Source organism: Juglans regia, chromosome 2 (genome assembly GCF_001411555.2).
Source record: "Juglans regia cultivar Chandler chromosome 2, Walnut 2.0, whole genome shotgun sequence".
Taxonomy (NCBI): Eukaryota; Viridiplantae; Streptophyta; class Magnoliopsida; order Fagales; family Juglandaceae; genus Juglans; species Juglans regia.
In genome coordinates, this window is record NC_049902.1 from 2,561,307 (window position 1) to 2,632,268 (window position 70,962).

Here is a 70,962-nt window from a genome sequence, read left to right on the forward strand (position 1 = left end):
TTCTTTAAACGATCCCGACCCCATCAGTGGCCCTGGTGACGCGTGAGTGTACGTCGGCTTAATACTGTGATTCCTAGCGAACAACATTGTCTCCAACATATTAGGAGCCAACACTCCTACTTCGGACACCTCTGCCATACTAGTCGATCTGACCAACTCTACATTTCTGGCAGTTTCAACTATAGAGATTTCAACCTTAGGGATTTCAACCATAAGTGCATGTTCTTCTTTTTCCCGTATTGCACATTTTTGGTGTCCCAGATAGTTCGAGTTTTCATTCAAACTGCTCCTAAATTCTCTTATTTTCTACAAGATTCGATCTTGAGTTTGTAGTGATTGTTCTACTGTCTCTCTGATTTTGAGCAGAGATAGAATAATTTCTTCCATATTGATAGCACAGAGATTGGTGTCTCTCTGATACCCTTTTGTAACACACCTGATGGTTAGTGTTTGAGTGAATAGAAAATGCGAAAGAAAATGTAAAAAAATGGGTTAGATTCGAGGTTGACCTAGCCTACAAAAGAAAAAGAGAGAAGAATAGAAAATGTGTATTTACTATTAAGCTTCCGGATGTTTTTCAAGTGAGTTCAACACAACTACAAATATTGACTTGCTCCTACTAACTAATGGGCCCGAGACCAACTTAACTAAATAGGAAAATAAAATACAGTTGATATAATTTTAACAACTATAAATGGGCCATGGTCCAAATCAACACTAACATCATGTCATCAACACTAACATGTAAATAAAGAATAAATCTTCACAAGCTCATCACATTCCACATTTCACATTTTTTTTAATTTTTATTATTTTTTAATATTATCAAATATTTATTATATGAATAATGAATAGAAAATTTGAAATAATTTAAAAAAAATTAACTCAAAAAAAATTAAAAAAAATATGAAGTGTAAAGTATAGTGGAGGTTGTGCAATAAAACTCTAAAATTAATTTGTGCAGTAAAACTCACTGTGCATGTTCAGAACTATGATAAAAACCATCAGAAATTCGCAAATCAATTTGTAAATAGCTTCTAGCTTAGCCAGAAAAATGGGTATCAGAATTGGGGGTAACATAGAGAAGGTGAATGCGAAAGAACTGAGTTATAGTGAGTTTGTGCTGAAATACATGGAAAAGAACCAGCCAGTGGTGATGATGGGTCTTATGGATGATTGGAAAGCTTGTAAAGATTGGGTCTTTGATAATGGAAAGCCCAATCTCCAATTCTTCTCAACTCATTTTGGCAATTCCAGGGTTCAGGTACTACTTATTGTCATAACTGATTACTTGTATAAGTTTTTTTCGAGGGGATGCGGGCGATTGGTACTCATTGGTATTTAATGTTATGCCACTGCAAGTGTAAGAATTCAGTGTATGGTTCCTGCGTAATTGGGCTCCGCCTATTCATTTGATTCAATTAAATTTTATTTGACCTATCCACAAAAAGGGAATGGAGTCAGCAGCATGATGGATTTATTTGTCACTTTTGATTTGCCTCAAGGGTCTGTTTGGAGTTCAATCTTCCACTTCTATTCCTTTTGTTTATACCATACATGAGGGTTTGATTTTTTTTTTTTGTCCTGCTAATGCAGGTAATGCGACATGAATACATTTGAACTTCTGGCATGACCATAATCCATAAGAAACCTTCAATTGAGGAAGCGTAAGAGATGCTTGTCTGTGTGCTGGGACACCATTAATAAGAGACAATGCTAAACATATGTTATGTTGATTACAGCCATCTGTGAAAATATATACAATTTGAGCAATAAGATTATGGATAAGATGGAGGAAAGTATTCTCTGATTTGGTTCTTAGGAAGAATTAAGGAAAGGATTTAACTTTGTCCAATAATTAGCTCTTTTTAAATTGTATCGGAAGTTTATGAAATTGGATCTTCAAGTCTGAAATGTAATCTGTCTAAAAATTTGCTCATTCATGGATAATTAATTCAGTGATTAAATATTATGCTACTAAATTGTTTGATATCACATATAAATAGAATATCTACCACATATTAAGTTTCTTCTTTGATGAATTAAATCATTCTGAATTAAACTTGTTTGCCACTTAAAGGTTGCAGACTGTGGTACAAAAGAATTCACAGATCAGAAGAGAGTGGAGATGTCTGTTTCCGAGTTTGTTGACCACTGGCTGGAGAATTCTATGGAAGAGCAGAGTAGTGCTTCAACAAATCTCAGTCATGGTCATCATGTGCTTTATTTAAAGGATTGGCATTTTGTGAAGGTGTGATAGAAGTTTGTTTCTGTCAAATTTTCTCCTACTTTACAATTATGTGAAAGATTTCTTTTTACAAGTTGTAAGAATCAGTCCATTGTGACTTGGTTTCATAAAACTTCAATTCACATGGTAAATTAGCTGCATTAGTATTTAATCAATACGTGACTTGGTTGCCAAGTGGCCCTGCATTAATTTCCTAGAGACAGCTATATAATTCTAGCTTTTGACACACTTCTTTCTTTTTTCACTATTATAAAGAAAGCATTCAATCATTTATATGCCTAGAAAAGGTATTAAAGTATTAGTACAATTTTTTTTTATCAGCACTTGGTGTCCGAGAACAATGTCCTAACTAATCCCGGCGGTGCAAAGGCCCTTGGCAAGGATTAAAGTAATAGTACAAATAATATGGAAAACTTTCTAAACCTCCTTTGCATAGACTTTATGCACTAGTTTTCTTTTATTATTGGGTCTTTTTAAACCCTTGTGACATACTGCTTACTTTTTCACTATTATAAAGAAAGCGTGTGATCATTTGTATTCCTAGAAGCTCACAAAAATTTGCATTCCTAGAAAATGTCTTAAAGTATCGAATACATATAATAACAAGGAAAAAATTTATATGCCTCTTTTAGATAGGGTTTATGAACTAGTTTTCATAAATTACTGTCTTTTTATCCGATAATAGAAGTTGCTAGCATTATATGGCTACACTCCTATGTATTAAATCTCCAGCAAATTTGCAGAGATTAATGCTCTGAATCATATTTTTCTCTGATAACAGTCATCTGTGAAATATAGAATTTAAACAATAGGATTATGTAAAAGATTCAAAGTATTCTTCATCTTGCTTCTCAGGGAGAGTTAAGGAAATTTTTTTTCTTTTTCTTGTAATTAAGTTTCTATAAATTGTGTATTTATCGATGCTTAATGGAACTAGTGTTCATGATTTTCTGTTTTTGTTTTCAGGTTCCTAGAATGCATTTAGGTGTTTCTTTTGTATACTCCCTGCATACATGGGCTTCACCTATTTCATTCATATTAATAAATTTATTTTCGTACTTATCAAATAAGAAAAGATTTAATACTCCTAACCTTTTTGGTATCATATATTAATAAAATAACTCATTTGTTTTTTCTTTGTTGATAAATCAAATTATACTGAATCGAACTTGTTACTTTGGCACATAACAAATTTCAGTAAGGACCATTCTGTGCTATATTTAAAGGATTGGCATTTTGTGAATGTGTGATAAAAATTTATTTCAGTCAATTCTTCTGCTTACTTTATACTCACATAGAAGATTTTCACCCTAATAGTAATAAGATATCAGTGACTTATCTAAAAAAAAGTAGTGAGATATCAGACCATCACAATTTTGTTTGATAAAACTTCAATTCACATGGTAAATTAGTTGCATTAGTGTTTAATCACTACATGACTTGGTTGCCAAGTGGCCAGTCATAAGCTAGCATTAAATTATTAGTCAAACCCTTTAGGCATGCTTTTGTTCCTTAGTAGTCATTTTTAATTTCACCAGTGTGGTTTGGCGGGGCAGTGTCAATTTGACTCTGGTAGTTTGTTGCATCTAAGGAATTATATTTCATTATTATTAGCTCAGTAGTCTGATTTGTTGTTACCTTTATCCTCTTTAATATGATGCTCAGGAGTACCCAGAATATTTAGCGTACACAACTCCATTGTTTTTCTGTGATGATTGGCTCAACCTGTATCTCGACAATTATCGTATGCATAAGGATCCTGACACTTATCAAGCGAATAATGAAATAAGTTGCTCTGACTATCGTTTTGTTTACATGGGAGCAAAAGGTTTGAGCACTGATGAAACAAATTTATCATCCTTCTTAGACACCCATATTATGTAATTTATATTTTACTATTTTTGAGGGGGAGGGAAGGAAGCTTTAGGTTCCTTTCAACAAAGAGATTTTTGTGTCCTCTCAATTGGTTATATGTATATTCCAAGAGCAGTTGCGTTATTTTTAATTTTTCATGCAGGGTCTTGGACTCCTCTTCATGCTGATGTTTTCAGGTCATATAGTTGGTCAGCAAATGTATGTGGGAGGAAACAATGGCTTTTTCTCTCTCCTTCTCAGTGCAATCGTGTGTTTGACAGGTGTGAATACAATTTGTAGTGCTTTATGTAGATCAAATCAGATATACTCAAGATGAAAGGAGGCAACTGGAGATATTCATCTCCCCTATTTGGATTTTCAATCATACAGACGTTGGAAGTTATCCATTTTAATGTAGTAATAATTAACTTTGATGACAAGCTTAGATGCTTATGCACTTTCTTGTGGTATCAGTCTCAATTGATAACCTCATTGTTAGCTTCGTCTATTCTTTTACAATAATGTGCCTTTACAACATTTTCTTTGGGCAACTGTCTGATTTTTGGACCTTGCATCTAATCTGGTTGATAATTAAAGCACCGAAAACATAATACAGAGTGATAGAACTACTGAAGTTTCTTCATTCATGTTGCAGAATCTTTGGACTTCCTTTTATGGGTGGCTATTCCAAGCATACATTCTATTTTATTTAGTGTCCGCAATTGATCTGAGCATGCTTACTATCCCTAGGGAGAAAAATAAAGAACAAAAAGAAGCAAATTTCTCTTTTGCAATGCATAAGGTTGATAACCTTCTGATTTGACTTGTAAAAAAAAACTTCTGTATATCAAAACTTGGAGTTTTGTTACCACGGTTTTTCTCTGCTAAGTGAGGGCTTTTAATAAAATTGGGATACCTCTCTTCTCAAAAAAATAAAAAACTGGAATCATATACAAGTCCTACCCAACAGTTTATGATGGGATATTGAGTAAGCCTTTTCAAAGTTTTATGTTTTCTTTTTTTTTTATCGGTAATCAAAGATAATATATTCATAAAAATAGGCATAGCCCAGGTACACAGGAAGTATACATGAAAACACACCTAGCTAGAAGAAACAATAGAAAGAAGGAGATTATGGACACTACGTCCGTTACAAACTATAGCCCCCGTCCATAGGAACAATGTCTTAAAAAAGAAAACTTTAAGCTCGTCCCTTGTTCTCTCTTGATCATCAAAACATCTAGCATTTCTCTCCCTCCAAATGCACCAACACAGGCATATTGGTACCAATCTCCAAATTGCCGCTACCTGAAAATTTCCGTGTAGTCCTGTCCAGCTTGCGAGGAAATCCACCAATCTCCAAGGCATAACCCAAGACAGTCCGACTCTTAAGAAAACATCATCCCATACAGCCTTAGCCATCTCACAGTGTAAAAGCAAATGATCGACAAACTCCCCCTGCTTCTTACACATACAACACCAATTTAGAATAATAACACCTCGTTTCCTCAAATTATCAATGGTAAGAATCTTGTCCAAAGACGCTGTCCAGACAAAGAAGGCTGCTTTTGAAGGAGCTTTCGTCTTCCATATACTCTTCCACAGAAATATAGACAAACCGGGGTTCGTAAGCTTTTGATAAAAGGAACTGACCGAGAAGATACATTTCTTAGAATGATTCCAATACAACTTATCACCGGAGCCTCCTGGAATACTTACAGAATATAAAGCCGCAAAAAACTCCGTAAAAGACTCCAATTCCCAGTCATGGGCTGCCCTAATGAAGTCAATATTCCATTGAGGGGTGCCATTTGCTGAAGAATGAAGAAAGGCAATCGATGCCTCCTTAGCTCTTGCAAGCGCAAATATGGTAGGAAAAGTATCTCGTAGACAATGGTTACCACACCATATATCAAACCAAAAACGGATACGCGAACCATCGCCTACAACAAATGTTCCTGTTCACGGAATGTCCCCCAAAGACTCCAAATGTTTTTCCATAAACCCACTCCATAAGTGCCTTGAACCTCATTCGAACACCATCCTCCCCAAGCTTCCCCAAACTGAGAAACTATGACCGCCCTCCAAAAAGCCTCCCTTTCATTTTGGTACCTCCACAACCACTTACCCAAAAGGGCTTGATTGAATTTCAGCAAGTGGCAAATCCCCAAACCTCCCCCAGAAATTGGGGTACAAACTGTAGACCAATTAACCAGGTGGAATTTGAACTCTTCCCCCAAACCGCTCCATAAAAAATCCCTTTGTAACTTCTCAATTCTATTAGCCACCTTTGTGGGAAGCGGGAACAGAGACAAGAAATAGGTGGGTAAGTTAGAGAGAGTGCTTTTAATCAAAGTCAACCTACCACATTTCGACAAATAAAGCCTCTTCCAAGCAGCCAATCTATGCTCCACCCTTTCGACTACATCATTCCAAATCCTTTCAGATTTAAAAGAGGCACCCAACGGTAAACCAAGATACTTCATAGGAAGCAAAGATATCTTACAACCCAAGGTAGAAGCAAAAATTTCCACATCGGGGACGGCCCCCACTGGCACTATTTCCGACTTAGCGAGGTTAATGCTCAATCCTGACACTACCGCAAAGCAAAGGAGTAACGCCCTCAAGTCTTGGACTTGACCGAGGTGTGCACCACAAAAAATAAGTGTGTCATCAGCAAATAACAAATGAGAAATGTTAAGAACACCATTCCCTACCGAAAAACCTTGGAGTAACCCACCATCCACCATCCCCTCAATCATTTTACTGAGAGCTTCCATGACAAATAAAAAAAGTAGAGGGGAGAGTGGATCTCCCTGTCTCAGGCCACGAGAGGAGTTGAAGAATCACAGTTTAAACTAGGGACCATTAGTCTGATATCGTGTCTCTCCGTACACTTGAGGGAAAATGCTGTGTTTTCTCATAGGTTTTCCGTTTTTGCTAGTTGGGACCAGTGTTTGTTAGCCTAGAGTTTACAGGTTTTTATGAGTAGTTGTTTTGTGATGGATTTGAGTAGGAATGTTGTTATTGATAAAAAATGTTTTGAGATTACGAAGACGAATGCAAGGTGGTGGAGAATCACCGAGAGCAGTTGTCGCGCGGTGAATCACATCTTCATTGAGCAAGACTCCTTGGGGTGGTTGGCTAGCATGGTAGAGGAAGGTATAGTTTCAGAGGGTCCCTCTGTTTTCATCAGGTCGCGTAGAATTGGTTCTCATGCGTTGGTGATTCAGAGACAACGCAACTCATATGGGAGTTTCTTCTCCTTATCAGAGTTTGGTCAAGAGAAACGTCGTGGCTTACTTGTGATTCCAGAAGGGAGGAAAGGTGTTGGTTGGAGGATTTTTGGTGAGTTGTTTAAGGAAATTGCTGCTACTGCTACCGCGACCTCCTCTGTTTTGGGAAGGGATAACAGAGGGAACCACCCATGGACGCTGCCTCCTCCACTACCACAGGGGCATGGAGTTTTTTCTTCGTACAAGGAGGCTCTGTCTGGAGCTCCAATACTTGCAGAGGGTGCTGGTCCTCTGGTGAAGACGCGGCTCTGCAATGAAGCAAGTGTTTGCAGGCCTTTGTCGGGGCCAAGTATGGAAACTTTGCTACTGGTGTTGGCAGAGATGGAGAAGCAAGTGGGTGGATTAATACTTAATATGGGTATATTAAAACGGTGTGTTGAGGAGGGACTTCAGAGGGAGAAGCTTTCTGTGGGGGGCCAAGGTGAAGGCTTCGGTAATGGGCCTGTGGTCGAATATGGGCTTAAGGGGAAAGGAATCATTTCTGCTGGGCCTGCCAATCTTACCCAGCAGCCCGTAGCCCAGGGTGCGAAGCCTGCGTGGAGACGAAAGGAAGCCCACGGCGCTAGCCCAATGTCGTCGCTACCGTTGGCGACGGGTCAGGCCTCCTCGTCGGTGGAGGCGAGTTCGACGATGGCAGTGTTGGGCCTGCCGGTGAGTTCTGTGCTGCCTAAAGTGGTGTCGGCAGGTCGTAGAGTTGAAGATCCGATTATTAGTCCTGCCGGAATCCTCGTGTCGGCGACTCAAACGTCGGTATCCCTGAAACGGAACCCGACGACGCAAACGTCGGAAGCCTCTGATACGTTCATGAAAGTCCTCAACGAAGTCAGCGGCCCTGTGCAAGCTTCGCTGGAACACGAGGCGTTTTCGAAGGGGCCGCCACCTTTCGTGGTGGCTCAGACTTCGCCGCCGGTATGTTCTGGCCTACCTCACGACCCTCTGGTGATGAATACGCTATCAGTGCCGTCTCATATTCCTTTGTTGGAGGTAGTTGAATTTTCGGACTTAGTAGAGGCACAGACAGAGACGTCAGCTCCTTCTGGGCTGGTTTCTGTTCCCCTGGCTGCGAAAACAGTAAACATTGCGTTGGAACAGGTGGTAGAAGAGTCCGGTTCTCTCGAAAACTCTGGTTCTTTGATTCTGTTTATGGCTAATAGGGATAGGGAGGAGGAACCTACTCCACTCTATTCCTTTCATCCCAATGTGTCAGACTGGGTTATCCAGAGAGCAATGGACATTAAGCACATGGTAGGAATTTCTTATGGGGATTTTGAAGCTGAATTTATGGCCTTACTTACAGCTGTAGAGGCGGTGAATGCCCAAGCAAAGTCTGATCAATCATTGGCTTTGGCTAAAAAAAGGGAAAGAGAACTCAAAAGGTTAGATTGGGCTATGAAAGAGGATGAAGGTGAGAAGAGTTCTACTTGGGAGCGTAGTAAGGGGAGGGGGAAGATGGTTGTCCCATGAAACCAAAAATAATTTCTTGGAATGTGAGGGGGCTGCATGATCCTAATAAGCGGCTCCAAGTTAGAAATTTACTTCGCCAGTGGAAATGGGACATCATATGTTTACAAGAGACTAAATTGGAAGTTATTACTAGACAAGTAATTCGTAGTTTATGGAGAGGACAACATATTGGGTGGTCTTACCTACCATCAAAAGGTGCTTCCGGGGGTGTTCTAATTATGTTTGACACAAGGGTGGTGGAAAGGGCGGAAGAGTGTGTGGGTGATTTCTCAGTGTCTTGTTCTTTTGTCAACTTAGAAGACGGCTTTAAGTGGGCTTTTGTTGGGGTTTATGGCCCTAATCTTGATTCAGAGAGAAGATTCTTGTGGGAAGAACTGGCGGGAATCATCAGTTGGTGGGAGCTACCGAGTTGCATAGGGGGTGACTTTAATACTTCTCGTTTTCCAAGTGAGAGGTCGGGATCTTCTCGTATCACTTCAGCCATGAGAGATTTCTCTGATTTTATTTCAGAACAGGAGCTCATGGACATTCCACTATCAGGAAGCACTTTTACCTGGTCCAACAACCGTGATTGCCCATCATGGTCGAGGATCGATAGATTTTTGCTAACACCCGATTGGGAGTCACACTTTCCGGATGTGGCTCAAAGAAGATTACCCCGTTTATGTTCTGATCACTTCCCTATTATTTTAGATTGTGGAGGCATCAATGGGGGTAGAAGGTATTTTAAATTTGAACATATGTGGCTTAAAACTGACGGTTTTGTAGACAGGGTTAGACAATGGTGGACTTCCTATAGTTTCCAAGGCTCTCCAAGTTTCATTATGGCTAAAAAGTTGAAAGTGCTGAAACAGGACCTGAAGCAGTGGAATGAACAAGTTTTTGGCAATGTGCTTCAGCAAAAGCGCTCTCTTTTAGAGGAATTACAGGACTTGGAAGGTGAGGAGGAGGCCAGATCCCTTTCTGATCCTGACAAAATCCGTAAGAACCAGGTAGTTGCTGATCTTGAAAGGGTTACTTTGATGGAAGAGATTTCATGGAGACAGAAATCAAGGGTACTCTGGCTTAAGGAGGGGGACAAATGCACGAAATTCTTCCACAGGATGGCTAACTCTCACAGGAGGAATAATGCTATTGATACACTGATGGTAGATGGGGCAACTTCTTCGGATCAGACGGTTATCAAAAACCACATTCAACAATACTACCAACAATTATTATCAGAAGAGCATAATTGGAGACCGAGAGTGGATGGGTTGTCTTTTAATATTTTAGATCAGCACAGTGCAGGGTGGTTAGAAAGGCCTTTTACAGAAGAGGAAGTGGGCAATGTTATCAGAAGTATGTCAAGTGATAAGGCTCCCGGTCCGGATGGGTTTACCCTGGGTTTTTTTCAAGCCTGTTGGGAGGTGGTCAAGGAAGATCTTATGCAAGTCTTTCTTGAATTTCATTCTAATGCTAGTTTTGAAAAGAGCCTAAATGCCACATTTTTAGCCCTCATTCCTAAAAAGGTGGGATCTAGGGATGTGAGGGACTATCGCCCCATTAGTCTCGTGAACGGGATGTACAAGATTCTTTCCAAAGTGTTAGCAAATAGACTAAGCTCGGTGGTGGAAAAATTAATCTCGAAGCCGCAAAATGCGTTTGTCAAAGGTAGACAAATCCTTGACTCGGTTCTTATTGCAAATGAAGTATTGGATGGTCGGTTTAAGTCTAGAGAGCCTGGGCTACTTTGCAAGCTAGACATGGAGAAAGCTTATGATCATGTCAACTGGAAGTTCATTCTTTATGTTTTCTTGTTGTCGTTTTCTTGAAGAATGTATGGAGTTATACTGTGGACTGCTCTTGTTGACAAATCACACTTACAATCGATTGTGTAAAATGATTTGGGAAGAGGAAAGAATCAGGTCATTTGAATGCGGGTCCATCTAATATTCTTGCTAATGTTATGTCAACTTCAATAGGATGGTTGATTTGCCATTTATTATGTGTAGTTATACATTATGATAACAAAAGCAGTATTTACTTGTTTGTGACAAACAGTTTGTACTGATGCACGTCTTTTGGCCTTGTTAACTTTAAATACCTTTTCAACTTCTATTCAGGAACATGAAAGGGTCTGTTTATAACATCTTTGATGATGTCAGCGAAAAAGAATTTCCTGGTTTTAAGGAGGTAACTTGCCAGCATAGTTCTTCTATTAACTTTAAGTTCTCTTAGGGCTAGTTTGGGTAACCAGATATTCTTAGATATTTCCTTCCCAAATATTACTCAAACACTAAACACTTTTCAATTTCAAATCTTCAACTTTTTCATCTAATCATTATATAATCTTTACAAATTTCTCAAACTTCCAAACAAAACACAAAAAACAATACAATTTTTTCAAATTTCAAAACAAAAATAATATTCAAACAATTTTTTAACTTTATAATATTGTTATTCAACTTTTTTCTCTCTTTTCCCAAAACCCAATAAAACATCTTAACCCAAACTATTTCACTACTATTCATAGATATTCTGAGGTCCATGTTTCCAAATGAGCCCTTAGTCTTTTGCTTGTGGTTATGGGTTGTATGTTCCTTGTGCAGGCTATCTGGTTGGAGTGCACTCAAGAACAAAATGAAATCATCTTTGTACCCAGTGGATGGTACCATCAAGTTCATAATCTGGTATCTTAGTCTTTTTTCCCTTTTCTTGATCATAAAAATTTTGGATAATTTTCTTTGTGCTTTTCTAGTTTATCATCTCGATCTTTCGCGAACATGCAATTAGTTTTAAAAGGTTGTCCTAGTTAACTATTTTCCATATTTGTGGTATTTGTTTCCCCACTCCCAATGAAAGAACAAGTTACCTTTCTTCCTTTCATATTTACGAGTTAAATAAGCTGTATTATTTAAGTCGCTAGTTTATGCTGATTCTCAAGAAACTTCATATCATAATTGATGGATGACTGCAATTTTCTGCAAGTTGTGTTTTTATTTTTTTTCATCTCAGTATCTGGATCCTGTTTTGGAAATTATGGTAAGACATTAAGTATGATATGAAGTTCTGGTCATGGAAACTGAATGCATTCACTCCTATAGGGTATAATTCTAGAAATGGGACTTTTTTCTTTACTGATTGATGTGATGAGAGAGAAAAAGATATGGGGCTATACTTATAAAGAATCATACGGGTTTGGGGTTGTTTTCAGGAAGATACAATATCAATAAACCACAACTGGTTCAACGCCTATAACCTGTCTTGGGTGGTAAGTATGTACTAAATTCATGTAATAAACTCTACTCCTTAGCCTATTCTAATTGGACTCAAGTTTGTGTTGATAAATTAATCATCCTTTCAGTGGAATTTACTTTTGAGGGACTACGATGAGGCTAAGGAGTATATAGAAGACATCCGGGATATATGTGATGATTTTGAAGGTCTCTGCCAGCGCAATCTTGCAGCCAACACAGGTGCCATTTGATACTGGATATTTTCTTTAATTCGGTACAGATAGATGGATTAACATTGGGTGCAGTTGTTTAACTGTACACATACAATATGCTAGTCAACGCTATCAGATAATGTTTTGAAGGGAAGCCTGAATTGTACTCAAAATCAAAACTTCCTTGAACTAAAGTTGTAACATACAAGAAGATCTTGAACTAATGATGCAGCAATTGGTGCTTCTTTTATATTTTTTTTTTATGGTACATAAGAAACCATGATAACTAAGTTATTATAATTTTTCTGGTTTCAAAAGGATCTGTAAGTTATGATCAAAATATTGTTGAGATATAGAGTTGTAACATATTCTATACAGTTTACCATGTTAAAACAAGATACCTTTGGTGGAAAATTCATGAGAAAGAAAATGTAGTCAAATCATGCCAAACCACCTGAAAGCCTTTACATATTATTCCATGGTCATCTGGTGTTGACTGCTGGAGAAAAACCTAAGGGCTTGAATCTGAATCTCCATACTGATTTTACAAACAGGGCAGTCCAGCAAGCTCCTTGAATCTGGTTATAGTTTTTTTGTTTTTTTAATTTTATTTGGTGTAATTTAAGATTTCTCTTGGTTTCCCTATAAGGTTCTTAAGGTGGTCTTCTTTGTGAGTGTCCCTAGACCGGCTCCAATAGGACCGTTGACAATACGAGGTTGCATTGAGTAACTGAGGATGCTATATTTGGGCTGGGTTAGAGCAACTTGGGCCTATTCTACCTGAAATAGTGAGCTCCATTCGAATTGAAATGCTAGTTAAATAAACTGAAGTAAGAACCAGAGTAGGTCATACTCAACCCGGCCCTATCTACCAATTAGAGTGGGTTCATTGATAAAGAGGCCATTAAATTTTCAACCATGATATACTTGCATCAAGCATGCGATTGAGCCCCTATTTATTTGCATCATTATTACAAGAAATGGCAGCATATAGATAAGAGTGCTCAAGATATTCTGTGGAGTGTACACATTAAGTTTAGAACTAGTACTGTGCCCATTATGCATGCATTGTTGGATCCGGAGGAATCCATAGAAAAAATTGCATCTGGAGAAGGTTGCTCTATTGGGGTTATGTCAATCTTGTATTTTGTACTGATCACTTCTTTTTCAACAGGCATGAACTTCAATGATTTCTATTTTTTCTTAACACACTTCTGCTTGGCGAATGTGGTTGAACTCTGCTGTTTACGAAGAAACTGCGAAAACTCCATTCGTAGTTCATCCCTAGTAGCTCAGCATTTAGCTATGAACCTTAGATCTGTGCAGAAGATCGTATTGGAGATCGAATCTGTGGGTGGTCTGGCTGGAAATCGTGGTATCTTCTTGGATATAAGGGAAACACTAGATGATCCCAGTTTTCTTAATCTGTGCATGGGATTGGAAAGAGTATATGGGATGATACACAAGCTAAAGGGTGGCTTTATTGATACAAGGAAAGATTTGGTGGATGATTTGATGGACTTGGATAGTATAAGAACTAATGGTTCTCAGGTCTTTAAAGCTGAAGAACTGGTTATATTTATTGACAAAGCTATTGCAAAACTTGGTGGGACTAATGGTGATGAAATTGATTTGCTTTCTGAACGGGATGGTGCCTAGATGTTCAATGAGAAATGATTTTTGGCCGCAATGTTTCCCCTTCATGGTGGCCCTGTGCCCATACAGTTTCTCAAAACTTTATTAATGTGCACTTTTCAGTGTGGTGCTCATGCATCCTGATTATGAACCGCAGGAAAAGTTGATTATGAGGTTAATGAAGCATTGAAATACGAAGATGACATTCTTACAGCAAGAATACTGACTGCAGAGCTCTGGGCGTGGACCCATATATTTATTCCTTTGTTTTTATCTCATGACTATATGTAACTGTGAAACTATCATTTTATTCTCAAATAACAGCGAGGCTAAAAGCTTGTACACTTCTTTCCATTATTTTCTGCATAATCTTTGTTCTTAATAATATAGGAAATGTTGTGGTATTGCATTAATGAATATTCTAACAATATTAGTTGAGAAATGCTAGACTTACAAAAAAAAAAAAAAAGTTTAGGTTTTTGCGATTCTGTTGGTAGATCTATCACATAGATCTCCAAAAATAAATAAAAAGAAAACACAATCTTTAACGAATAGTTATTCTGATCAGTCACTATTTATCATTTTACACTTCTACACCTCAAGAAAAACATCTATACACCTTATGAAAAATGAAAAAATCTAATTGTAAACGATTATGCACATTAATACGTTCATTCATTCAATATAATTAGTCAGAAAATAGATTTTATTGAAAGTAGTGCTTATTTGAATTTAAAATATGAAGACAACAATATTAATACACAGATTAGTACGTAAACTTATTTATACGTAATAAAACACATGAAAAATATCTATACACTCTATAAGAAGTTCTAGGTGTAGAGTGTGTAGTATGAACAGTTATTGATTTATAGCGAAACTATCTTTAATAGACAGCAAAAATTGGGACCTTCCGAGACTTGTGGATAATAAAATAAAAATAAATTATTATAGAGAGATACGTTTCAATCAATAACATCGTCGCGACGAACGATTCGGTAGCAAAAGTTAGGAATGAAATGCTGAAGAATATGTCCAGGAAGAATCATTACAGAATATATCACGACAAGTGTGGGCTTCACAATAATACAACGGCCTTTAAGAAAATGTTTCCCAAGACTTTTCAAACCAATAAGCGTCGACCTTATAACTCAATTCGACCTAATAAGATCTTTTAACGCCTCTGTTTTGTTTGCTTGGTCACCAATATTGTCGTATTAGAAAACCTGTTGCCGTAATAAATATCATCGGTGGTGATTTTGGTTGTCCGCTTAAATCACTGTCTCTCAAAAACTCCAGTTGGCCATACTACATGGGTGAAACAAAGACAAGAAAAAGACACGGTTTTTTGTCTGGAGTTTCAAGTTGGAACCCACCTCCCCCTTCCCCACCCACACCACACAAAAGAAAACAGCCTTCTTTTTTATGCCTTTTGCTTTTTCCTGGTTGTCCTACAATGTCTGAGGGCAGGTGTCAGTATTGGTATCTTTAAAGCTGACTGCCAACTTTAATGGCCTTTACCAAACATTCTCTGCATCAGCATAATGGACTCTTCTGCAATGTACCCTTCTGTATTAGGTTACTTCTCTCTTAAGTCTTCATCTTCTGGGTCTTGGCTCTCATCATGGCGGTGCAGTGGTGGTTGGGAATTGGAGTTGGGGTCGCTTTTGCCTTCATTTTATACTTCCTAGAATTTGAAGTATAGAGATCGGACCACTGGTCTTCCATCAATGACCATGGTGAAAATGCCCCATGATTCTTCTTTATTATATTATGCTACTCTTATGCTAAATCTGCATTTGTTTTTTGAAAAAAGAACTTTTGTCAGCTGGAGATGATGATCTAAGTATAAGCTGCTACTCTTATGCTAAATCTGCATTTGTTTTTTGAAAAAAGAACTTTTGTCAGCTGGAGATGATGATCTAAGGATAAGCTGAGATGGGTTTAAGTTGTTAGAACAGCTGGCTCCAAGAGGGATGGCCAAGGTTTTTTTTTCTTCTATTTTTTTTAGAAGATATAAAGGACAAATAATATTGTAAATTATGTTTCCCATTAGTATTCAATGAATTCTCATCTCCAAGTCAATGCTGGAAAGCACAAGCTTGGTCCCCGGGAAAACACTTGATTAGTTAATTAGTATTGGTTTGATTGTATTTCAGTATCTAAGTTCATTTTTTAATGCTTTTGTTTGGTCACTCAGATACATACATTACTGTTCTTGATTACTATTTTTTGAAAGCTGGGGTGCAAGTTGGGATACCGCTAAGGAATATTAAATATATATGAGTCAGATACGTTCAGAATTGGCTTCATCTGCACAGGCAAAACCATACGTGAAGGGCGTGTTACCAATAAGAATACAGATTTGTGAAGTTGTATGGGTTATTTTTCTTTTGAATGGAAAGATCCAGTGTAGTTTAATGATTATTGTTAGTTTTTTCAAGAATGCTAGATAAAGTATAAAAGTGTGCAAGTCTCTCGTATTCTCTTTGAAAAGAAGTGGAAAATATTGTTAAAAAGTGAGGTCTCTAATTTATTTAATTTTTTTAAAGATAGTGCGCGAGACTTGTATTCCTTAAACTCTGTAAATCATTTCCCTTTAAAGACCTATGCACATTTCAGGAGTTCGCAACCCAACAGTTTAAACCATGATTTTCTACTTTTAATATTGATTTCTTTTTCCCTTTACTAATGTAAAGAGTTGGAAGGAAAGGATCAAATGAACAGAGAACACAACTCAATGTTATTGACAGTACAGTTTGTATTTCCACAAATTTACATAATCCCAAACGTGGGACGAATAATCGGGTGATCCGTCAGTAAAAATGAAATTTTGTGAGAAATTTTATCACTCCAAAACCATGTTAATTAAGGCCTAATACACAATTTGAAACCCCAAACCAACACGAAAAAAATAAAACAGAATTGCAGAAAAATATAAGGCTACTCTCTCTATCCTGTGCCAATTTCTTCATGGACATCTTACATTCCTTCCAGGACCCCCATAATAAAAGTGCGTTCCCCATGCAATATTTCTCCCTTTCCTTATATTATAACAACTTGGATGATCAGCCAAGAGATGAAGGTTTGATAGAGGAAGCAAGTTATTATCCCAGTCAACCACTTGCAAGTTTCTGAAATATGACGCTTTTCCAAATCCTTCTTCTGCAAAATGGCCGCTACCCATTTGAGTAGATGTGTGAAAACCTGATGATCGAGAATTTACAATCTCTCCTCCAAATTGTACCATGCTGGCATGATTTCTCAAGTGACTGAACAGGAATGCTGGCCAATATCCTACAAGTAGACCGGATCCAAATTCCAGCCACCAATGCCCATGCTTGGGATCCTAGAAGAAATCAAACAACTTTGTTTTAGCAACTTTTTGATAGATTGTAGGTCATATGCAGTGATTGCACTGGTATTCTTAGGTCATTTAATGCCTTTGACTTCATAGTGGAAAACATGATGAGTTCTTCCCTGTGGATCTAATTAACTTATTATCTAGTACTAATTAATAGGAAGGGAAAGGAACCGCAATCATTAATGTGAGTAAAAGTTTGAGAAAAATGCAAAATGAAAACTGTGCTTTTGACTTGTCAATCCCAAAAGCTGGAGGCAGTGTAACCTACATAATATTTATATATATATATATATGTATATATATATTTATAGATAGATAGATATATAGATAGGACCTAACTAAAGAAGAAAGAAGAAAAGTTCATGCAGCAGGAAGCATTTTTTAAAGGAAAAAGAAGAGAATCTTAGGTTTCTAATAATAAAAATAGTGGCAAAAATCAGACAGAATGATGTCAATAAAGGCACTTTGCTTCTCAGTTAATTAATCATAAGTGACTAGCAAGATGTGTCGGTTATGAAATATTGGATCAAAATATTTTTCCCAAGGGTTTTATCAAAAGAAAAAAAAAACCATGAGGTTTACCAAGTAGAAACAACAGAGCCAAAATTAAGCACTAGATTTTTCATTATTTTGAATTAATTCTATACTTTATTAACTAATTTAGTGTGAACTAAGACTTTACCTTCCAAACCATTAGGCCAATATCGAATTGTCTACCCTTGTAGGAGGACCTTGGAGAGATTGCTGCTCCTATAGCAACCCTGTTGTTGGTTTGGATGAAGCCTGAGCACAGTAAGTTGTAACATCCAGTTGCTCTGTATGCATCGGTCTGTGGTTTGATTTAAACGTCAATTAGCACAAATATTCTTTTTTCTTAAAAGAAAAAGTAGCACTAGTATTCTGTTGTTGGAGTACTTACTGTCCAATAAGTGAAGAACCTTGGATTGTTGTCTCCATATAGCTCAGGGCTAACCTGAAGAGTATAGGGTTGCAATATCCTATTAGATGTAGGAAAGTTTAGGGACTTGTTGACCTTAGATGGGTACGTGTATTGGGTCCAGTCTCATCAGTTTAATATTTCAACACACCACTTACTGTTAAACCCATTACGGTTATAATTCAAAACATTAATAATTTCTTATGTTAATTGACGTGGCAGGTTTTCTCACCAAAACATTAACATCATGTGCATATAATGTACGCAAGAGCTTGGCAGTTAGTAAATACATTCATACACAGACAGAGAGACTTGCCTGCCAACCAGCTTCAATGGTATTTAGATCATGGCCAAACGAACCAGAAATGACCCAAATTTGTGACAAGCTGAATTCATATTGATCAGTCACTCGGGGCGCCCACACGTTCATGCTGGCCTTTGCTCCATAAAAGCGATCTCCATTTGCAAATAGAACTGCATGCTGCAATAACATACGTATCAGTTAGAATACTGAAGCATACAGACATGCAACATAGAGATATTTGTGCACAATATGGAATGCATGAGTCAATAAATTTATATTCATCTTGCTTTGAACTGAATGTCCTGTACTAGCACTGAGGAATCAGAAAGCCTGGATAGGTTCTCAGATGCATTCCTATAATATATGGATCTAATATTATATAATTCAGAGTACTCTGTAACTCAAAGTCGAGTTTTAGAAATTAGGGTGCCTTTAATCCTTCTCCTTACTCCTATTTTCCATAATGAGCTTTTTGATTGGGAAAAAAATGTAGAAAAGAAAATTGGCCCTTTTGCTGGAAATTAGCCCTTTTGGTGCCGGGATTCTAGGAATCAGAGAGAGAACGGAAATGACAGAACAGATTTACCTTTCAAATGATGACAACGAAAAATGAAATTTAGAAGAATTTTGCTGAAGTGGTAATGAAAACTACTTCCCAGGACAGATTTTCGGAATCCAGTTTCCATTTTCATTCACCCTTTTGGTGTTCTTTTCTCTATGCTTGTGTGTAAACTAATTTTCTTTAGGATTCAAACCTCATGACCACTGCCTGTAGAGTCTCTTCTCACATGTCTTGCTGGTTTACTTCCATATCTCCTGAGAGAACTTGCTCTCAAAATATCTTTTTCTGTGTTTCTTCTAATTGGAACAGTTCCCTCTGGGCATGATTCACCAGATTCTGTCCATAGCTGCAGGCTCTCTGCCACTGTATCTGTAGTGTCATTGCCCTTTGGCCTTTCAGGTGGATCCTGTAGAGCTGAAGCCTTTTATCATCTCAATTATGTTTAATAATCAAAAGAAGAAATCTTTCTGCATAGTCGAAAATGTAAAAATGAAAGTTTACAATTTTAAAATAACAAAGCATGTTCCTTTTTATTTCTTGTCTAAGTTTAAAAAATCTTGATAAAAGAGGGAAAGAAATAGCGAAATTACCAATGGTTTATGTCCTTTGAGCTTAGGATGGTCAAAAGCAGGCTGGAGATGAGATAGCACGCAGTCTATTACATCACCATCAGGGCTCTGCAGCAAAAGAACAAGAACCCAGATTAATAAGCCACGAACACAATATATATATACATAATTCATGAAGAGAGAACATTGAGAAACACAAAGGTATATGCCTGAATTGTCTTCACAGCAGGTTTGTTGATCTTCCTCAGATAAGCTCTGATCCTCTTCAGCTTGTTCAACTCTGAACCCGGGTGAAAAGTTTGGTTGGTCGGCAGCAAGTGGCCGGAATCTGATACAATGGGGAGTGACTGAACAGGACTAAGCAAGGAGGCTACAAGAAGGAAAGCAACAAGAAGCATGGGAATGATTGAGGGAGTGTTGTGGGAAACAGGTGAAGCTAGTTTTGAGGAATGTGCGGGTGCTGTTGTTTGTAATGGTGCAACAATTTGTGCTTGTATGCATTGTTGTTGTCCTGTTATGTGCTGAATTGTAGAACACGGTTCATTCCTCTGTTTTGTCCACGGAATCGAATCTCTCTTCCTCATGTCCATACAAAACGATGAACCATTCAAAGAAAAACCCAACTTTGTGCTCACTTCCTCATTTACAAGATATAAATTATAAACAAGCAGTCTCTCTCCCTCTCTCTGAGAAAGACACTGGTGTCTTGGTTTTGGGTTCTGACACCCGAGAAATTTCAAGCACGACCATATTTAAAAAAAAAAAAACCAACTTGGTGGTGGGGTTGTACTTTTCGAAGTCTAACCCATAACAAAATGTGGTCAAGAGAGTTTTTTAACTTTCCAAACCTAGAGACAGAGAGAGAGAGAGAGAGAGAGGGAAGGAGAGAGAGAACGACCTGTGGTCAAAAGAGTTTTTTAACTTTCCAAACGTGAGAGAGAGAGAGAGAGAGAGGGGGGTGTCCTTGTCCTTCAGTCTTGGTGGATACAAAGCCCGAGAGGAGAAAAAGAAAAGAATAGGAAGACTGGAGGTATGAACTGCATTACTAGAATCAACCAGGCCAATGAGTGCAGAATCACACTTCGTCCTGGGTTACCATTTTGACCTTTTTCTTATATTTCCTTCACTGTTCTTTTTTATTTTTTATTTTTTAATTTCACATAAGTTATTAATAACAAATATTTCCTATTTTGTTATTAACTTCATTGCAGGTTTCCAGATACGTCTAGTTTACCAATTTGTTCTGTTACAGTATCCTTTCTGGTGTCACACTGAAGTACTTCCTTTTTGTTTTGGGGGCACTTGGGTTGAGGTGCTTCTTTTTTTCCATGTTTATTCTGTAAAATTGCACTCAAGATGAATGGTATCATGGTCCTGTGACCGCTATGGAGTATGGAGTAAAAGTAGAGCATACTTTGAACAATTGGTGGGCCATTCTAATCATCATATCAGATAAACCATGATGATGAATAAATTCCTCTCTTTCCAAATGGGTGTAAATGAATTAATTTTAATTTTAATTCATTTACAAAAACAAACAAGACCGGCTTCTCTTCCATTTTGGTAGCCTCAATAGTATGCAGAACATCAATGAACTGAAAATAACATGTTCTTTTTTACTTTCTTTCAGCAAGCACACGAAACGAAATTGTTTTTGGCAAAATGATGATATCCCTTTCATTTACCATGGCAGGTAGCTATCCATTTTGAAAACCTGGCTGGCACAACTGATTTCTCCTCATTTTTCTCACCAGTTTAATCATAGTTTTACTCGAAACAAGTGACAAATAATTATAGGAGGTGTAGCAAATTTACACAGGAAATTAATAATGCTGTGGGGACCTAATTCCACCAGTCGACTTAGTACTGGATCTTGTTGTTGTCAGCATCATTAATACGATGTGAGTTTATTCAGCTGTATTTCAAATATATATATATATAAAAGATAATCTAAAATATCAAATAAATAAATTAAAAAAAAAGGAACAAATACAGAAAAAATGGTAGCATTTTTCATTTTGATTGCTTATTTACCACAGTGTAACCAGATTTGATGAGAGCCTCATGTTTCCAAACTATCAGTATTGTCGTGCATTACTTTTTGAAAAGTGAGGGTTTTGAGAAGGCAAACCCACGTACTCAAGAGGTGACTGAACAAGGCATTTATTTCTAACAGGCAAAGTGGACCCTTCTGACATCTCCACTAAAGAATTCAGCATCTATAGTCCCTACTTCCTTAGAAGGTGCGAGTTACAATCTACCCAAATTATTCATCACATGGAAGAAGTAAATTACCAAAACAAAGGAGAGAGCATGAAGAAAGTTGTAGCTAGAAATGAGAGATTGAAACTCCAAATCTCCACCGACCATTTCATCTACCAACAGTTTTATGTTATTTTAAGAGAGACATGTCCTCTTTTGCTGGAAACTTCTGGTTTCATTATCTCATGATCTAGAGGACTAGTATTTAGATCTATTTGGTGGCTGCCTCCAGCACAGTCAGTTTTAGTTCAGTCTTTTCTACTGTGCTCAAGCCACAGCAGGTGGATCATAACAATCCGTTTGCTATATGAAATTATTGAAAAAAATACCCAGTTAGGGATAATCTCCTTCCTTTTTTTTTCTAATTAAACTTGCATTAGAGAGAAATATAGTAATAAAACAAACAAGTATAAGGAAGGTCCTTCTCACTGTCAATCAACAGAAAACTAGAAGGAATAATAGCTAGAAGAATGCTACCAAACATGAAGTTTGTAGCGGCCCATTACGTTACCGAGTGCGTATATCGATTTTGGGATTGATTATTTGCACTGTAATTACTGTTATAGAGTATTTATTGGGTATTAGTTGATGGTATAATAGAAAGGTATGGGCCCAAAACCTGGTCATCTTTCTGTGTTCTGGGCAATGGTGCTTGCCACTTCCAAATGCTCCTAATCTTTGCCTACCATTCTTTAGTTCTCTCTTCTTTTCACAAAGTCCCACTTACACTCTCAACCACCTCTGCTAGCTGCAAATAAAAGGAATACTGTTGGGAATATTGATTTGGGTCCACAGTCTGTCACTCGCTCCATCAACAACTGGCAATGAGAGTATTAATTAAGTTTCTTTCAGTACTGGAATCATGCCCCTTTCTAAAGTAGTTCTGCAAGAATAAATATATTATCCATATAATTTCAATCTAACCTAGATCTAATGTCAATATTTACTGTTGGAAGTAATGAAGTTTTGAAAAACATGTATAATATGTAGAGAAATAATGAAGTTTTAATATATAAAGGAGTCGCAGACCTTGTAACAGCTGATTTGATAATTCATTGGTGGCACAGATCAATCATCCTAAATGAATGAAGAACAATAATCAAAGGCACCGGATACTTTTAAGTTTTAGTTTATTAGATGTATTTGAAATGATAAATATTGTTTTTCATCTTAAGTTTTACTTGTTAATCACAAGTACAGCAGATGAGACTCTTCAGTATTTTAAGACAAATATAAATTATTAAATCTATATTTTCTCATCGGCTTAAATATTTTGGATCAGTGGTAATTTTACATAATGTATGTGGGAGGTTAACCCGCACGTGAGGAGAGTGTTAAGACAAGTATAAATTATTAAAATCTACTTCTTCCCGTCATGAAGTGATAATTTCAAACAGTTTGAGAATTAAGAAGCAGTACTTGTTTAGGTTGATAAGGAAAACAACCCAAACAGAAGCATGACATAAAGCTGGAAGTACTGCAATATGAATCCAGTTCCATTCGATGAGCAAGTTAGTCATCGTTTGGACTGGAAAAACAAAGAGAGAGAAGAAACATAAGTTGAAATATATAAAGATTCTAAAACTGAGAGTGATCATGAGACAGCCCATGCCATTATAGTCCAACATGGCAATGACGTTAATTAGGTACAACTACAAGCAGCATGCGACACTAGATCAACCAATTAAGATGATATTGCTTGTTATTTTAGCCAATTAAGCATATATATTAAGTGCCCATTTTTAAACTTTGAAGATGGTGATGGATCATGATCTCATACATATGGATGTGGATTCCATGTGAAGCTATCTTTTTTTCTTTCTGATTTAAAAATAAAGTGACCCTTTTGAAGATGGTGATGGATCATGATCTCATACATATGAAAGAAAAGCTGAAAACCCATTTGCCTTTGAAAAAACCATCTCTTCAACACCCTCCAAGACTCTCAAGCTAGCTTAGCTAGAATCAACTTGCATTTGGTAAACTTCCACATCACATGAGCACCAACATTAATTGCCACAAGAGTTTGATATCCTTCTATTTAGTTTGTTTAATTCCCACGAGATCAAGATTTTGTAGGATTTTTTTATTCAAATACTTTCTACAATTCGAAAAAATATCAATACAGCATTTAATATTGTTAGATCCACAGCTTTGTGTTTATCTTTATTCAAATTGTAGACAATGTTTGGATAATCCAAAGGCATTCTAATGGCAATAATGCTGGAGAAAATTCCGAAATTCTGGGTTCTGGGTCTGTTCGTATTTTTGTACTTTTATCTTTGAGGGAAGCTTCGAACATGGTCATACTCAGATGTGTGCCATTCTGCTCTAAAGAAATGGCAAAGAAACTTCCTCTACACTCTGCCAAATGGCCCAGTACTGTGGTTGCGGGTTGAAGGAATATAAACCAGGATTACTTTCCCTTCTCCACACACACAAAAAGTCGGAGTTGCATCCTCTGGCACTGCATGCCAAAACGGTGATTCGTTTAGTGATGACTCCATTATTTAAGTGGAATAGGAGTAAAGTTGCAACTTGGCAAAAATTAATATTGTTTAGATTTCTTATGCTGAATAATTTAATAGTAATGCTAATATTAATGAGAAAATATATTTGCAATCATGAATTATGCAATCGCTGCATAATCGTTTTAAAAAAATTGAATAAAATATGAGACTTACATGAAAAAAAATTATTTTTTTAATAATGAACCCTACTATTTTTCAAAACAATTACACGACGTTTACGCACTTCATGATTATATGTAAGATTACTCAATATTAATTAATCATATTTGTTATTTTCGAAATGCTTAAGATTTTGTCAGCTAAACAACTAAACAAGCACAATGTTATTGTCAAAGTTATCACAACGGAAAAAGAGTCATTTTCGGCCCATAATGAAACGGTTTGAACCACATAAGGACCATTTGGGAGGTGTTATTGTGCTCGTATGTACATCAATAATAGTTAATAAAAAATAAATACAAAAAATATAAATAAAGAAAAAGATATACATAAATTTACGTAGTTCGATATAAGAATTATATCTACAAATCGTTTGGTGGATAAATTTACTGTAATAAGAATATTTTATAGTCTCTTGCATAATGGGATCGGTGAACCCTTTTGCCTATAGAAGATAACGCAGGAGTTTTCCATCTCTAAGAGCATTAGCATTGGTCTATGCATATGCATATGCAAAGTCAAATTTGCATAATATGACCCTAAAATCTTTCACATTGGCTTGTGCATATCCAAATATTTAGCTACCTATAAATAGTGCTTATCCAAATTTGGATAACTACTATTCACCCTACAAATCATATTTAAATAATTATTTCTCTCTCCTCCCACTCCCTCTCACACAATCCTTTTATTTTCTCACTCCTTCAACAACAAAACAAGCATTCACTTGCACATTCATTTTATTATTATAATATATTATATTTTTAATATATTATTATTAAAAAATTATATTTTTTATTATTATATTTGCATTAGTAATGTCAAATGTATGTAATGGATGTTAATTGTAAAATATATATAAAAAAATGGATTTTAGCAAAAAAGTAATAATAATAAAATAATAATATTTTATTATTATTTTGTCTCAAATATGCATAAGCTAATGTGAAAATTTTGCTTGAATGACAAAGTGGATATGCAAAAGAGATAATTTTACATATGCATATACATAAACCAATGCTAATGCTCTAATAGAGTCTCTCTCGTCAGGTTGAAGATGATAATCTCCCTCTTTTGATCTGATTATATCCTTTTTATTGAGACCCTTTGGAGTGGTGAGAAGTGACAGGTTTATGTCTCCTCACCCCTTGCCTGGCCCTTCCTCAGCTTTCGCTTTTTTCCTTTATCACTTCCTTGTCTTTTCCCCCTTATTTGCTATGGAGTTTTGTTGTAGACTGGGCCTGGTGCATCTTGGGTCTGTACCATTTACCCCCAGCGCACACCACCATTTTTCTACGAGCCACAAACAATATTTCCTACGAAATACAAAGATCATTCTAAAAAAAAAAAAATAGAATATATATATATAAAAAAAAAATCTATTTATAAGTTTTATTTTTTTACATATCTAATACAATACTGATATAAAAGTTTGTCCTATCAACTATGTTAAAATATGAATGGCGTTTTGATTTTTTTTTTTTTAAATTATTGATTTGGTTATTAAAAATTAAACTATCTCATCTTATCGCATCTCATATAATTATTATAATTTTTTTAAATTTATATATAAAATATAATAAATAATTTAATTTTTTAAATAATAAAATAAAAATAATATTTTATTTAATTTTTAATAAAATATCCCATTTCATTGTCTATATAACCAAATGAGGCCATAATAAATAAATTATGTGTTAGCACGTCAATTTGTGCGTAGTTAAACTCTTATATAATATAAAACAGAAACGTCTAATCAGTGCGAGATAAAGGTGGCATGCATGCATGTCATGATTTGCGAAAACGGATCTTGATTAATTTATTGTGTTCATGGAGGTCACATATATTAACTAGTCATGTACGTACGTGCACCATTAGCCATGCCTTCAATCTAAGTAATAAATAAATTAATATATACCTATTCATTCGATGGCACGAATCTTTAAAATCATGAAAAGTATGTGGAAAATGCTACATGTCCCGCTGGGGCTCCCGCTGGGGCTGTAGTATTTTTTTATATATATTTTTTAAATTTATTTTTATATAGATATTTTTAATAATTTTAAATATTTTAAAAAATAAAATAAAAATTATAATATTATTTAAAAATATTTTCTTAATTATGAAGTAGAATAAAAATTAATATTTAATGATTTGTATTTTACTTTCTGATTAAGGAAGTATTTTTTTTTTTACTTTCTGATTAAGGAAGTATTTTTTAATGATTTGTTTTTTACTTTCTGATTAAGGAAGTGTTTTTTAATGATTTGTTTTTAACTTTCTGATTAAGGAAGTGTTTTTTAATGATATTTTAAATTTATTTTATTTTTTAAAAATATTTATAAGTGTAAAAAAAATCTATATAAAAAATAAATTAAAAATTATAATATTATTTAAAAATATTTTCTTAATTATGAAGTAGAATAAAAATTAATATTTAATGATTTGTATTTTACTTTCTGATTAAGGAAGTGTTTTTTTTTTTTTTACTTTCTGATTAAGGAAGTATTTTTTAATGATTTGTTTTTTACTTTCTGATTAAGGAAGTGTTTTTTAATGATTTGTTTTTTACTTTCTGATTAAGGAAGTGTTTTTTAATATATTTTTTTTTACTTTCTGATTAAGGAAGTGTTTTTTAATGATATTTTAAATTTATTTTATTTTTTAAAAATATTTATAAGTGTAAAAAAAATCTATATAAAAAATAAATTAAAAAATTACATATAAAAAAAGTACATGTTAAGCTCAACAGGAGCCCCCAACGGGGGCTGTAATATGACTATTTTAAATATTTTTAAAAAAAATCATAATATTATTAAAAAATATTTTCTTAATCATGAAGTAAAATAAAAAATTATAAAAAAATATTTTTTTATAATTTTTTATTTTACTTCGTGATTAAGAAAGTATTTTTTAATATATATTTTTTACTTTTAGATTAAAAAAATATTTTCTTAATAATATTTTTATTTTATTTTATTTTATTAAAATATTAAAAAATTTATATAAAAATTATTTAAATAAAATATATATTAAATAATACTACAGCCCCAGCGGGAGCCCCCCAGCGGGGGCTGTAGCACTACCCAAAGTATATTAATGAATATATATCACACGTACGTACGTATAGTACTGATCATGCACATATCAATTACAATATATTTATAATTTTGGAAGCATGTGTTTTTCCTCTTGTGAAACTACTACATGATCAGTCATGTCTTAATTGCCATGCATTCGAGTTCATATATTATTCTTCCACTTAAAAAATAATAATTTAATTTACCTATAGTTTATACAATTTATATATATAAATAAAAAAACCCTTATAAAATAGGATCTAGTAAAAACCTTATAAAAAAATTTTAGTTTGTATATTATTATTTCTCACTAATTAAATATATTTAACTATATATTCTGATCATCTAGTATCGTATTAATTATGCAGGTCTAGCTAGGATTAATCAGACTATATATATATCTAGCGCAAGAAGATCACCATTTTTGTTTTTGGAGAAATTAAGGACATATATATATTCAGTCCACATGACTTGACTCTTGAGCATATAAATAGTAACTCATAACTGATCCTCTTGCGCGCTTTTAATTGCATGCAGCTTAATTCTATCTTTTTATTAATTTGAGATTGCAGTTTTATCATAATTTATCTGAAAATGCGAATTTTCCCCAATCATTTACTCATGATCAATTCAAGCCATTAGCTTACCATGCATGCATGTTGCTATACACATATATGCATGGTAGATTGGCATAAAACCAAGAACACCATCACACTACTTGTAAATATCAAAGGAAAACTTAGCTAGCTAGGCTTCTACAGTACTTTTCTGGCTAATTCCCATAATGTTTTTGAAGTTCTTTTGCACACACAGTTAAGACTTGCAGGTTTACTTTTCCTTGCAATTAGTATAGTTTTCTTTTCTTTTTTAACTTCTGGGTTTTTTAAGCTTTTTTTAAAGTATTTTTCAAAGTGAGGATTGATAAATGTTAAAAAACATCCAGAGACCGAGTTATGCTCTCACTTAAACTTCTTTCCCAAGCTAGCTAGTTGATTAATTTACGTTGATACCTTTGAAACAAGTCGCTAAAGATGAAGATCAATACGTATAATGGGTGTCCCATCCTTCCTAGTCTGTGATTCCATCTTTTTCTTCACCTTACTGTATATATTAAGAACAGAATCTTCTTCTTTTTTGATGAGCAGAATCTTGTTTGTTTTGAAGGTTTCCCTAAATTCTTCATTTCACGATCCAACATCCATACAATCACAAGTGTGGCGCATTATGAAAGAATATCTCAGGCTTGATCATGACTACTGCTAGCTAGCTAGGTGCCTGTAGTATATAGATTATAAAAGGGTAAGAGGTTGCAGTCCGGACCCCGAGATGTCCCGGTTTGAGAGATTTTCATGCACAGATATATATGTGATTGGCAGGAATCTTTCGAGCTGTTTGGAACTTGGATTCGATATTGAAAATGCATGCCCATTTCTTGTACCAAATCTCTGTAATTAAAGCACTATAGTCTTGTTTAATTTGCTGAATAACTAATTATTTCTACATGGACAAGCCTCTAACTTGTACATGTTTAGCAAAGAATGAGAATCCAAGGCAACAGTTCCATCTGTTGTCCATGTGTGATCCTCTGCCACGGTTCCTGGTATTATTGTCATCTTTCTTCGCTTGAGTCTGTTCTTATATTCATAAAATCTACTCCCAGCATTGAGCGTTAGCAAATCAAAATGTCTTTGAACAATACTTTTAAGAAGCACAGAAATCTTTGGCTGCCATATCCTAGATAAACTAAACACGCATGCATTGATGGCCAACCACTACATGAGTCTCTTCCAGAATTAAGAGGTGGATTGCATCATAAGCAAAGCATCCTCTTAGAGCTCTGTAGAAGCCAAAAAGAAGAGGCATCTTCTCGTTCTTTTTTTAATGCTCCTGTCCCTCTTTAACAACTAAAAGTAATAAAAAGAAAAAGAAAAGTTGATGGCCATTTCGAATCTTTTTCGATAACCCTATATTACTTGAAGAGGCTGTACTGTGTCACAGCATCATCTCAGACCGCTCTTGAAAGCAAATAGCAAGAATAGGCATTCACTCTCTAACTTATTTTGTTTTTCAGTTTTTGGCTGTCTTTGTGGGAGTGTGTAGGGAACAATGTCATCCTCTGTGAGGGAAAACAGGAGAGCAGCTGAGGCTTTTTGCAATGAGATTTTACGCCGGATGGTAAGCCTTCCCAGGAACATTATAGGGGGTTTTTCAAGAGCAATGGTAGGTAGAAGAAATCAACATCTACCATTGAACCATCCAGCACAACATTCAGAGGAGCCCATCGTCGGTGCAGAAGAGTGGGAATTCCTAGCCAGTTTTGAGCAGCAATATGGATCCTACCATCCCTTTTTCTACGCTTGTCGGTTAATGGCAGCTCTGAAGTTAGCAGAAGATGATCACAAGTTCATGTTTATGTATCTCCACTCACCAGAACATCCTTTCACGCCCCCTTTCTGTAGAGAAACTTTGTCTTCAGAATTGGTGGTACAGTTTCTTGATGCTAATTTTATTTGCTGGGGAGCATTGGCAAATAGTGGAGAGGGCCTGCAAATGGCTACAATGTTGATGCCTACCAGCTTCCCATTCTGTGCTGTAATAGCTCCTGCTCCTGGTGATAGCATAGCAGTGCTGCGACAGGTTAGTTGGAATTCTGGGTTACATTCCTTTTTCATTTCTGTACAGAATCTGAGACTTTTGTTTCTGCGTGCTCATATTACCTTCCAGGAGAAGCAGTAGTAATGGAAATAAATATAAAAATAGAATAGCTGGAATCCTTAATTAGTGGTAATTGGTAGTAGTTATAGCAATAGATAAAAACTGAAAAGTTGCAGTCATCAATTATCGATCACTTTTTGGTTGTGTGCTCTAGTAGTAGCATATAGTGGGGATGAACTCTCATCTCTCAGCTTAGTGCAAGTATAGAATTTGTGTCATGGCTCCGTAGCACACACATTTTACATTTTTATGTGCCTGTCTGCCGCTTCTAATTACAATATTTCCAATGATCGGTATGATACTTGAGCTTCCTAACTGTTCTTGTCCAAGTTTAGATGGAAGGGCCCATTTCAGCAGCTGAACTGGTGGAGATTCTGCAGAGGACTGTGGAGGAGCAAGGTTTGGCTTTTGGCAGTGCAAGGGCCAAGCTGGAAGAAAAGATGATAGCAGATCGTCGCCTCAGAGAAGAACAAGATGCAGCGTATATGGCATCTCTACAGATAGACAAGGTGTGTATCTATTTAATATCCAATTAGGTCCAACTCACAATTCTAAGGCAGCAAACTGACAGTGAACCAACCTTGTTGCCCATCTTAGGAAAAGGAAAAACTCAAGAACTTACTTCCAGGAGAAAGAGTTCAGAAACCAGCAGAAGCTCCGACTAGAGCAAGTTATGACAACCTCAGGAACAGTAAAAAACAGAATGGTAAAGTCAAGGAGGGTGCCATTACTAAAGAAACTCACCATAAAGAAGTTGCAAATAGGGGAAATGATCCTCAAGCTACCCAGGTATATACTAGTTCTGGAAAAATATTTATTCATCTGAATAGAGCGTTAATTAGGTATAATCATGCCTGTCATATTCAGATTTTGATCAGGTTTCCGAGTGGAGAAAGAAGAGAGCAGAGCTTTGCAAGCACAGACAAGGTCCAATCAATATACAGATACATAGACTCCTTAGGCCTTGCTGGTATTGGAAACTACAGATTGATATCAAGCTTCCCTAGAAAAGTTTATGGTGTTGATCAGATGGGCATGACTCTCAAAGACTGTGGCCTCCATCCTAGAGCAAGCCTGTTCTTGGAACCTCTGTAAACATCAGTCAGTGCATGTACTGACCAAGAACTTATCCAGTATATCTTTTCTAGACAATATGCTTTTCTTCACTTTTGTCACCTCATTGATGTACTTTGTAATATGGGCATTGCACATCATATTCATGGTGAAACAAAGATTAGGAAAGTCGAATAAAGTGCCAAATTGCTGATCACAGCTACAATGAAAAAGTTCACCTTTAAAACAAAGGGCCTAGCCGACAATGAGGTCTAGGTGGCATCATATATGCAGTCTATGAGGGGATGATAATCCCCCCATGTGTTTAGTTTTATAAAAGAAGTACTTTCTTATATAGTTTTGAAGCTTCTAATGATTTGTGCGACATCCCACCTGCTCATTAGTAATCTGCAATTTCAGAGGCCTTTTAACTAAGGAAAGGAACTGAAACATCACCACTAATCTATGGTTTATTGAGGTTAGTCTTGACGTGAGATTTCTAATGATTCGTCCAACATGCCTTCTAATTGAGGAAAAAAACCGAAACATCAGAACTAAAAGAAGTTCTTTACTGTTTAGAAAGAAAATAGTGTAGTTTTTCTTCCTAATTTGGCCTCAAGAGCATGAAAGAGATTCAAACCAATTCTTCAGTCTTATGAGATGAAGTCCCAAGCATTTTACTAATTGAGAAGATTTCTTTACTAGCTTAGAAAAATTCAAACTAAGCTCAAGAGAACTTGTTCATTTTTTCAAAATAGCTTCTTCAATCGAGCTGAAAGAAGAATCTCCCTTCACAAATAGTTGTTAATCTTATCAGTCTGGAAATTAGTCACATCTCAAATAAGTAGATTCGTTTATTTTCACAACTCATCCAATCTCATCTCATCTAATCATTACAATTTTTTCAAATTTCAAAACAAAAATAATATTAAAAAAAATATTCTAACAATATTTTATTCAACTTTTAACTTTAATCTCAACTCATCTACGAAAACAAACGAGGCCGTCTTAATTATATGCAGAACCTCATCAATAAATCATGATTAAAATACGACTGTAGTTCCTAACCAAATATATGTCTGCATATATACCTCAACATAATTGATATGGTTGTATTACAAATATCTGTTCTTCTATCTTTTATCCAAACGTCCATAAACTCGCATAGAAAATTAAATTCCCAGATTTTATTTATAGATTACAAAGGAAGCATATGAAAGTCCTCTGGTGCTGCTTGATGACCACTTTAACTGATTTAACAAGCAGATATATTAGTCAGTGATAGCAGCTAAAACTTACTATATGGACATAAATCTCGTCCAGAAAACTGCTATCTGTACGAAGAGCAGCGTATGAACCTTTAGGTTCCATAGCATTGTAGTTTATAGCAACAGTTGCAAAAATTATGAATTGTTCTTCAAAGAAATCTCTGTTTTTCTCTGTTCAGTTTTTATCAATTATGAATTGTTCTTCAAAGAAATGATCGCCACCACCAATGAACAGAGAAAAACAGAGATTGGAATTAGGACTAAACCCACATGAAAAGTAGAAGGGAAAAAAGAAAAAAAGATTAGCCAACAAAATGGAACCAAAGTGGGAATATGAATATAGATATCATCTTTTTTTCTTGTTTCTAGAGTAACATAAATATAGCCTACAAAATTAAGCAGAATGCTCAAACTTTCCTAGAACGTAGAATTTCACGATCACTTTGATGAATGTTTTCGAAAGCCGCACAAATGAACAACTTGGAATCCACCAGTTGTTGTGGGAATCCAAATGCATTTTTCTTTTGATGATCTTCCCATGTAAAAGGCAGTAGAGATAGGAACTCCTATCCGTAGGGCGGGCTTTCAAGACAGAGATGAAGAAAAATGCTAAGTGACACCAATTTTCTTCACAAATGCCAGTACTTCTAATCATAGTAGTTTAGGGTTCTTTTGTTTTAAATAAAAATTGATGAATTAAACTCAAAGATCCTATTATATGACAAGTAATAATTACAAGAAATGTTTAAGAAGGCTCAATACAAGCCTAGAGGGCATATTAACAAGTGGCAAACCAAAATATACACATACAAAAAAAGAGCCGTGTCTACTGCAGAAATGTTTATTCATACATACAGACAGATTTTTCAAAACACGGTAACTTAATTTATGTGTCATTAGCTCCAAGCACATGGTGGGGGAACTTGAGCAGCCATGCCTACCTATGCCACAGTTCAGTATGTAGATAATCCACTGGATTTACAGCCATCTAATCCAGATGCATCAATATCCACCCAAACCTCATTTACACGCCCGATAATGCGGAATGGGGAATTGTACTGTGCAATCGAGTAGGCATTACTTTTCTCAGAAGAAGTTGAATTTGCCCATGGAGATCTGTTCAAGCTAATGCCAAGTTTCTCTGCCTCTTTAACAATGTTATTATCCCTAGCAAATCCAGAGAACTTCCTAACAGCAATACAACTACTGTCCCATGAATATGGTTTCAGGTTCAGCTCTGGAAGCGGGAGTGGAGGGCTAGCTTGGAACTTTACGGGCAAGTAAAATCGTACTAAATAGGCTGATGAATGTAGGGGGCCAGCTTCTCGGACTATGCTTGTCAAAACTGGAGCTGTCATTGCAATCCGGGAAAAATTCAGATTGGCACCTTGGATGTACTGGAACAGCCTGTAAGATGAACAACAAGTAAATATCTAGTAAAATGAAAATATCCAAAACTAGTATAAAAACTACACAGGATTTTAGAACATAATAATGAAATGGGGACCCAAAATGGCCATCTACACTAAAACTGTAAACAGTGAAGTTCTTGCACTCTCATAATACCTGCAGGACATTTTTGAAACTATGTTAGAAACAAACCACATGTTCCCTATTGATACAGTCTATGTTCATTCTGATGTGAAACAAAATCTGCACAAGAAAGGTATCAATTCAGCTGAAGTAGGTTGTATATCGTTGTTATGACTAGGGAAGAGGCTGCTCTATACAGCTCCAGTCCTGGTCATGGATAGATGCACCATGAGAATTAAAAGAAAAAATCTATTCATCATCCTAACTCTCATCATCCTCCTATCATCCCATGATGTGGCATTAGATGATAGGTTTACAAGTGAAATGTAACAAATAATTTCTAATCATCTAATGCCACATCATAGGATGATAGAATGATAATAGAAGTTAGGATGATGAGTAGCATTACTCGAATTAAAATGCTCATAGTCACCATTTAAGTAGGACGTCGTCACCGTCATTTTCCGTGTCCTTAGGACAACATTTAAAACCATCTCCAATTAGCTTACCATGTCTTTCAGATTTCTAAACCAAACAAGTACATATAGAATGCTTGTTCTTTCTCCAAGTTTCCGCACCATAAACTTGGCTGTTTTTAGGGTTGACTTGGTTCTGGCCAAAAAACAAAAGGTTGGACTAGCAATTTGAATTTAGTTAAGTTTGAACACAGTGATAAAATGACAAACTAACCTAAATAACCTAATCGAGAAAGCTGAAACTCTATGGCTAACATAGTTCTCAGTAGTTACAACCTTCCACAATTTTGGATGTGGTTAAAAAATAATAATTTTTTAATTTGTTACCATCCCTTGTCAAGTTTCAAGAGCCAAGAGCACATCATCTGGGAGTACCAACAATTATAAAACAACACAGGCTAAAAGACTGAGATTCCCTAAATATAGACACACTATATGGCGCAATCAAATATACAAAATGATATTGGAGAAACATACAAAATGATACATATAAGTTGAAACTGATATTAGTGCTGTGGGAGGCAAGCTTTAACTGTTTTCTCTTGCTAGTAAATAATTTACAACTACTTCTTTGGTTTACGAGAAAACCGAGTCAGAGCAAAGGAAAGTATTTCTTGAATTACATGACTTATCATTGATTGGGTCCCTGAAAATCCAAACCTTATCTAGACGAGAATTAAGATTCAATTGAGAAACCAAAACTCAAGTCACTGCTATCCCTTATCCTACAGAACGACAAGGAAAACTATAGAAACAGATGGAATTTCCTCCCAATAGTTCTATATTCCTTAATCTCCATCAGCAACCAAAGAAAGGGAATTAAAGTAATCACCTATGGAAACCCAGTTTGGTGGCCTTCTGGAAGGAGATGTCTTTAACGGGAGCAGATATCCAAGTGGAGTCTCTGTAGAGTCTGATCTCGAAGTCCGATTCCGTGTGAACCACCGTGTACTGCGGCGATTCGATTGCGTTGCACAGACCCAGAGACACAGAAAAGAGCACCAGTACCGTCCACCTCGGGATCTCCATCTTCCTTTGATTCTCCAACACAAGACAAAGTTGAACAGAAGCAGAAATATACGTGTGTAAAGCTTAGTAAATCCGATATATTGATCAAAACGATCTAAAACGAGTAGAATAGATGATTAATCATTCTAATACTCATTTTGATACAAAATATTTTTTAATGTTTCAATCACAGAAAATAAATTAATAATTTATGCAAACAATATTACAGACCACAATCGTAACTGTTGACGTGAATTTTTATTACAAGTAATTGATATAAAAATTCATTTATCAATTTTACTATATGCTAGGGGAGGATAGTGGGTCCCATCTCAGTGTGGCGGGCGGAATACCCCGTCCCCTCAGATGCGGGGGGTGGGATCAGATGCGGGAGGTGGGGTGGCCCCACCCCCCGCATCTGACACCCAAGACGGGGGCAAGGGCTGGATAAAGGTGACCCCCACCCCGCCCCATTTCGCTTAATAATATATATAAGTATATATATATAAATAACTAGTTTACATTGTTTCATGCTTGGATTTTTTTAACTTAATAACAAATAACGAAACAACGTCGTTTCGTCAATGGAAAAACGGCATCGTTTCATTATTTGTTTAGATCCCTCACGAGCTTACCCTATCCCCTCTCTCTCTCTCTCTCTCTCTCCATTCGATTGCTTACCTTATGCAATCTGCATCTCCGTCACCGTCGTCGTCACCATAGCCTTCCGTGACTCCATCTTCATTTCTGTCACCAAATGTAAGAAACCCTAAATTTACTTTAATTTTTTGTGATTTATATTTTATGGAATAGAGATTAGATGAATAATGGGGTTTAATCAGAGATAGAGGATGAGATTTTATAAATTGTATGCTGTGGAGACTTGATTGTGCATGTGGTTTGAATGATTAATGAATGATGTGTAGTCGTGTGTGAATCTACCCGTGTGTTTTTTATTTTTTTTGGTTTGTATCATATAATGTGTGTAAATTTTGATCATTGATGAGTTGATTTGTGGCTAATTAATTCGGATTAAAAATCAACAACATAGAAAGTATTTTTTGGCCAATAAACTTTATCAACACATAAAGTAAAGTTGTTTTAAAATCATTGGCAACTAGAAAAGTCAAAAGAAGTTTTATATATATATCTCTTTGATATGATTTGATCATGATCATGTCCTAAACTTACTTACCAAATATTTATCATCTCTTGGTAATAATATATTAAGAAATGCTTGCCTCAAAGTTGACAATATTGTGCACATATCAATAAATAAATAATATATATATTTAGAAAAAGAAAATTATATTTTATTTAATTTATGAATACACTCAATACACTAGTATTAATGTGACAGGCTCTTACTTGATCAGTTATTAATTCGATCAGTTTCACCTTTAAATTTTTTTATTTCTTCCATACAGATTGATGCTCCGTCTTGATCTCTTTTTAATATGGGTATTTCATTTTTTTATGTTTGATGTTTGATCCTCCAACTTCCAATATATATGTTAATACTTGGATATTAATTGTTTGGCATGTTGCTATGTTGGCTATAATTTCATATTTATTATTTGCTTAAGTTCATGGCAGATTATAATGCGAGCTCTCATTTCCATGTCTGAAGTACCCCTACCCCTACCCCTACCCTTACCCCTACCCCTACTTCTACTCCTACCCCTACCTCTGGCCCAACACCTACCCCTACGACACATTGCCTCACCCCCAAGTTCAGCAAGAAACTTGCTTCCATAGTTTGGGTTCATTTCATCAAACTAGAGGGTATTGTCTCCAATAACCTCAAGCCAAGTGTAACCATTGTGGAAAAATTTATGGATACCACTATAGGAAACATAGCACTTCACAATTAAATGTGCACTTAGAAGAATAATGTAAAAAAAGTTCAATATTAAGATCATCACAATTAAAGGTTCGGGAAACCCTTAGTAAATTATTTGATGAGATTACCATCCTGCGGGGTGGTAATATTGCGGCACCTACACCTACCCCCCACAAATTCCAGAAGTCGAACTTGGAAAAAGATGTAGATTGGACTCGAGTGAGAGATTTGAGCAGACCCCCTGCTTCCGGAGTTCCGTAGAGGCTCAATCAGATATAGACAGATACTTAGCAGCGGAGCTTCTACCATTTTCACGAGATTTCGATATATTAAGTTGATGAAAGGTGAATACAGTGAAGTATCTCATCCTTGAAGAGATAGATTGCAGTCTTTTGATCATCCCTATTAGCACCGTAGCTTCAAAGTTAACTTTTAGCACTGGAGGACGTGTATTGGAATTATTTCAGAATTCATTAGCTCCTACCATTGTAGAAGCTTTGATTTGCACACAGAATTGGATCAAGGGAACTCCAATTCATGTTCCAGATGTTCTTGAGTATGAGGAGGCCGACATCGAGGAGAATGGTAGTGATCAGCCTGGATCTAGTATTTATTTTAATTTCAGTTTCTAATTTCTTATTAATTTATTTATTTTCATTTAATCGTTGTTCATTAATTTCATTTCAAATTTAATTGTTATAGTGATACATGAGATGACATCTACGGCTACATCCGATTCAGTATGACTTTATATTAGACTCACCATTGCCATGGTTTGCACAATTTGTCATTTAATTATTTTTTACATTTATAATTTTATATCTTATTTTAGTATCTAATTATTTTACTTGTATGTTTTTTAGCTTTTATATTCTTAATATACATATGTCAAATCCTAATGACCAATCTATGCTTATCTGCCCCATCTTCATCTTAAATTGCAATGGCCCAATCACAATCTCATATTGGTTAGTACTTTTAATATTTAATATTTTAATTTTTAAAATTTTTGTTTCATCTTTATAACTCTATAATTCTAATTTGTTTTATTTTTAACTTATTAATATTTCAGGTTTTATAACTATTAACTTTTATGATCTTGATTTTCAGTCTCACAACAGTCAACACAACTCACCACTCAGTGAACTCACAGTCACGGCGCCATCCCAAATTGATCAAATTGAAAAATTATAATTTTGTTAATTTACAATTAAGTGTAATGTTGTTATAATAGTTAATAGTACAATTTATAATATTTAATATTTTTAAAGGAGTTTGTAATATTGTAGTAGTTTATTAGTTCTCTTAATTTGTATAATTATAAATTATAATAATTTAGTACCTTAGTGATGATTATTACTTAATTAGTTAATAGTTGTATCTATATTTTGTTTTTCAATTTTTAAATATATATCTTTTTTAGTTAAATTATGAGTCCAAAGTGGCCCAAAAATAGAAGATAACTGAGCTGGGCCGAAGGCCCAATTAGGAGTGGGGGGCGGACGGATCGAGGTCCACCCTCACACCCCGGCAAGCGGATGGGGTACCCCGCTCCATCCAAGAAAAAATTCCCCATCACTACCCATGCGCGGGCGGGGGGCGGGGGTGGAGAAGTGGTGGCCCCGTCCCGTAGGGGGCGGGTAGCACCCATATAGTATGTAAATCTCGTGCATTTGTTTAAAAAATTAATTTTTTAATAATTAATTTTTTAATTTTTTTTTAAAATACACTAACTTACACGCTAAATTTATATCTAACAACTCTACTAAGAATGATTAAAATTTCTCAATGATACGATTCGATAGTTTTGCGAGTAAAAATGACTCGGTACTTTGAAACCTTAAAAAAAAGAGAAATTCTACATATAACCGTAAATTGTGTAACCGCCGCGTAATCGCTTTGAAAAAATTGAATAAAACATGGGACCTATATGAAAAAAATTAATTTTTTAATAGTGGACCTCACTCTTTTTCAAAGCGATTACGCGGTAGTTACGCACTTCACGGTTGTATGTAGAATTACTCTAAAAAAAAAGTAATATTGTTCAAAATTTAAATAAAAGTTTATTATATTCATGAATCAAGGGACACTGGATAAAACGTTGTTGGGCAATCACAAACTGGTTTCCACATCCTTTAGATGAGAAATGATATTTATAGTCGTGAGTGAATAAATATTGTATAATTTTTTTAAAAAAGTAAGTAAATATAAGATTTACATAAAAAAAATTTAATTTTTTAACTCTATTTTTTTAATATTATTATTATTTTAGAATTTGAAAAAATTAAATTATTTATTATATTTTGTGTTAAAATTTAAAAAAATTATAATGATAAATTAAAATAAGTTTAAGAACCAAACGAAACTGCTCATAACTTGATTTGAAATAATTTGACTAGTCTAATATAGCTGATTTTGAAAACATTTAATCAAAATTTGGACTTAACTATCCTTTAACTAGTCCAAGGCCAATAATGGTCTGCCACACGCGGGTGTCCAAAAATGAACGTCCACCTTGGGCTGTATACATATCTCTTTCATGGCCCAAATTGGCCATCAGGGACATTGTTCGGTGGCCCCTCTTGAATATCTAGTATTATTTTAAAAAACAATTAAAATGTTTTAATAAAATATTAAAAAACTTTCTCTAAAAAACATTTCTCGCAAAGCTTTTAGATATGCAAAATTCATTTTTAATAGTACTCACAACTTTCTTAAAATTCAATAAAATATTATCTTCAAACACTTTTCCATCCAAATAAAAACTTCTGATATCAACGCATGCCTATGTTTCGCTTAGCTAAGCAATTAAATCATGAGTGCTCTACACGTAGTTAAAAGAAAAAAGTGGAATTGATAAAGTGAAGTAAAAAGTAAACGGTAAAATAAGAAATTGGAAAGCAAACGAAAATTTAAAGTTAACAAAAAATAAAAGAAACAAAAAAATGCATAACCCATCATCCCACCACCAAAGCCTCTTTTAATAAAGAAAATGAAAGAAAAATTTAAGCGAAGAGATTGAAACTCAAAATGAAAAAAATAGATTGTTCGTGGATAATAGTTTGAACAGGCGCACTGGTAGTTGGAGGCAATTGAAGTAGGGGTGTTACCCACACCATGTGGGTGGGAGGGTTTCCTACCCCGCCCCCCACTCTCAGGAGGCGGTGATGGGGCCCCCCGCTCAACCCAATGATAGATCGGGTCTAAAAATTTTTTTGGATCTAAATTTTTTTTAGACCAAAATTATAATATAATTTAAATTATAAATTGAAATTTATACATTAAAAAAAATATAAACTCATTAGAGTTATATTTTGAATTGCATTGGCCTCCTTGGTCAAATATTATATAAGAGGTCAAGGTAATATAATAGTTATATTTAAGTAATGTGAGACTTACTACTTGAATTCAACATCAAGTTTTTAACAAATTATATATATCTATATACAATATGTTTATATAAATATTAAAAATTATAATTTTTTATATTAAAAAATGGGGGGGGGGGGGGTTGAGAAGCAGGGGGCGAGGCGGACGGGGGCGGGCCCCTGCTGCCCACCCATAGATTGAAGAGGCGTATTGGTTGGAGGCAATGGGTCCTCTTCATTCTTTTTAACTTTTTTCCATTTGCTTTCATTTCTCACTTTTCTGTTTTGTTTGTTTTTATTTCTCACTTTTCCTTTCTTTTAATAAAATGTGTGGGGATAAACGTATACGTGTGGGGATTTATGTGTGGGGATAAACGTATGTGTGGGGATTTAAGGTAGCTATCACTTTTCTGTTTACTATCACATGTGAGGTTTTAAGGTAACGTTTTTTGTAAGTTTTCTTTAAACACAAAAAACATTTCTCTTAAATCATTTAGCTCCCAAACAAAGAAACCTTTTTATTTGAGAAAAAAAGAAAAAAGAAAACGAGAGATGATAAAATGTTGTGCTTGAGTAGATAAAAGCCATATGAGAGAGGATAGGTGTTGTCCAACTACCATGGGAATGGTGATGTGCTTACACTTGCATTTGGATAGTGAGGTATTCTTATGTATTCTATGAATAATATTAAAAAAATACTAAAAAAGTAATGATATAAATTGAATAGTAGTGAAAAGTAAGTAAAAATTAATAATAAAATAATAAATAGTAATGAGGTATTATGAGAATAAGATATTCTCAGTATCCAAACTAGCCAGTATATCAAAGGTAGTACCAACTCTTTCTAAGTATATCAAAGGCATGTGTAGAACGCATGGGAGTTATGCTACGTTTCAACGCCCAAAAAATAATTGGGTAAACCAAGATTAATAGCAAACTCTTTTTCAGGCCAACCAATAAACAAAGTAAGAATTGTTGAATTGTTTCCGGTTATGGAAATGTTATCCACATATAAAATGAGACAAATGATGGCTATTGGTTTGTGGTTTAGAAAAAAATGGAGGAGTTGTCACGGCTACTAGAGGACCAAACAAAGTAGAAATTGGTTGAAGGAATGAAACCAAGTTTGAGGAGCTTGTTTTGAGCCATTAATGGCTTTGTGGAGTCTACATACATGGTCTCAACCATGCAGATCATTATAAAATTCATAGTGGAACAATCAAGTTAGAGAGGAGGCCAACCATTAATGGTGGCTTTTGACAATATCAGATATTAAATTGTGACTGTCTTTTCCATGGGATTGATGGTTTCATCAAAGATAGGCAGGAAAATCAAATATTTCCTAAAGCAAACAAGCGAACCCTACAACATTTGATGAAACCATTCCGATGGGGTGGATGAACCCAAATTGAGCATAAAGGCAACATAGTTCATATATTGATTATTAAGGAGTTTGGCGAATAAATTGCGATTCTAAATTTTGGGATCTTGCTCTCTAAAACTAGGTGGGATGGTTTGAGACAACATTTTAGTAGAAAAACTTAGGTCTTAGGCTGTAGAAAAACTTAGGTCTTATGCTATAGAGAAACTAATGGGCCTTGTTAGTATCATGAATGAAACATCTTATTGCATCAAGTTCATTCATGGACCCTTCATCATCTGAAGATCATCCCTCAACAAGATTTTATGTTGTTTCTATTTATGCGAGGAGACGTTTAGTGTGGCAAGGCATCATAGAATGAAGATAAATATAAGATAAAAGATATTTGCAACCGTGAATTGTATAATTGTCGCGCAATCACTTTGAAAAAAATGAATAAAATATGAGACCTACATGATAACAAATTAAATTTTTAATAATAGACCCTACTATTTTTCAAAGTGATTACGCGACGCTTACGTATTTCACGATTGTATGTAGAATTACTCTAAATCTAATACTTCACTCCTGGCTTCCAACCTTCTTCTAATAAGGGGAAAAAAGTTTGAGACCAACTTGGTCCATTTGATGCCACTAGGTGTATCGATGATTTAGAATTTTTTTTATAGGAAAAAATTGGCATATACAATCACAAAAGTCTTGATCAATAAGAAGATGAAAGAGTTGGCTCAGCCATTATAGTTGATTGATGGAATTGTATTTGATAATGCTCATGCGCATCATCATCGTGTCGAAGGTTAAATATGTAGTGGTAGTGAAAGTTCTAGGACAAGTATTGTGGATATTTGTCTTGTATAACTTTGATAATAGATAATGATATAGTCTCAGAATATGCAAGTTCTGCATATTCTCTTTAAAAAAAGTGAGGTCTATCATTAAAAAAATAATTTTTTATATGGGTCTAAGATTTATCTAACTTTTTTAAAAAGAGTGCGCAAGACTTGCACAACATAAAAATTTCTCTTGATAATATTACTTCATAAAAAATAATACTTTTTTTTATTTGAGTTTTAAATTTTACACAAATATCCTTCATTTAAAACAAGAATATTAAAAAAGTGTATATATATAATTACTCATAAGCAACAAAATTGTATACTTTTGGCATAAAGTTATAAATATATATATTTTTTCACACATACACGGATTGTAAGGAGAAACAATACAAACTCATTCATAATTCTCAGAATAAAAATTACATTTTTTCATTAATTAACGAAAAATAATTTATTTATCAGCTTAGTTATTCATATACCTAATAGGCTAATACCACAAAAGCGTTCAACATCAACTAATATAAAAAATATTGATTTTATTTATTTTTTATTTAATTATAACGAATCTCAGAATAAAGCATTATTTTTATACCTTAGCTCATAAATAATACAATTATACTGGTAGAATAATAGTAAATAAAAAAAATTTAAGATATGCAAACAATCTATTAAAAAAATGAGGTCGATCAATTAAAATAAAAAGTGGACTTTGAACTCGCATGCTTCCCAAACCAAAGCTCGGCAGCAACAACACGACTGCTGAATCGATTCGTAAAAATTATAGAGATAATATTTATAATCGTAGAGTACATAAAGATCATGTAATTTTTTTCTTTAAAAAAGAGTAAATACGAAACTCACATAAAAAAATTAATTTTTTAATAGTACATCTCACTCTTTTTCAAAATGATTGTGAGGCGTTTGCATATTTTACGTGTTATCGTCGTATTTCGTACGCCTTTGGGTCAAGTTCCAGTAATTCAAGTCTTTAGAATTGGGCCTGCGAAAATAGAGAAAAAAGCAACTGGGAGAGCGTGGCTTTGGGATTGGGGAGTCTCCGATGCCGAAGTCAATAAAGTCTCTTGAAAGTTTGTAAATAAGTAAGAAAGTCTATGAATCAAAAAAAAATTTCGTACTTGAGAGTTACTATTTATACTGGGAGTTTCAGGGGAACGAATTGTGCCTACTCCCATGGGGTTCGTGTTCTTCGTACTGTTCATTTTGTCAGATTTTTTTAATGCAATGTGGCTCTGCAACGGCGTCATTAATGTGACGTGTAGTTCGGATAGTGGTGCCATTAATGCAATGTGGTTCCCTGACTTGCTTTATCTTTTGTGGTCTGTCGATGTCCCGTGTCAGAGGATCAAGAGCTCTCCACTTTTCTCGTTCTACCCTGTACGAGTTCTCACGATCAGAGTATGGCTGGGCAACGTCAAGCCTATCCGTCCCATTAGTCGTCATCGTTTACTTTCCATTGTGGACACCTTGCTTCATGGATAAGCTTGCATCCTGAGACCGAGTATTAGATTGAGGCCTAGCGAGCTTGAGAAGTGGAGGAAAATCTTTTTACATTATGATTATATATAGTATTACTTAAAATTAAATTATATTACATAAATGATGTGTGATATAAAAATCTTCTTATTAAATTATTCGGATAAGATTTTTTGAATCATTTCTTTATTTCATATTTTTTTAATTAAAAAAGAAATTAGGTTTGATCTCGTTTGTTTTTATAGATGAGATGAGATGATATTAAAGTTAAAAAATTAAATAAAATAATATTAAAATATATTTTTTAATATTATTTTTATTTTAAGATTTGAAAAAGTTGAATTGTTTATTTTATTTTATATTAAAAATTAAAAAAATTATAATAATTAAATTAGATGAGATAAAATGGAATGTTTTATAAAAATAAACGAGGTCTTAATTTCGTGAGAGTGCGATGTTAATGTCACGGGCAGAGCGTGAAAAAAATTAAAATCCTCGAACTCTTCCTCGTTCAGCTCTGTTCCTCCCCCTCTCCCCCTTCCCCCCTCTTTTTTTCTTCGATCTGAAGCTTCTGTCACTTCCAACTCTCTCAGATCTCTCTCTCTCTCTCTCTAAACCTCTCTTGAGATCTTCACCAACGAGCGAGGCTCCGATCGTGTTTTCGTTTCTTTCTCCTCGAAGAACTCAAAATCTTTTCTCGGATTTCCTTTCTCACTAGGGTTTCTTCGAATCACCTGGAACCTATCTTCGTCTCAGGCTAGTCGAATTCTCTCCCAGTATCTTTTTTTTAGTTTCTCTTTATCGATGCTATTTTATGTCCGTGTTCTTTTTGATTCCCGACAAATCGTATGAGAGGAAAATTGCACGCTCTGGCATAGGAATGGAATAGAAAACTCACTGACTTTATAATACTATCATTCTGCGAAATGTGTTACGAGATATTCTCGTGTTCTTATTTGGGTTTTTCGTGTCTCATCTGTACCCTCTGCTTCCTCGGCAGCTGAACGGAGCATTCCGGGTTTTGCTACATGTTACTTTGGGATTTTTTTTCTTTTCCAAATCAGGATTATCGATTAATTTTTGGTTTAATTCGTATTTAGTGTTAAACATGATATGTATTTGCGTGGGAAATGAAGGATTTTGTATGCATGGTCGGTAGGTTTTTCTTTTGGAGGACTGATTTCGTAGGTGAGTAAGAATCACGACTAGTTTAAACATGTTTTTTTTTTTTGGTGTGAGTGGCGGTGCGTGGATCAATTTATATCATTTTATTAGTCTTTTTATAATTGGAAGGATTGGGATAGTGATCAATATTGTAAAGGAGTTTGAATAAATGTTTCTTTTAATTATCTTATGGAGCTTAGAAGCAATGCCTTTTCTCCTATGTTTATTTTGGCGCTTTCAAATTTCGTGCAGTATGAATGTGAGTTTCTAACTGGTAGTCTATTAATCACACCTCTAGTAAGTATCTCTTGGCCATAAGAAGAAATAAAATTTAAAAAATGCTAGCATAAAGGATTACTTTTATATAGGTTCAATTTTTTTTAAGGTGTGGGTGAAGACCATTGTAAGGGCAGTGTGCAAGGACTTGGGGCAGAGTTTAAAAGAAAGGTTAGTCCTGTATGAAGCGGAATTACTATACACAGGGTTTGAGATGAACCTTGTATGATGGAGACTACTGTTAAGTTGAGCTGAGTCTAGCTAAAAGGATGTTGGAATGAGATATTAAATAGGAGTCCAGGGCATAGTTGTTTATGCATGACTGGGGAGGCCGAGATTGTACTTGTGTGCCTGCCAAACTGGATTGAAAAGAAAGTTGTTGCTCCTTCAGTTGATCAGTTGAAGAGAATGTGGGGAATGCTTTTGAAAGTAATTGGGAATTGAGCTGAACTTAGAACATCATATTCTCGAATCATGTTTAACATTTGAAATGGTATTGAATTCTACTGCAGCTGGTTAAATTGAGTACTTTTGAATATTAGAATAGAATTTGCTGTTTCAATGATATGTAATATGATAAATAAAACTATTTATATCTTTTGGCACAATAGGGCATCTAAATGGTATGGAAATCTTTTAGAAAGTGGGGCAGTTTCTGGAAGAACTGAATGCCAATGAAGAATTTAATGAATATTTAGCTCTTGGCTTACTTGGAGAAAGTCTACCTTAACTAGTTTTCAAGACTATGGATATGTCCTGTATACTTGGGCTTTTTGCCTCCTTTTGATCAATAAAATTTTGTTTACGATAAAAAAAAAGGTTTTCAAGACTATGGATAGAAATGTTTCTCACTACAATGGTTTCCGCTTTAGTTGGAATTTGCTCATATAATAGGAACAGTCGTAATTTATGAATGATGATGTCTATAAATATCCATGTAGTTGCTTTAATGAGGTTTATATGTATCCCTGTAAATGCTTTGTATGTTCTTAACTTCATATTCATAATTGCACCATCTTATTTTGACCAATCTGCTTTTCTCCTTTCCTCAGGCTGAATCAAATTGTTTGAATGATTGTGCAACAGCAGTTAGACCATGACGTCAAGTATGTTGAGTGGAGAGAGAAGGTATCATTTCATCTTTGCATCCTGACCGCTTTTACTATGGGACCAGTGGGATCTTTTCCTCTCAACTTCGTCTTAATATCTTCAGCCTTCTGTTTCGAGGATCCATGTTGCTCCAAGAATCCCAGACATTTTAGCACATCTTTAATTTCATTAATGGGTGAAAGTGCAACATCAATTGTTTAGGGGTGAAATTTTAGCTATTAACTGTTGATAAGAAACAATATACAGTTAATGGATTATATATCTTTAATGCCTTTTTGTCAAAAAAAAAAAGAAAAAAAAAGAGAGCTCTTATGCTTTTATTTTACATATATACGATGGATGGGAAATAGGGGTTTTCAGTGTAAAAAGGATTGGGAATATCCACTAAATACTCATTAACCAGGGTTGTGCTTATAGGAGTGATAGATGGAACTATATTTATCAATATTTATCTGATACAACTTATCAAAAAAAATAGAAAAATTTATCTGATACAAAAATTCCTCTCTGTACATAAAACCCTAAGGAAACAACTGCCACCCTTGCCGGTGAGTGACCTCTCAGCGACGGGCGCCGGCGACTTCCCTAAGGGCCGTTTGGCGTTGGTCCATAGGAGAGAGAAAACACTACGAAGCGTGAAAATCCTAAGGAACAAGATCTGCCGCCACCCACCCTTGCCGGCGAGACACACCGCACCGTAGTCACAAATAAAGCGGATGGACCTTGGCGACTTCGCTGAGGGCTGTCCGGCATCGGTCCAACCTCCGGTGTCCTAGATATCGTTGTATTGTCTCTCAGAGTACTCGACAATCCTCCCGAAGGCTCCGTTGGTCGTGCCGTCGACTCTGAAGGCTCCGGCGAGTACTCTGGCGTCTCCTGTGAGCATGATTTGCAGTTGGAAAGACAACTTTGCAGTGCTTGCAGTGAGCAAGACCTGGAGTCCAGACAACTTTGCAGTGCTTGCAGCTCCCAACGAATTTCTGATCTGGTTTCTCTGAGATGATGAATGGTTGTTGAAGAAGGGGAGTGGGTCAGTATGGGTTCTTTTATGGAGTTGGTCATAGAATCTAAATCCTTTATACTGGTGAAGGAGGGGAGCATGTTGGCCATTACTGAAAGGAGTCGAAGGGTGATATCTAAGTTGGTTCTGGGGACAACAGGACAGTGGCTGGCCAAGGCCATAGAAGAGTGCACTAAGGATATAAGAAACAAGATTTTTTCGCCACTGTCCGGGAAGGTCGACGCAGTTTCACAACGCATCGCTGCTTGAATGCTTGCGGGCGTTATATGGCGGTGGAGGAGTATGGTGGTGGGGGGAGGAGGAATTTTATTTTCATTTCTGAAGAGGGGGGCAGTGGTTGGAGAAGGATGGGGGAGGTGCTGCATCATTTATCTTTCGGCAAGAGAGGGAGTGACGGCTTGGAAGGACAAGGTGCTGCAGGTGGTGTGGCAGGGAGGGAGAACTTGGAGGTGCATAAAGACCCAAGTACATCCTTGGTGGTGAGGCAATCCTATGCAGCAGCTCTAAAGACGGGACATGCTTTGGGGGTTCAGAGTGTGGGGGGTCTGCCAATCACGCCTTAGGACTAGCTTGTCAAGATGCATAATTTTCTAAAGGAGATGGAAACCCAACTTGTCGAGTTGAAGGCAACGATAACTTTCTTGTCTACGAAATAGACCGGCTTTCAGCTGGAGGCAACATGGTGGTAAGAAACATGATAGGCTCGAATCCTTTAAACTTAGAAAAAGGAAAATGGAAGATCGGATTTGGCCCTGTCCCTATTACCAGATCCAAGAGAGTGTGGCGGGTCAAAAGGAAATCTGGGTTATTTGAAGTGGGGTCTACATCGGGTATTGGCGTAGAAACATCAGTAATGGAATGTCATTCGCCTTGTATAACACAGTATAGATTGATAGTCGGTATTACACTCTTGGTCCCTGAAGAAACTATGACTCCCTCGTCAGAGTTGAAGGAAAAGGGTGTACTGTCGAGGTCTGAAGGAGATGTAGGATCTGCTATCACCCTAGAGGTGAATGGACTTGCTGTCACCCTAGAATCTCCAATGGGGACCCCGATACCATTGGAGAGAACCAATGGAGTTACTGGAGAACCAATGGGTTTGGCGTTGGTGCCTTGTGTAGAGGAATGTCTAGAGTCGAGAGTGCAGTTTGATGGGGATATTGTGGCTCCCCTGGTCTCTCTTCCTCCAATAGCAGATTGGATTCTGTCTAAAGTTAACGGAATTCAGCAGTTTGTGTGAATTTTACATAGAGGATGTGAAGACCAATTTAATGAACTAATTACTGCGATCGAGGCAAGCACACTGGAAACCAAATCAAGCTTCAAGAAAAGCAGGGAGTTACAACATCTTTTTTCGGCAATCAACTACGACGCTAAGGGGGTAGTTCAACTAGAGAGAAGTCTAAAGGGAGGGCATTGTGAAGACGGGAATCAAGGTGTTGGGGTTGGTGTTCGGGTAGAGTTTTAGTTGTATGGGAAACAAGGGATTGGGGTTGGGTCTGATGTACTTTGGGTTGGTTTTTTTATGGGCTTTTTGGGTCATTAGGGGCTTGCTGGGTCATTTTGGGCAATGTGTTTTCTTGTATACATTTAGTATACTTGGTTTTTCCTTTTGATATATACAATATTTTTACTTATAAAAAAAAAAAATAGAGGAGTGATAGATGGTAATAGGTTTTAAGGTCAGAGCAAAAAAGCTTTTCCAATTGTTTGAGATTAATAGTCTCAAACCTCTGCTAAATTTGTGTCATCAATTTAAGTTACTATTCGTTAATCATTTTTGAGAGTTGTGTTTCTTTCTCCAAGACATGGATGTCAATGGGTTTTATATTTTGTTTTATTTTTTTAAATAAATCTCCACGCTAATGTTCTGTTTTGTGCATATATAATATCTTGTTAGACCTGTCAGGATGCAACTTAGTAGTCAAATAGTGGGCTTGGGATGAGTTGTAGACCCTTACATCTTGGGTTTGGTTCTGCAAAGGAGTTTTATTGGATTACTTGATGCACAGTTTTGACAGGTGGAATTATGTGTCCGGGGTTTTCTACCCGAGGATGGGTCCGAAAAGGCCCTACCTTGGTGATGTTCCACCTCATCAATAGGTCTTGTTAGAACAAGGCACTGGGTAATTTAGTTAAGTTTTTTAGGCATGATGTTTTCAAGGCCTCTTCATTTTAGCATTGCTTGCTTTAAAGACGAGCCCGTTTTCCTTTTTTTTTTCCATGGATTTTGTTGTTTCTGTTGTTGTTTTGGTAATTGTTTTTTGATAAGTGTGTTTAATCATCCTGGTTGGTTGTTGAAAAGAAGAAAGTGTGTTACAATTGTATCTATTGTATTTATTTTATTTGTATGGGGTGTTTAAGTCTCTCTCTCTCTCACAATTTTGCTGCCCGATTTCAGTATAATGTGTCCTTTGTATCCCATTCAGTGTAATTGATTAGTCTGACTAATAGTTTGGTCTGCTTTATGTATTTAAAATCAAATTATGCAAATTGTATATGCCGTACATGCTTGAGAATACTTCAGACAAATTTGGTTCTCAATTTTTTTGACGCTGTAACTGACGTGTATCCTCAAGTTGTCATCTAATGATCCCAATGCTCTTGCAGATGGGCTACTTCTACAAGAAGAGGTGGCAAGACGGTTTTGGGGAAAGTTGCAGTTCCAAAACCCATAAACTTACCGAGTCAAAAGTATTTGTTTGCCGCCGCCTTCTTTATCGTTCTCTTTATATGGATGCATGATTTTTTGCCCTAAATTGATTGTTTTCTCTCTGTTGATTTAAGGTTAGAAAATCATGGTCTGGACCCAAGTGTGGAAATTGTTCCCAAGTAAGTTGTATATCCATCAGTCTGGACAACCTGACCCTATGTGTTTGAGTTATGATTTCTACCACATAAAATTATGATGCTGTTACTTCAAGTCTTGATTATGAATTCCTGTGTTACTTGACTTCATTTTTTATGCTTAACAGGGGCACCCATAGCTGGGGAAGTAGACCATCTTCTTCCGCATCAAATGCCTGGGGGACAGTGTCTCCCAGAACTGAAGGTGGTACGGGTTCACCAAGCCATCTTAGTGGCCGTCCTTCATCTGGTGGAAGCAACACAAGGCCATCAACTTCCAGTAGTGATAGAGCTTATGAACCTAATGCTAATGCATGGGGCCCAAACTCTAGACCATCATCAGCTTCTGGTGCATTGACTTCTAATCAGACCTTGCTGACATCATTGCGCCCTCGCAGTGCAGAAACTAGACCGGGTAGCTCACAGTTATCCCGATTTGCTGAACCATTGCCTGAAAATACAGGGGCATGGGGTGCTGCTGGGACTCCAGAGAAATTGGTATATCTTTTCATAAGCTCATTGTTTGAATCTGTTTATTACCAATAATTAAAGATAAATACGTTTACTTGTCAGTTCTCCTACTGTAGGATATGCTGCAGCAGCAATATATCATTTCCTCATTAATTTATGCACAAAAGTTTGGACGTTAATATATTGAGCATGTTATGTTGGCAGGTTGTGTATACAAATCCTTTTCAACACCCTTCACCGAGGTTGTAGATCCCCAAAAGAATTTCTAAAGCAACTCATATGGAATTCTATGTGAAATTTGTTTGTTTTGGGTGGATTTTCAAATAGGTTTTGGATGAGAATTCTGTGATAGATGGCTAGTGCTTTTCACCTTCACTTTTTTAATTCTTTTTATTTTCAAGTGTGTTGTATTGATTTCTTTGTAGTGTATTGTAGGTATCATATCGAATAATTAGTTTTCTTAATTCTTAAGCCTGCCACAAAATAAACATGAAGGAAAGTAATACATATGAAAACATAGTGTATTTAGTCAACTCATCATCATTTGAAGCTTCGTATAGTAAATTCCAAAAGGGGGAAAATAATAGAGAGGTCAAAAGATAGAAAAAATAGGTTCACATAGCTATTGGTCTTTGGGCTAAATTGCATCTCCTCCCTCAATAAATATGCCATGGTGGGTAAAGTCTTGGGTTTAGTCCCATACAGGTACACAAGTTGTATTTGGAAAAACAAAAGATCTAGAATGTCTTTTGTGCAATGCCTATATAGGGAATATTCTATAAGAATTTACATTCAACCGGATAGTGTCAAATTTTTTATAAGTAAACGATTGTATTAATAAGAATAGGTATAGCCTAAGTACACAAGATGGTATACAAAAGGTAACACCTATCTAGGAAGAAGAAATGGAAACAAGAAAGTTACGAAAACCAAGGCCATTAAAATCTACAGCTATGACCCAAAGAAATAAAGTTCTAACAAGTGATTAAAGTTCTAACAAGTGATCTAAGTTCCTCTAATGAGTGCTCCTTGTCTTCGTACGTCTAATCATTACGCTCTTGCCATAGGCACCATAGAATGCAAATAAAAAACATCTTCCACATAGCTGTGATTTGTGGAATACGTCCTAGATTTGTCCAATTGGACAAAAGTGCAACCACAATAGCTAGCATAATCCAGGCTAGCTCTAATCTACAAAATACATCATCCCATAATACTCTAGCAATCTCACAATGCAGTAGAAGATGATCCACAGTCTTGCCACTTTTCTTGTACATGCAGCACCAATCTACTATGATCACCCTATGTTTCCATAAATTATCCATCGTCAAAATCTTACCCAGAGAAACTGTCCATAAAAAAATGCCGTTTTGGGAGGCGCCTTAGTTTGCCAAATCATTCTCCATGGAAATTGATTGTTCTGTGATTGTGTGAAAGATTTGTAGAAAGAGCAAATCAAGAATTTCCCCTTACCTGCAGGTGCCCACCACAACGTATCAACTCTTTGACTGGTCTATCTCAAGGAGTACAGAAGGCTAGAAAAATCCTCAAAGCTGCCAACTTCCCAATCTTGGGCCGCCCTAGTGACGTTGATGTTCCATTGGACTTGATCACTAGATATCACCATAAGATTAGCCACTGAAGCTTCTTTCTCGCAAGCAATCCTAAAAACTGCGAGGAATAAATCCATAAGGGTGTTATTTCCACACCATAAGTCACTCCAGAATTTTATTCTAGTGCCATCTCCCAATACAAGTCAAGAATGCCGAATAAAGACCCCCACCCACGTCTAATGTGCTTCTAGACTCCCACACCATAGGTCCCGAGTACCTCTCTAGTGCACCGACCCCCCCTCCCCACAACAAAAATCTCCATATTTGCGATCAATCACCAACTTATATAAGGCTTTTGGTTCCAAATTATATCACCACAAGCATTTTGGGCTCGATTAAAAATTCTCATATTTCAAATTCCCAATCCACCATAAGAGATTGAGAGCATACCCTATCTCATTTGACTAGATGAGATTTGAAATCATCCCCCATACCACTCCAAAGGAAATCACGATGAAGTTTCTCAATCCTGGACGCCACACTTGTTGGAATTGAGAATAACGATATGAAATATGTTGGTAGATTAGATAGTGCTTTTGATTAAGGTGATCCTACCACCTTTCAACTAGTACAATCTTTTCCAACTTGCCAATTTATGTTCAATCTTCTCAATCCCTCTATCCCATATCGATTTAGCCCTTGAGACTGCTCCCAACAAAAGACCAAGGTAATTCACGGGAAGGGAGAAAACCTTGCATCTAAGGGTATTAGCCAACCATCGGATGTTGTGAACATTACCAATTGACACCAACTCTGATTTGTCAAAGTTCACATTCAAACCTGATGTCGCTTCAAAACAAAGTAAAAGTGCCCTCAGAGCCCAAATCTGGTTTTGTTCTGCCTTACAAAATATCAGTGTATCATCTACAAACAACAAGTGAGAAATGTTAAGACACCCCTAGTGGGGTCACCAACCTGGAGTCCATCCACAAAGCCACTGTTAACCAAGGTTGAAGTCATTTTGCTAAGTGCCTCCATAACAAGGACAAAGAGAAGTGGGGACAAAGGATCCCTTTGTCTTAGGCCTCGAGAGCTGTTGAAGAAGCCGACAGGACTGCCATTTACTAGAATTGAAAACTTCACTGTTGAGATGCACCATTTGATCCACGAGCACCATCTCTCCCCGAATCTACACCTCCCAAGCAAATAAAGTAGAAACTCCCAGTTGACATGATCATAGGCCTTCTCCATATCTAGCTTGCATAGGATCTCCGGTTGGCCAGATTTTAAACTATTATCTAGGCATTCATTGGCGGTGAGAACTGCGTCCAGAATTTGCCTACCCCTTACAAAAGCATTTTAGGGTTTTGTAATGATCTTCTCCAAATCCTCCCCTAGGCGGTTTGCAAGCACCTTGGTGATGATCTTATACACACCATTCACAAGGCTAATGGGTCGATAATCCTTCACCTCCGATGCCTCAATCTTCTTCGGAATAAGTGCAATAAAAGTGGCATTGAGGATTTTTTCAAATTTTCCAACCTAAAAAAATTCGTGGAACACCTTCATTAGATTCTCCTTCACCACATCCCAACAAGCTTGGAAGAATCCAATAGAGAATCCGTCAGGGCCAGGTGCTTTGTCCTTGACCATTCTCCTCACCACACCATGAACCTCCATCTTGTCAAATGGCCTCTCCAACCAAGAGACATTTTGCTGCTCGATGGACTTAAAGACAAGTCCATCAAGCTTTGGCCGCCACCCCACTTGTTCGATAAGCAAGTGTTCGAAAACTCAGCAACATGCTCTCGAATCACAGGGGCCTCCACACAAACCACACCATCTATATTCAACATCTCAATAGTATTGGTTCTCCTATGAGAGTTGGCCACTTTGGAAGAATTTCGTACTTCAATCCCCTTCTTTTAACCATAATGCTTTTGATTTTTGGTGCCAAGAAATCTCCTTCAATGGGATAACCCTCTGTAATTCTCAAACTACCTCTAACTTCCAAGGAAAGAATTCGACCCTCTTGTATCCGCTCTAACTCCTATAGCTCCTCCAACATGGACTTTTTTGTGGTCACCTATATTGCCAAAGGATTGAGCATTCTAAAGCTTTAAATTTCTTTTTAAAGCTTTTAGTTTACCTGCAAGGATAAAACTAGATGTGTCATGAATCTGAGAAGACTACCATTCCCTAACCTTGTCTACAAAATCTTTGGTTTTCAGCCACATATTTGCAAACTTAAGTACCGACGCCCTCCTTGAATACCACCACAATCCAAAAAGATAGGGAAATGATTTGAACATAGGCGAGGCAATCTCTTTTGACAAACATCCGGATAGTGAATTTCCCATTCCGATGAAACTAAAAATCTATCCAATCTAGACCGCATATGATTGTTGGACTATGTGAATGCTCCTCCTATGAAGGGAATATCCACCAAACTCTAGTCGAAAAGAAACTTTTGAGAATTACATCATTGCTGGTCGCATCGTACTTTCTTCTGAACGTTTACTTGGGAATCTTATAGCATTAAAGTCACCACCTATACACCAAGGTCGTTCCCACTAGCTATGAACTCCCGCTATTTCTTCCCATAATAGTCCTCTGTTGCTGTCCAAGTTTGGCCCATAAACACTAGCAAAAGCCCACACAGGTTGTCTTCCCCATTCTTAAAGGAACATGACACTATGTATTTCCCTATGAATTCCTCTATTTTCTCCACCACCCTTCTATCCCACTTAACTAGAACACCTCCTGAAGCCCCATTAGATGCAAGATAAGCCCAATCCACATATGTATAGCTCCATAATGTTTGAACAATTCTTCTTGGAATAAATTTCAGCTTTGATTCTTGGAAGCACACAATATCTGCCTTCCACTCGTGAAGTAAATTTTTTTATCTAAAGACGTTTATTGGCCTCGTTGAGCCCTTGAACATTCCAAGAAAAAATTTTGGCCTTCATAAATAAGGTGCTAGCTCATTCCCTTTGGATCTTTCTTGACTTGAGCTGCTGTCATAGTTAAGAGACCAAGTTAGTCTCTTTAGTTCCCTCTGTTTTTTAGATCCTGATTTCTTGATCCGAGCATGACCAACTTCAATGGTGGTAAGTAAAGCCATGAATTGTTCCTCAAAACCCTCACATTCCATCCTTACATAGTGTTGAATTTCCTTCACCCTATGTATAATCTAATCAGAAGCTCTAAACTGACCTGGTAACATACAATTTAGAGGTATGGGCTCCTCGACCATGTCAATCCCATCCCTAGTTGCCCACCATGAATCCAATGGTGTCCCGATCTCCTCTTCCGCAAATATATTACTGCAATCTCATTCAGGGAAGGCCTACATCAAAATTAACATTTGTGAGGGCCCAACATCAACACTGTAGGCAGATCTCGCACTGGGCAAGTCTCTAACCACGTTCACCTGTTGTACAGCCTTTGCTAGAATACCATCAGATATTCCAGAGCAACCACATTCCTGCTACTCATCGGGCCACGTCCAACTATTGGGCAGATTTTCGGCATTGTGGTGTGCCAAGAATTCGACCCTTGGTGGCGAGGAAGCATTTGAAACTATTAAAGAGGCAACTGTTGTCGCCTCCCCCCAATCTCTGCTACTCTCGGCGTTGTCTGGCTGTGGTGTGCTGGAGAAACGACCCTTGCTGGTGAGGAATTGTTCGAGACCCTTTTAGAGACATTTGCCGTCGTCTCCCCCACCATCGGCGTCGCCCTCTTGGCCACCATCGAGGGTTCCTTGGTTAGTCACGGAACAAACGGAACCTTTGCTGACGAGGTTGCCAGGCTCCTGTCGGTGGAGGGGCCCGGAGCACCACCCTTTCTGATTCTCCACACTGGTTGGGTCCTGATCCTTGCCTTGCCTGCATTATGCCCCATGGGCTAAGGCCCCAAAGAGTGGCCCATTTGTCTCCTTTGCCCATTTGCAATACTGGGTCCAGCTAGCCCCGAGCCCAGGCCTACTTCTCCCACTTTGAGCTGACGAATTGTTGTGGACTTACTTGTCCATTTATCTCCGATCTTGGGTCTAAACTGAGCCCTGCCCTTCTATTGTTAAACTCCAAGCCCAGGCCGAAGCCCTACCCTTCCTTAGCACACCGTAATTAGAAATCAACCTTCTCCTGGAGTGCCTTTAATTGAAACTTCATATCAAATAGCGTATAGTGTACGTCTTCCTTTGCTAGACCGACAACAAGCTTGCCACCACCACCCTAAGCATTGAATGTATCTAATGTAAGAGGAGCTTTGTTGGTCCCATGCCCGTTACCTAGTCTTGCAGAGGCTCCTCTCCGAGCTGCCATGGCACCATTGTTGCCACCCCTATTCCACTCACAGGGTTGTAGCGGCTTCTTTAATGGTACCAGAGTCTCCCTGTTTGAATGTATTTCCAGCTGAAGCTCCGCTACCAACGGTCTTATATATGCCCCTCCATTTGCAAACTCCCGTAGTGCCTTTGCCATCCTCCTCCATCTCTTCAGGTATGAAACTAAAACTATGCTTGTTGCCACCTCCATATTCCTCTACCGCCAAGTAATGACCACGAGCATTTGAACATTGTTGTGCTATGAAACTGCAATTTCCTTCCCTTACCGTAGTGTAGAAGTGCTTTTTTTTTTCTTCCCTTCAGGCAGCCCTCTAGTGATTTAGCAAACCACTGCACCGTGGACAATCCCATCCTCAACTCATTCACCACCTTTCAGCTTCTCTCGATTATTATCAAGAGGCTTCCATCCTCTGATAATGAAAAAACTTTTGATTCTATCACTAAATGTTTTGAGAACCCCATTCTCTCACACAGTCACCCAAACAAACACAACACTCAACCATAACCTCGCCGTTACAAACAACCAAGCATCATCGGAGAAAAAAATTTCCTCATCTGAGTTATGGATGTACGGAGAGAATATAATGGAGACACACACACACACACACTGCCTCTTTTCTTATTTTGAATATATTCTTTGACTTAATCATTTTTTCCGTTACATCAAGAAGTCAATAACCATATCATCATTAGCTAGAGGTGTATTGGGTGATCTTCAAGGATCACTTGAGTTATGGAATATTCTATGTGAATTTACATTCTACGGGTTAGTGTCAAAATTATCATTGTGAATATATTCTCTGACTTAATCATATTTTTCCGTGACATCAACAAGTCAATAACCATATCATCATTAGCTAGAGGCTTATTGGGAGATCGTCGAGGCTTACTTGAGTTAACTCCAATTAGTATGGTGATCTTTATTTTTTGTTGGTTATATATTTTTCATTTGTTGGTCTAGACTTATTGGAAGACCATTGAGGATATCACAAATTAACTGCAATTAGTATGGTGGTCTTGATTATTCTTTGCTAATGTGTTTCCCTTTATTGGTTGCTTTCTCTCTCTGGCTGATGCCATTTGGAGTGGCAGTAGTTTGAGAGCATAAATTATGAGATTCTGTATGCACTATCCATAGCCAGTCTGCGGCTTAGTTTTTTTATATCTCTGTTTATTCTCTCTCTCTCTCTCTCTCTCTCTCTCTCGTCCTCTCTCCCTCTCTCTCGGATAGTCGGATATATAATTTTTATCTACTGTCATACATGCAGGGGGCAACAGCACCCAAGAACGATGGGTTTTCTCTGTCTTCTGGAGATTTTCCTACACTGGGTTCAGAGAAAGATAATTCTGGCAGGAACATTGACTCACAAGGTTATATTTAACTTCGAATGGCTTTTTAATTTTTATTTGGTTTCATGTTTATGATTTTTAGTGATTGTCATGACTCATGACAGGTAGGGAGAGTACTTTTCTCTTTTTATAATTGTTTTACATCATGCCTTTACCTACTGTTTTAAAGCTTTAAGAATAGAAGTATTGTTATTTCATCAAACTGAATTTCATGGAGAATTTTAGTCATATTGGTTATACAAGGTTTATTTAAATCTTGCCTTGTTTGTGAGATGCATGGCAGATGACTTATTCTCGGTTTTATGTTATTAGTTGCTTTAGGCCCCGTTTGGATTTGAAAAGTGTTTCATCTCATCTCATCATTACAACTTTCTCAAATTTCCACACAAAATGTAATAAACAATTCAACTTTTTCAAATCCAAAAACAATAATAATATTCTTACAATATTTTTTTTCAACTTTCATCTTTCATCTAAAACCATCTCATCTCATCTCTGAATCCAAACCAGTCCTTAGTAGAACATTCAAATGCAATGCTTTGATTGCTTGGTCAACTGTTGATTACAGACCACAGTTCTCATGGCCGACCTGTCTCATATTCTGGTGGAGTAGTATTGCCGAAAGAAGGGAACGGAGCTTCTCTAGTTGGTTTGTGTACATTCAGTCAATTCACATGCTTTTCATGAATATGTTGAGATCCTGTTCCTTATGCCAATTTCTGTTCTGATTTCTAGCTGTCTTATTTTATATCAGGTGATGTTTCTATGGATGCAAATGTGAAAAGTGGTACTGCAAATTCTTGGAGAAGAGATAAGCGTGAGGATGCTGTCCCGTCTAGTGTGGAGAAGTGGCAGACAGATCCACAACCATACCCTAATCCTAGTATTCCTCATCATTTTGAAGCTTGGCATGGTCCTCCAGTAACTAGTCCTCCAGGTGGTGTTTGGTTCAGAGGACCTCCAGGAGGTCATCCATACGGACCTCCTGTTGGTCCTGGTGCCTTTCCCATGGAACCATTTCCTTATTATCATCCTCAAATGCCAGCTACTCTTGCCAATCCACAGCCAGCCCCCCCACCTGGTGGTGGACCAAGGGGACACCATCCTAATAATGGAGATTTGTACAGACCTCATATGACAGATGCCTATATTCGGCCAGGTATGCCAATCAGGCCTGGCTTTTACCCTGGTCCAGTTGCATACGAGGGTTATTACAGTGGTCCAATGGGATACTGCAATTCAAATGACCGGGATGTTCCATTTATGGGAATGGCAACTGGCCCCCCAGTTTATAATAGGTACTCGACCCAAAATGCTCCTGAGTCTAGCAGTTCACAGGGAAGATCTGGTGGATATGGTTCTGCTGGCAAAACGATGGTTCCAGAACACATGGAATCTGGTCATCCTCACGATACACGAGGACCATACAAAGTTCTTCTGAAGCAGCAGAATGGTTGGGATGGGAAGAATAAAGAGAGAAAATGGGAGGGTACAATCTCCACTGATGCTGCATATATTGAGAAGGCGGACCAACCAGGAATGTCTTCATGGGAGAATGACCAGAGGTCAGATTACAGAAATGATGTGGAAATCAGTTTAAGACAGATGACACCCAGTCAAGAAATTTCTAGTCAGACTTATGATGACCGACGCTCTTCTGTACCTGTCAAAGTCAAGTCTCCCAAAAGTGTGGGAAATATGAAGGCAAGTGATGACATTTCAGCAAGTAATTTGGAATGCGCATCCTCCGGTTCACCAGAAATTCCAGGCTCTGTTTCAGCTGTTCCAAAAGATTCCACCCTGATTAAGAAAATTGAGGGATTAAATGCAAAAGCTCGGGCTGCTGACGGACAACATGATATTGCATCTGTTTCTAGTTGGGAGGGGCAAAAGAATAAATTTTTGGTTCATAATGCCAAGGCTACCCATCCTGCAGATGAAGGTGGTAGGGGTTTTGTGCATACTGAGAGAATCCATGCCACTAGAATCACAAATCCTGCCTCTCGTGAAATTGGTGTTTCTGTTGGAGATAAGAGCCTTGAATCTATGGCTGCTGGTGGAACAACCATCTCCAGGTTTCTTATGCTTCTTTTATACGTCCACCAAAAATGTATTACTTATTTCTGATGTTCGTAAAAGACTAATTTGCAGATTTGCAGATCTATCCATGATATGCAAGGCAGAAGGGGTAATCATGGTAAGGGAGGGCACAATAGCCTGGATGTTGATGGGTGGCAGAAAAAGGCTCAAGTGATAGAGACTCCAAGTGTTGTATCAGCTTCACGGTCCGAGACTAATTATACTGTTCATGTTCATGACCACCATACATCTTTTGAGGCTTCTGAAAAGTCTATGCCATTCCCTCAAGCAAGGGATGAGAGAGAATCTGCTCCTCCTGTGTTTGATCCAAGTGATTATCAGGCACAGGTGACAATTTTGTTTTATTTATGTTCCTGCTACTTTCTATGCTTTTGGAGATTTATGTTTTTGGTGTATTCTGTCAGCATACTAAGTTGAGAGAGCTTGAGCAACGCGCCAAACAACTAAGGGAGGAGGAGGAAGAACGGACAAGAAAGCAAATGGCCAAGGCTCGTGCAAAACTGGAAGAGTTGGATAGGCGTAAACAATCAATGAAAGGGCCAACTCAGAAGTCAGAAGCTTCAAGTGATACCATGCAGATTAGCGAGGGCAGTACTAGTAGAGTTGTACAATCCCCGGATTTGTCCAGTGAGCTACCTCCAGAGAAACCTAAGAGTGCGAACAAGGAATCTGTAGTGCAGAATCAATCCGTGTCATTGCAGCATGATACTGATAGTGCTGATGTTGCTCATCATAATGATGCTCCCCACATTCAGGATGGTGATGCCCCAAGGCAGAAGCGTATGGGCTACAAAGAAAAGCAGAGTCTGGAAAAGAACTCTAATGTAATGTCAATTTCCACCAGTAATAACGAGGCACCAAAAAACCATACTGATGCAGCAGGTAAGATCACAGTGTCGGTTGGTGAAGTTGCCATTGAAATTGCCCCAAGCTGCCAGTCAAACTTGCCTCTGAACTCAAATACAGTGCCTGGGTCCTCAAGCTTTCCTATGAATGCAAATGCAGTGACAGAGTCATCCGTTTATCAGAGAAAGAAGAATAACAGGGTTGGCAAGAACAAGCACAAAGTGGAGGTAGCATCATCTGTGGCTACTTCACAATCATTAGAAGCAAAAGAACCAAATCTTGTGAATGCTTCTCTTGAACTTGGCAAGCCAATTGTTTTTCAGACTGAATTGGATTCTAACTCAGTTCAGTCAGTAACCATTTCGAAGGATGAAAATCAGTTATTGGAGCATCGATCATCTTTACCATCGGAAGATTCGCATGGTAGAGTGAATAGCCAGTGGAAAGCTCAGCATTCTCGTAAGATGTCAAAAAACCCACAACTTAATAGATCATCAGAGAAATTCCATGGCGATGCTATCTGGGCACCAGTAGGGTCACAAAACAAAGCTGACGCAGATGAAGCCAGTCACAAAAATGTAGTTGAAGCCATTACTCTTACTCCATTCATGAAGATTGATCATCAAGCGCAGGGTAACCCCAAAAATAAGAGGGCAGAAATTGAGAGATATATACCAAAGCCTGTAGCGAAGGAAATGGCTCAGCAAGGAAGCATTCAACAACTGGTGGCATCTTCGGGCAATCAGACTACATCAGATGAGACCACTGGGGGAGCAGATTCTTCTCCTGGCACCAAAAGTAGGCAACCTGCTGGCTCAGCTGTGGGAAAAGTGGGGCTTGCCTTGGAGTCCCGGAACGGGGATGGTAGGCAGAATAAGCAGGGAAGAGTGCATGGGTCGTGGCGGCAACGAGGTTCAAGAGAGTTGGTTGGTGTGCAGAGTTTGCAAGATGGACCTTCATACCCTGGTCAAAATGTTCAAAACTCTGTCGAGGATTACCAAACTCAGAAGCTGGATGTAGGTTTGGTGAAAGAGCAACAAAAATATTCTGATGAATTGAATGCCCCTGATGGTTGGAACATTCCCGACAATTCTGATTCTGTTGCACAGGTTGCTGTTACTGTCATAACAGATCAGGGAGTGACGGGCAGAGCAAAACGCCATCCATTCAAGGGGCAGAAAGGTATGGGGAATAATAATGATCTTGATCGGAAGGAAAATAGTAGTGGCAACGCTGACAAAATTGATACCCAATCTTCCTCCCTTGAAATGAGTCAAACACACTTGCCTACCACTTTGAAAGATAATCGAGGTACTGGGGAACGTTCAACAGCTCATTGGCAACCCAAATCTCAAACATTTCCTGCTAATAGTCAACAAGGAAGCAGAAACAATAGTGTTCGAAGTGGAGGTCCTGGAGTTGTTTGGACAAACAAAAAGGAGTCTACTCCCCAGGGTGCTGCTGTACCACTAACACCACTACATGACAAGAGAACTGGTGAAGGTGTGTCCGCACCTTGCCATGATCAATCTTCCTCTAAAAAAGTCGATGCAGAAGAAGCATTAGGTGCTGTAGGGCATCGAGAGGCAAAAAGAGGGAAAAAGGTAGGTTCCCTCAAGGGACGTCCCCACTCCCCGAACCTAGTTCCTGTCAGCCCAGTTGAACAAGCTCCTGGAAGTATGGATGTTAGACATGAGCAACGGTCATCATCCGGATTCCGGAAGAGTGGAAACCAAAATAATAACCGTTTCGGCAGGGTGCATGAATCTCGTGGGGATTGGAACTCATCTGGGCATGATAGCAAACATAATAACCCACCCTCAAACTGGGACAGGCAGAGGCCCAATTCACATTACGAGTACCAGCCAGTTGGCCCGGACAACAATAACAAATCAAACATTGCCGAGGGATCTAAAGATGGAATCCATAATACAGGTCCAAGGTTCAGGGAGAGGGGTCAAAATCACTTGAGGCATGGTGGGGGGAACTTCTATGGACGGCTAGGTGGCACTGATAGAGTAGGAGCCGACTACGAGTAGTGGGAACAGAAATTCTGCAGTGGTTTTTGTTTGGTGATAAACGACTCAACTCAGCAGTTCTGGATCCATGATGTTTTCAGGTAATTGTTGTATTTTAGACAGTAGTATCTCTAACAGAATATTCAGTCGTAACACTTCTAAATGTTTTGATTAAGATTTCAATTATTTCGGGTTTCAGCAGTCAATTATCAATTCATTCCATGTGTACGTTGAGCAGGGCTCGGAGAAAAGATGATGATGATGATGGGGCAAAATATTCTTGAGATGGTGGTACTACTCGCATTTGGTTAAATCCTTCTCTTATTTTTGAAAATATTTCTGATCTACCCATTGTAACTTGGTCACACGGTTGGTTTTCCGTGGAACCATTGATACCTTTCTTTTAAGCCCTGTATTGTAGTGACCGTTATATCGTTGATATGGAACGCCAGAAAGGAATGAAGTGAGGTTTTCTGGTTCCTCGTGTATATATCTCAATTTCTGGTTTTGTATTGTGGCCTGTGGTGCCAAAAATTCATTTTTCAATTTGGCTTTTTTTTTTTAGGTGCAATCCCTTGTCAGTTACAATAATGATGAGGCTTCGGTTTGGAGATCTAACTTCCCTGATGATTAGTTTTCCGAGACTCCCTCATTTCGGCTTTTGACTTTTAAAAATTCCTGATGGGGTAGCCGGACGGGGGCACCCGTCCTCCTATGCCCCACCGGCCGCACCCTACTTGGCCGTTAGCTGTTGGGATGTGGGTCCTTGCCTGCACCAAAATGACGACGATTGAAGTTTAGCTAAATATTATATAATGAAAATGAAATTCTAAGGGTAGGTTTGGGGGGTGAGATGAGAATTTTGTATTTTGTTTTGAAGTTTAAAATATTAAGTTTTAATATTATTATTGTTTTGGGATTTGAAAAATGTGTATTGGGATTTAAAAAAGTTGAATTGTTTATTATATTTTGTATGAGGATTTGAAAAATGTATAATGATGTGATGAAATGAGATGAGAATTTTGTGTTTTGTTTGAGGTCCCAAACTTGCCCTAAATCTCTGTCTTCCTCTCTTCTCTCTCTCCCTCCGTGTTTTCTCTTCTCCTCTTCTTCTTCACTTTTTCTTCTTGAAGTTTAAAGCTTGTGAAGTTGTGAGTTGTGATTATGAGACACAAACATGGTGTTACAGACACCCATGAGTCATGGGCCATGACGTGGCTGTGGGTTTAAGGCCACGAATGGTCGTGAGTTTTGCAAAGAGATCCAGGACCATTCGTGGCTGTGGTTCTTTGCTTAGACCCACGGTCACGTTGTGGTTTTGCTGGAGCAGTAGAGATTTTATTTTTAAGTTTTTTTTTTGTGTTGTTGTTGTTGTTGTTTGTAACTGATGGATATGTTGTTGTTTTTTATTGGTTTTGAATCTTTTTTGTTGTTTTCTTAATATTGGTTTTGGATTTGTGGAATTTTTTGTCTTTGGTAGGCGCCAAAAACCCCCGTCGGGGCGGGGGGGGATCTGCCCCTATTAGCCATAAAAGGGGTCTTGCCCACGAGGTGCAGGGTCAGGGATTTCGAGGGGACAAAACCGCTCGTCCATGTTGGGGGTGGGGTGCGAGAAGGGGGTATTTCTAACCCTCACCCTTAATGAAAGTTTTTTGTATTATGTGGTCATTAGCACGTTATATACGAGCCCAACAGGCTAGATGTTTATCCGAATGTTTATCTCCCAAATTATTTATACAAGGGAAATTATTGTATTTGTTGATCACCCATTTTAATATTTTTTTATCTGGCATAAAATGGGTTGGAGATTGCAATTGGAGGTGACCTCCATACTTGTGTGATCACAAAGGTATCATATATGCTAGGAGCTTGACATAACAGATTGTAAAGTTATAGATACTCCTTCAATTTAAATGAGTCAGAGCACTGGTAGTGGAATCAACCTAGCTAAATTTAGCTAGGTTGCATAAAAATTAACTAGAATAGACTCAATATATTTAGTCTTTTTAAACAAATTTATTTTCTTTGACCAAATCTTATTTTGGGCATAAAAAATTGGAAAAGTCTACTCGCCCCGCTCTTAGATCCTGTTGAGTTATCCCGCTTGACATGGGAATGAATTTATTCACATTTTAAAACACATGTAATCTCTCGTGTCCCGCGCTACCTCTGCACGTTCTCTCTCTCGTGGAGAAGTCTCTGCACGTTATCTCCCACGCTCCTTTGACATCGACCCCGTGAGCAGTTCATCTTCGACGGAATCTCCAGACCATAGCTCCATCTCCGACCTCATCTCTAAGCTCATCTCTGCATCAACCTTTTTTTTTTTCCCTCCCAGACCCACCATTTCGCCCGTCGAGACCCACAATTTTGCCATGTCCCCAGTCCCACCAGTTCGAGCCCTACCATCTCAGCTATCTCTTCGACGGAATCTCCAAGGTATTTTTTTCCCCTACTTGATACATCAGTTTCTTTCCCCTGCACTAGACGCCGAATCTAAAGTATGTAATTTTTTTTTTTTTTTTTTGTCTAGATTTTTTTTTCTTATGAGCTATGTTGTTATGATTCTTGCTTATTGTACTAAGGAAGGGAATGAAAATTGAATGTTGGACATGTATGAAAAAATGAATTGCAGTTAACATGTTTGTGAAAATGTTTATGAGAAGTGAAATTAATTACAATGAAATGGAATGGTCTCTCGGTTTGACATGCAACACTAAATATTCAATTGATGTCATAATGTAAAACAAAGCCTAGTTCTCATATTACAACTATTTTTTTAAAGCTTTGCTTTAATATCCTTGTTTCACATGTTGTATATTTGTAAATAATTTGAATGTTGCAATGGATGCCGACATAGAATTTTCAAATAATGAGTGTGATGAGATAGGAATTGATAAGGAGATTGGAGGTGATGAAACTATTGAAGAACATACTATTGGAATGCAATTTTCATCTACAGAAGAAGTGCATGCTTACTATATGAAGTATGGTAAGAAGAATGAGTTTGGGGTATCTAAAAGAAATATTAGACAGGATGACGATGAGACGGTAAGATGGTTTTGCTTGGCATGTGCACGAGGAGGCACATCGAAGAGTACAGTTGCCAACATTATGAAACCAAGACAAACAGTAAAGATGGAGTGTAAGACTAGGATTAATGCGGTATTAAATGTTAAAGGTGGATATACTATATCTAAAGTGATATTGGATCACACACACGCCTGTAGCCCGGGTAAGGCAAGACATTTTAGATGTTTTAAGAATGTTGATGGTTGTATCGCTAAGAGACTTGAAATAAATGACGAGACAGGAATAAGATTGTCCAAAAATTTCAAGTATGTGGTTGTTGAGGCAGGGGATTATGAGAATGTAACATTCGGGGAGGAGTGTCAAAACTACATTGACAAAGCACAACGACTTCGCCTCGAGGTTGGAGGTGGTGTAGCTCTATGTAACTATTTCGAAAATATGCAAAAAGGAAATCCGGAATTTTATTATAAGATTGACGTTGACAATGAGATGCGGCTAAAGAATGTGTTTTGGGCAGACGCACGGAGTGGAGTTGTGTATGAATCATTCGGGGATGTGATTACATTTGATACAACATATCTGACTAATGCGTATAAAATGCCTTTTGTTCCGTTTGTGGGTGTGAACCACCATGGGCAGTCAATTCTACTCGGGTGCGGATTGATATCCAGTGATGATACAGATACATTCGAGTGGTTATTTGAGTCATGGTTGCAGTGTATGAATAACCAATCGCCAAATGTAATCATCACAGATCAAGACAATGCCATGAAAATTGCAATCTCGAGGGTGTTTCAACTTCTAGACATCGCTTCTACTTGTGGCATATAATGAAAAAGCTTCTTGAGAAATTTGTCTCACATTGTCGGTATGAGGAAATCAAGAGTACTATACATAGGTGCGTATATGACTCTTTTACATCATGAGTTTGATGAACATTGGTATCGTATGCTCGTTACATTTGATTTGCATGAGAATGCATGGTTGGTATCACTGTATAGTGATTGACATTATTGGGTGCCGGCCTATGTTAGAGACACATTCTGGGCAGGAATGTCAACCACACAGCAAAGTGAAGGAATGAATGCATTTTTTGACTACTACGTTCACTCTAGAACTACTCTGAAGCAATTTGTTGACCAATATGATTCGACCCTTAGGATGAAGGTAGAGAATGAAGCAATTGCTAACTTCAATTCCTTTAACACAGACATTCCTTGCATTAGTTGCTATCCTCTTGAGAAGCAATTTCAAAGTGCATATACTCTTGCTAAATTCAAAGAGGTACAAGAGGAATTGCGAGGATTTCTATATTTGACTACTAAGGAGATGAGGTGTGAGGATAGTAGATATATGTTCGTTGTTGTGGATGAGGTTTAAGTTGGTAATGACTTATTAAAACGTGTAACCTTTAATGGTAGATATACTTTCAAAATGCAGTTCCATCGGGACTTCAATATTTTATATTATAATCTTGGGATTTTATATTGTAATCTTGGAATTTTATTGAACCTATTTTTGTATTGACGTGTTTAGATCAAGTGAATGTAATATTGGGATTTTATTGAACCTGTTTTTGTATTGACATGTTTAGATCATAATCGTAATCATAATTGTAATCATGCTATTAATTGGATTTGGATTACCCAGTACCACACAACCACACAAGATTACAAGATTACATGAAATTACATTAACTTTAAAGATTACATATTGTCTTAGAATTTTTCAAAAAACATGCATAAATAAAGTACCCATGACATTGAAATTACTAAAACTATAATGACTCTCTCAACATTTCTTTTGAGCCTCTCAATCTCTATTTCTAGTCAATGTCGAGTTGTTTGGATATCCATTGCTAATTGTATCTTTTGAATTTCGGTATTTAAACTGTTGATTCTCTTCTCGTCATATGGTGGTATTTCCGGGTCATACCAACAAAAAATATCTGCAAGAATGTCCAGCCTGCAAAATCAACCAACACATTAGCAAACAAGGATTACCACACTTCTTAGCAAACAAGATTGAAATAACATACTTCAAAGTTTTGGCAACTGAAAAATCGACGCCCTTCATTATCCTCTGTATGCACAGTTCGTCTACATGCTTTAATACCATAAAAGCATATTGGGTATTCATTTTGCCAAGAGTTCTTTGAGTTTGAGATATTGCTAATGCTACTACGCGCTTCCGACATTGTAGGATTACCACACTTCTTTAATAGCTTTTGTCCTTCAAGAAATGAAAATGAAATATTTATTTGTGTACAAAATAATTATATCAAAGCCTCTATAAAATGTGACACTCCCCAGAATGTAACTTTCTGCATAATACTGATTGTTATTTAGCATAATACTGATTGTTATTTTCACTAACTTTTTGCACGTCAAGAAGTTTTAATTTAAGTGAACTATATGGTTTTTAGGGTTGTGTTTTATCTCTTTTTTTTTATCATTTCATGTAGGTTGCAGTCATGGAAAATAATGGTTTTGGGAAGATCATCTTTGCAGTGGTTAGTATGTTTATGACTTGTCAATGATCATCTTTGAGTTATTGAACTGATAAGGATGCTTTGTCAATGATTGATTATTCCATGTTATATTGCTGGTATAATGATGCACAAGATAAAGCCTTTGTTGATAATTCATGTCCTGATGCGTTTTGAAAATATACGAGATTTCTGTTTGTTTCTCTTTTGGTTGGACTAATGGTACTAGTCTTAATTATTTTCTCGTCACGCGGTTGCATTGACATACATCTATATGAAGTTCCTTTTTCATTTTTACTTTTTCTTTCCTCCTTTCTTGAGATATGAATGGATGAGTTTTTAGCTTTCTTACTTACAATGATCTCCACCTCCTCCAACTAAAAGAAGATGGAGATAGAAGGAAGGCGAGTGAAGGTACTGCATTGAAAGATGATGTGGTTTTCTTTCGATTGTTGTTTTATTACTCAAGAGTGTTCTTTTCTTTTAAGTTAACTTGAAGACATATTACGGTTATTCTTGTCACCTTTTAGCATATTGAAACCAAGTTCATATCAGAGGCAGATTTAAGGCCTTAAACCAGGGCCCTTTCGAAATGTCAAGTTCTTGAAAATTTAGAAAAAAACATCGTAGTGGTTTCCATTCTGGAGAGTGTCTTATTTGATTTATTTGTCTCAAAACAAGTGGATTTGTGGCTCTTGTTCCCAGTCACAAGCATTTTTACAAACATGTTAACTGCAATTCCTTTTTTTACACATGTCTCCAACATTCAATTTTCATTCCCTTCCTTAGTACAATAAGCAAGAATCATAACAACATAGCTCATAAGAAAAAAAAAATTCCAAACAAAACAAACCAAAAAAAAAAATTACATGCTTTAGATTCGGCATCTAGTGCAGGGGAAAGAAACTGATGTATCGAGCAGGGGAAAAAAATACCTTGGAGATTCCGTCAGAGAGATGGCCGAGATGGTGGGGCTTGAACTAGTGGGGCTGGGGACACGGCAAAATGGTGGGTCTCAGCGGGCGAAATGGTGGGTCTTGGCGGGCAAAAATGGTGGGTCTAGGAGGGAAAAAAAAAGGTTGATGCAGAGATGAGGACGGAGATGAGCTCGGAGATGAGCTCGGAGATGGAGCTGTGGTCCGGAGATTCTGTCGGAGATGAACCTAGGGCTCACGGGGTCGATGTCGAAGGAGCAATGGGCGATGGGCAATGGGCGATGGGCGATGACGTGCAGAGGAACTTGAAAGGAGAAATTTTAAAATGATCCGTTACCGTTGCTAACGTGTGTTTTAAAATGAATAAATTCATTTCCACATCAAGCGGGATAACACAGTGGGACCTAAGAGCGGGGCGAGTAGCAATGCCCAATTACTCTTTGCGCCTGCATTGGGTACAAGGGACTGCTCTAGGTTTGACAAAAACTTATCAGGTTCACATTGAACCTCATTGTCTACATTTTTTGCATTCACCAGATCATTTTGTCCAACCACCTTCTGTTGACCCAGATCATGTGGATTTATGTCTGAAAATAAATCTGGAGGAGGTAATGCACCACTCTCTAACAGAACAACATGTAGTTTTTGAGCATGTCTGCAATGCTTCCTGAAACAATATTTTTTTTACTTTAGTTTATTATGGTTACCTCAGAAGTTCCGAAAATAATA

The 70,962-nt window shown here is 37.0% G+C and overlaps 6 protein-coding genes across 17 annotated transcripts; 4 read left to right on the forward strand and 2 right to left on the reverse strand.

Annotated features, from left to right (window-relative positions):
* Positions 1-984: 984 nt before the first annotated feature.
* Positions 985-14,271, forward strand: LOC109003857 (2-oxoglutarate and iron-dependent oxygenase JMJD4-like). 3 transcript variants are annotated; one of them, XM_035687585.1, is made up of 10 exons: positions 1,151-1,264; positions 1,597-1,667; positions 2,081-2,251; positions 3,914-4,076; positions 4,266-4,383; positions 10,968-11,037; positions 11,454-11,534; positions 12,059-12,115; positions 12,209-12,320; positions 13,467-14,271. In XM_035687585.1, the coding sequence occupies exons 3-10, from the start codon at positions 2,129-2,131 to the stop codon at positions 13,949-13,951; spliced, it is 1,209 nt and encodes a 402-aa protein (XP_035543478.1). In that variant the 5' UTR covers positions 1,151-1,264; positions 1,597-1,667; positions 2,081-2,128; the 3' UTR covers positions 13,952-14,271. The 3 variants fall into 3 exon arrangements, with proteins under 3 accessions (XP_018837722.2, XP_035543478.1, XP_035543479.1); XM_035687586.1 differs by lacking the exon at positions 1,151-1,264 and adding an exon at positions 1,370-1,506; XM_018982177.2 differs by lacking the exon at positions 1,597-1,667 and having other exon boundaries at positions 985-1,264.
* Positions 14,272-16,647: 2,376 nt separating this feature from the next.
* On the reverse strand, positions 16,648-20,394 carry LOC109003860. 2 transcript variants are annotated; one of them, XM_018982180.2, is made up of 7 exons: positions 19,873-20,394; positions 19,685-19,771; positions 19,288-19,500; positions 18,545-18,709; positions 18,211-18,264; positions 17,974-18,120; positions 16,648-17,276 (listed from the first exon to the last, which is right to left on the reverse strand). In XM_018982180.2, the coding sequence occupies exons 1-7, from the start codon at positions 20,251-20,253 to the stop codon at positions 16,899-16,901; spliced, it is 1,425 nt and encodes a 474-aa protein (XP_018837725.1). In that variant the 5' UTR covers positions 20,254-20,394; the 3' UTR covers positions 16,648-16,898. The 2 variants fall into 2 exon arrangements, with proteins under 2 accessions (XP_018837725.1, XP_018837724.1); XM_018982179.2 differs by having other exon boundaries at positions 19,288-19,515.
* Positions 20,395-29,306: 8,912 nt separating this feature from the next.
* Positions 29,307-31,839, forward strand: LOC109003862 (plant UBX domain-containing protein 10-like). The gene is made up of 4 exons (XM_018982181.2): positions 29,307-30,332; positions 30,746-30,919; positions 31,008-31,199; positions 31,278-31,839. The coding sequence occupies exons 1-4, from the start codon at positions 29,802-29,804 to the stop codon at positions 31,503-31,505; spliced, it is 1,125 nt and encodes a 374-aa protein (XP_018837726.1). The 5' UTR covers positions 29,307-29,801; the 3' UTR covers positions 31,506-31,839.
* A 1,580-nt stretch (positions 31,840-33,419) lies between these two features.
* Positions 33,420-35,873, reverse strand: LOC109003863 (heme-binding protein 2-like). The gene is made up of 2 exons (XM_018982182.2): positions 35,573-35,873; positions 33,420-34,138 (listed from the first exon to the last, which is right to left on the reverse strand). The coding sequence occupies exons 1-2, from the start codon at positions 35,767-35,769 to the stop codon at positions 33,685-33,687; spliced, it is 651 nt and encodes a 216-aa protein (XP_018837727.1). The 5' UTR covers positions 35,770-35,873; the 3' UTR covers positions 33,420-33,684.
* Positions 35,874-45,164: 9,291 nt separating this feature from the next.
* LOC109003864 (protein MODIFIER OF SNC1 1-like) lies at positions 45,165-64,638 on the forward strand. Of its 9 annotated transcripts, none has more exons than XM_035687608.1 (12): positions 45,165-45,426; positions 47,163-47,238; positions 50,852-50,935; positions 51,029-51,073; positions 51,217-51,586; positions 58,732-58,834; positions 59,382-59,468; positions 59,568-60,888; positions 60,973-61,240; positions 61,318-63,878; positions 63,980-64,240; positions 64,343-64,638. In XM_035687608.1, the coding sequence occupies exons 2-10, from the start codon at positions 47,207-47,209 to the stop codon at positions 63,796-63,798; spliced, it is 4,791 nt and encodes a 1,596-aa protein (XP_035543501.1). In that variant the 5' UTR covers positions 45,165-45,426; positions 47,163-47,206; the 3' UTR covers positions 63,799-63,878; positions 63,980-64,240; positions 64,343-64,638. The 9 variants fall into 9 exon arrangements, with proteins under 9 accessions (XP_035543501.1, XP_035543504.1, XP_035543505.1 ...); XM_035687611.1 differs by having other exon boundaries at positions 63,980-64,068; XM_035687612.1 differs by having other exon boundaries at positions 64,016-64,068.
* Positions 64,639-66,621: 1,983 nt separating this feature from the next.
* Positions 66,622-67,641, forward strand: LOC118347629 (protein FAR-RED IMPAIRED RESPONSE 1-like). Its single transcript, XM_035687343.1, has one exon. The coding sequence runs from the start codon at positions 66,622-66,624 to the stop codon at positions 67,639-67,641; it is 1,020 nt and encodes a 339-aa protein (XP_035543236.1).
* The last annotated feature ends 3,321 nt before the right edge of the window (positions 67,642-70,962 follow it).

Bases quoted from the DNA above. Each gene is read 5' to 3' on its own strand.
- LOC109003863 (XM_018982182.2), bottom strand. From the start codon at position 35,769: ATGGAGATCCCGAGGTGGACGGTACTGGTGCTCTTTTCTGTGTCTCTG. The intron at 34,139-35,572 runs GTGATTACTTTA...TTCATCTTACAG, and splicing joins ACCAAACTGGGTTTCCATAG to GCTGTTCCAGTACATCCAAG.
- LOC109003862 (XM_018982181.2), top strand. From the start codon at position 29,802: ATGTCATCCTCTGTGAGGGAAAACAGGAGAGCAGCTGAGGCTTTTTGC. The intron at 30,333-30,745 runs GTTAGTTGGAAT...GTCCAAGTTTAG, and splicing joins GCATAGCAGTGCTGCGACAG to ATGGAAGGGCCCATTTCAGC. The intron at 31,200-31,277 runs GTATATACTAGT...TGTCATATTCAG, and splicing joins ATGATCCTCAAGCTACCCAG to ATTTTGATCAGGTTTCCGAG.
- LOC118347629 (XM_035687343.1), top strand. From the start codon at position 66,622: ATGGATGCCGACATAGAATTTTCAAATAATGAGTGTGATGAGATAGGA.
- LOC109003860 (XM_018982179.2), bottom strand. From the start codon at position 20,253: ATGGACATGAGGAAGAGAGATTCGATTCCGTGGACAAAACAGAGGAAT. The intron at 18,265-18,544 runs GCAAGTCTCTCT...TATACTCTTCAG, and splicing joins CCATTGAAGCTGGTTGGCAG to GTTAGCCCTGAGCTATATGG. The intron at 17,277-17,973 runs GTAAAGTCTTAG...GATTTCTTCTAG, and splicing joins TTGGCCTAATGGTTTGGAAG to GATCCCAAGCATGGGCATTG.
- LOC109003857 (XM_018982177.2), top strand. From the start codon at position 1,055: ATGGGTATCAGAATTGGGGGTAACATAGAGAAGGTGAATGCGAAAGAA. The intron at 1,265-2,080 runs GTACTACTTATT...TGCCACTTAAAG, and splicing joins TTGGCAATTCCAGGGTTCAG to GTTGCAGACTGTGGTACAAA. The intron at 4,384-10,967 runs GTGTGAATACAA...ACTTCTATTCAG, and splicing joins TGCAATCGTGTGTTTGACAG to GAACATGAAAGGGTCTGTTT.
- LOC109003864 (XM_035687608.1), top strand. From the start codon at position 47,207: ATGACGTCAAGTATGTTGAGTGGAGAGAGAAG. The intron at 51,587-58,731 runs GTATATCTTTTC...TCATACATGCAG, and splicing joins CTGGGACTCCAGAGAAATTG to GGGGCAACAGCACCCAAGAA. The intron at 58,835-59,381 runs GTTATATTTAAC...TGTTGATTACAG, and splicing joins CAGGAACATTGACTCACAAG to ACCACAGTTCTCATGGCCGA.